Raw genomic sequence first — 58,349 nt, forward strand, 5'->3', positions numbered from 1 at the left:
CAGTTTTGAGGCCAATGGCCCTCTAGCTCCTCAAGTGTGGCCCTTTGACTGAATCCAAACCTCACAGAACAAATCCCCTTGATAATAGGATTTGTTCTGTAAAATTTGGACTCATTCAAAAGGCTGCACCCAAGGACCTAGAAGGAAACATGTGGCCTCCAGGCTACAGGTTCCCTATCCCTGAGCTAGACCTTGAAATAGGGGGTTGGAGGTGGAGTACCTCAAAGACCACTATTAGAAGGGAATGTTAACTCATAGACAAAAGGGATCCAAAGGATTTTGAAGAGGGGAGTGACGTGGAAAATCACTTTGACAACTGTGTGGAGGATGAATTAGAGGGGGGAGAAGAATCGAAGCTGGGAGACCAACAAAGGAGGCAATTGAGGTGGTCCAGGTGAGAGAGGTGATGGGCCCTGAACTGTATGAACAGAGAGAAGGGGGCTTATGGAGGTTTTAGTAACTGGTTGTTCATGTGGGATTAGGGAGAGTTAAGAATCTAACGTGGAGTTGGTGAGAACATGAATGCCTAGAAGCATGATGGTGTCCCTGACAGTGCTTCGGTAGAAAAGGTAATGTAAACAATGCTGGGCACATAGTAGGTGCTTAATAAATGGTTGTTGACTTGATGCGGCCATAATCCATCCATGTCTGCTCATTTTGTGCAGTGAACTATATTCCCCCCAAGATGAAAAACAGGAAGGACTCTTATTCACTGGTTTCTGCCCCCTTTCCTTACCACCCCCCACCCCCACCCCAATCCAATGCCTACTCTGCAAGGACACCTGATGCAGCCTTGAGATGATATAGGCCAGCAGGGGTGGGGAACCTTCAGCCTCAAGGCCTTCTAGGTTCTTGGGTGCAGCCTTTTGACAGAGTTCAATTTTTACAGAACAAATCATTTTATTAAGGGGATTTGTTCTATGAAGTTTGGATTCAGTCAAGGGGCCGAACTTGAGGACCTAGAGGGCCACATATGGCCTTAAGGCCAAAGGTTCCCCACCCCTGATCCCAGCAGCTGAGGTGGGATCAGAATTTTTTTTTTTGGATAATTAATTAATTTATTTTTAGTTTTCAACATTCACTTCCATAAGATTTTGAGTTTAATATTTTCTCCCCATCCCACTTCTTCTCCCCCTACCCCAGACTACATACAATCTGATATAGGCTCTACATATACATTCATGTTAAGCATATTTTCCCTTTAGTCATGACATAAATATTAGAACTAATGAGTGGAACCATGAGAAAGAAGCAAAACAAAACAACAAAGGAAAAGGAGAGCCAATAGTATGCTTCCATCTGCATTGAGACTCCATATTTCTTTCTCTAGATGTGGATAGCAATTTCCATCATGAGTCTTTTGGAGTTGTCTTAGATTCTTTCATTTCTGTGAAGAGCCAAGTCTATCAAAGTCAGTCATCCCACAATGTGGCTGTTACTGTGTACAATGTTCTCTTGGTTCTGCTCATTTTACTCTGCATTAGTTCATGTGAGTCTTTCCAGGTTTTTTTGAAGTCTGCCTGCTTCTCATTTCTTATAGCACAAAAGTATTCCATTACATTCATATACCACAACTTGTTCAGCCATTCCCCAATTGATGGGCATTCCTTCTATTTCCAATTTTTTGCCACCACAAAAAGAGCTGCCATAAATATTTTTGAACATGTGGGTTCCTTCCCCCATTTTAATGATCTCTTTGGTATACAGACCTAGAGGTGGTATTAATGGGTCAAAGGGTATGCACAATTTTATAGCCCTTTGGGCATAGTTCCAAATTGATCTCCAAAATGGTTGGATCATTTCACAACTCCACCTATATTAGTGTTCCAATTTTCCCACATCTTCTCCAACATTTATCATTGTCCTGTTTTGTCATGTTGGCCAATTGGATAGGTATGATGTGGCACCTCAGAGCTGTTTTGATTTGCATTTCTCCAATCAATAATGATTTAGAGCATTTTTTCATATGACTATAGATGGCTTTAATTTCTTCATCTGAGAACTGCCTGTTCATATCCTTTGACCATTTATCAATTGGGGAATGACTTGTATTCTTATAAATTTGACTCAGTTCTCTATATATTTTAGAAATGAGGCTTTTGTTAGAGACACTGGTTGTAAAAATTCTTTCCCAGTTTTCTATTTCCTTCCTAATATTGGATGCATTGGCTTTATTTGAGCAAAAACTTTTCAATTTAATGTAATCAAAATTATCCATTTTGCATTTTATAATGTTCTCTATCTCCTGTTGGGTCATAAATGCTTCCTTTCTCCATAGATCTAAAAAATAAATGATTCCTTGCTCTTCTCGTTTGCTTATAATATCAGTCTTTTTACCTAAACTGTGTACCCATTTTGGCTTGATCTTGGTATATGGTGTAAGATGTTGGTCTATGCCCAGTTTCTATCATACATTTTCCCAGTTTTCCCAGCAGTTTTTGCTAAATAGTGATTTTTTACCCCAGAAGCTGGAGTCTTATTTATCAAATAGTAGATTAATATAGTCATTGACTGTTGCGTCTTGCATAACTAACCTATTCCACTGATCCACCACTCTATTTCTTAGCCGGTACCAACTAGTTTTGATGATTGCTGTTTTATAATACAATTTAAGATCTGGTACAGCTAGACCACCTTCCCTTGCATTTCTTTTCATTAGTTCCCTTGATATTCTGTACTTTTTATTCTTTCGGATGAATTTTGTTATTGTTTTTTCTAGCTTTGTAAAATAATTTGTTGATAGTTTGATTGGTATGGTGCTGAACAAGTAAATTAATTTAGGTAAAATTGTCATTTTTATTATATTATCTCAGTTTACCCATGAACAACTGATATTTTTCCAATTATTTAGATCTGACTTTATTTGTGTGAAAAATGTTTTGTAATTGTGTTCATATAGTTCCTGGTTTTGTTTTGGCTATTTTATAATGTCTGCAGTTATTTTAAATGGAATTTCTCTTTCTATCTCTTGCTGCTGGGCTTTGTTAGTAATACATAAAAATGCTGATGATTTGTGTGGGTTTATTTTATATCCTGCAACTTTGCTAAAGTTGTTTGTTATGCCAAGTAATTTTTTACTTGATTCTCTATGATTCTCTAAATATACCATCTTATCATCTGCAAAGAGTGATAGCTTTGTTTCTACTTTGCCTGTTCTAATTCCTTGAACTTCTTTTTCTTCTCTAATTGCTATAGCTAACATTTCTAGCACAATGTTGAATAACAGTGGTGATAATGGGCATCCTTGTTTCACTCCCGATCTTATTAGAAATGCTTCTAGCTTATCCTCATTACATATAATGTTTGCTGATGGTTTTTGATAGATACTATCTATCATTTTAAGGAAGATTCCACTTATTCCTATGCTCTCTAGTGTTTTTAATAGGAATGGATGTTGTATTTGTCAAATGCTTTTTCTGCATCTATTGAGATAATCTTATGAGTTCTGTTAGTTTTGTTGTTGATACGGTCAATTATGCTGATAGTTTTCCTAATATTGAACCAGTCCTGCATTCCTGGTGTAAATCCAACCTGGTCAAAGTGTATTATCCTTGAGATAAGTTGTTGTAATCTCATTGCTAATATTTTATTTAAAATTTTTGCAACTATATTCATTAGGGAAATTGGTCTATAATTTTCTTTCTCTATTTTGGCTCTTCCTGGTTTAGGTATCAGCACCATATTTGGTAGGACTCCTTCTTCACCTATTTTCCCAAATAGTTTATACAGTATTGGAATTAGTTGTTCTTTAAATGTTTGATAGAATTCACTTGTAAATCCATCTGGCCCTGGAGATTTTTTCTTAGGGAGTTCATTGATGGCTTGTTCAATTTCTTTTTCTGAAATGGAGTTAAGTATTTTATTTACTCTTCCATTAATCTGGGCAATTTATATTTTTGTAAACATTCATCCATTTCACTAAGATTGTCAAATTTATTGGTATACAGTTGGACAAAATAACTCCTAATTATTATTTTGATTTCCTCTTCATTGGTGGTGAATCCACCCTTTTCATTTTTGATGCTGGTAATTTGGTTTTCTTCTTTCTTTTTTAAAATCAAATTAACCAAAGGTTTATCTATTTTATTGGTTTTTTCATAAAACCAGTTCTTAGTTTTATTTATTAGTTCATTTTCTTAATTTCAACTTTATTAATCTCTCCTTTGGTTTTCAGAATTTCTAATTTAGTATTTAATTGGGGATTTTTAATTTGTTCTTTCTCCAGCTTTTTTAGTTGCATGCCCAATTCATTGATCTCTTCTTTCTCTATTTTATTCATGTAAGCATTAGAGATATAAAACTTCCCCTAAGGACCCCTTTCGCTGCATCTCATAAGTTTTGGTATGTTGTCTCATTATTGTCATTCTCTTGGATGAAGTTATTGATTGTTTCTATGATTTATTGTTTGACCTACTCATTCTTTAGGATTAGATTATCTAGTTTCTAATTAATTTTTAGTCTATCTTTCCATGGTCATTTATTACATGTAATTTTTATTGCATCGTGATCTGAAAAGGATGCATTTAGTATTTCTGCCTTTCTGCATTGGATTGTGAGGTTTTTATGCCCTAGCACATGGTCAATTTTTGTGTAGGTGCCATGTACCACTGAGACAAAGGTATATTCCTTTCTGTCCTCATTCAGTTTTCTCTAGAGGTCAATCCCATTTAACTTTTCTTAGATTCTATTGAGTTCCTTAACTTCTTTCTTGTTTATTTTGTGGTTAGATTTATGTAGTTCTGAGAGGAGGAAGTCGAGGTTTTGCTGTCTATTTATTCCTGTATCTCCCTTAATTTCTCCTTTAAGAATTTGGCTGCTATACCACTTGATGAATATATGTTTAGTAATTATATTACTTCACTATATATGGTGCCTTTTATCAGGATGTAGTTTCCTTCCTTATCTTTTTTAATTGGATCTATTTTTGCTTTTGCTTTGTCTGAGATCAGGATTGCTACCCCCGTTTTCTTACTTCAGTTGAAGCATAATATATTCTGCTCCATTCTTTGACCTTTACTCTGTGTGTATCCCTCTGCTTCAAATGTGTTTCTTGTAAACAATATATTTTATGATTATGGTTCTTAATCCACTCTACTATCTGTTTCTGTTTCATGGGAGAGTTCATCCCATTCACATTCACAGTTATGACTATTATCTGTCTTCCTCTCCATTCTATTCTTCCCTTTCCTCCTCCCCCACCCCATTCATGCTTTTTTCTCTCCTGTCTCCCTTTCTCTCCTCAGTAGAGTTTTGCTTTTCGACCACTGCCTCCCTCAGTCTGCCCTCCCTTCTATTAGCCCCCTCTCTTTTCTTCCCCTTTACCCCTTCTACTTCTTCCTTCCCTTCTATTCATCCCTCCCCTTTCTTTTCCCTTTCTCTTCCTACTTCCTATAGGGTAAGTTAGATTTCTATGCCTAACTGATTATGTCATTTCCTCTTTCAACCAAATCTGATGAGAGGAAGGTTCAAACAATACTCTTCTCCCTCCCTTCTTTCCCTCTACTGAATTTGGTTTTTGTGCCTTTTCATGTGATATAATTTATACTTGTCTGCCTCCTCCTTTCCTTTTCTCCCAGTACAATCCCTTTTCACCACTTAATTAGATTTTTTTACCATCACGTCAAAGTCAACTTAAACCCACACCCCCTGTCTAAATATTCCCAGTTTTAAATGTTATAGTAACATTACAATTCTCAAGAGTTAAAAGTGCCATCTTCCCTTGTAGGGATGTAAACAGTTTGCCATTATTAATAATAAGGTTTTTTTCCTTTCTTGTTTACCTTTTATGTCTCTCTTGAGTCTTGTATTTGAAGGCCAAATTTTCTGTTGAGCTCTGGTCTTTTCATCAGGAAGGTTTAGAAGTTCCCTATTTCACTGAATGTCCATCTCCTCCCCTGAAAGATCATTCTGAGTTTCCCTAGGTAGTTGATCCTTGGTTGTAATCCAAGCTTCTTTGCCTTATGGAATATATTCCATGCCCTACAATCTTTTAATGTAGAAGCTGCAAGGTCCTGCATAATCTTGACTGTGGTTACATGATATTTAAATTATTTTTTTCTGGTTGCTTGCAATATTTTCTCTTTTTTAATTTTGGAATTTGGCTATAATATTCCTTGACATTTTCAATTCGGGATCTCTTTTAGGAGGTGATCAGTGGATTCTTTTGATGACTAATTTAGGACCTCAGGGCAGTTTTCTTTGATGATTTCCTGAAGGATGTTGTCCAGGCTCTTTTTTTTCATCATGGTTTTCAGGTAGAACAATGATTTTTAAATTGTCTCTCCTGGATCTATTTTACAGGTCAGTTCTTTTACCAACGAGGTATTTTACATTTTCTCCTATTTTTTCATTTTTTTTTTTTGGTTTCTGTTTGATTGATTCTTGCTCTCTCATAGAGTTATTAGCTTTCACTTGCCTCATTTTAAAGAGTTATTTTCTGTTATTATATTTTGCACCTCCTTTTCCATTTGGCCCATTTTACTTTTTAAGGAGTACTTCTCTTCAGTGAGTTTTTGTGCCTCCTTTTCCATTTGGCCAATTCTACTTTTTAAGGACTTGTTTTCTACAGTTAATTTTTGTCCTTCCCTTTCCAAGCTACTGACTCTTTCTTGCATACCTCTCATTTCTTTTCCCAATTTTTCTTCTACCTCCCTTATTTGACTTTTAAGATTCTTCTTGAGCTCTTCCAAGAAGGTTTTTTGGGGTTGAGACTAGTTCATATTCCCCTTTGAGGTTTCAGATGTGGCTATATTGACAATGTTGTCCTCTTCTGAATTTGTGCCTTGATCTTCCCTTTCCCCAAAATAAGAATCTGTGGTCATTTTCCATTTCTGCTTTTTGTTCATGGTGTTTGCCTATTTCCTGACTTTTAAAAAAAAATGCTGAGTTCTCCTGATGAGGGAAGGAGGCACCTACCCAAACTTCTTTTCTTGCTTTCCAGGGCCTTGCCCTTGAATATTTGTCTGCTGCTGGTCTGGGCCTTGTACATGGATGTTTCGGTGTTGGTAGATGTGTGTCAGCCTGGAGCTTTGCCTTCTGGAGTTACCCTTCCCAGAGCTGTATTGAGGCACCTGGTGATTTCACTGCTGGAGAACACCACCCGTGGTGGTTTTCCAAGCTGGTGTCTACCAGCTCCCCTGCCCATATTGAAGCTCTGAGAGGTGTGGGGAGGGTCCTAGTGTTGGCACTAACCTGAGTCTCAGGATCTTCCCTTGGTTTGCTGGGACACCTCCCATCCTGTACTGCTCCCCCTTCCCCAGAGCGAGAGGGGCCTTTCCTGTTAATCCCCCAAGCTTCCTGGGCTACAAGACTGCCGGGCCCTGTCTTCTTGCTGGCTCAGGGTTTTTCCTAGGTAGATATTTTCTGGGCTTTCAGAGATCAGTGAGGGAGGGTGAGAGTGACTTATTTCTTACTCCACCATCTTCAAACAGGCCTCTTTAAGGAGTTCAGAATTTTTTTTTAATTGTACTTTTGCAGCTGATTGAGATCCTTGAAGGGTTGATGAGTAAATGACTGACTTAGGGGGAGAATCAAACCATCAAACCATTCTGGAGATCAATTTGGAACTATGTCCAAAGAGCTATAAAAATGTGCATACCCTTTGACCCAGCAATAACACTTCTAGGGCTGTATCCCAAAGAGATCATAAAAACGGGAAAAGATCTCACATGTACAAAAATATTTGTAGCAGCTCTTTCTGTGGTGGCAAAGAATTGGAAATTGAGGGGATGCTCATCAATTGGGGAATGGCTGAACAAGTTGTGGTATATGAATGCAATGGAATGCTATTGTGCTATAAGAAATGATGAGCATGAAGACTTCAGAAAAACCTGGAAAGACTTGTATGGATTGATGCTGAGTTAAGTGAGCAGAACCAGGAGAACATTGTACACAGTAACAGCCATGTTGTGCGATGACTAACTTTGATAGACTTAGCCCTTCTCAGCAATGCGAAGATCTAAGACATCTCCAAAAGTCTCATGATGGAAAATGCTATCCACATCCAGAGAAAGAATTATGGAGTTTGAATGCAGATCTAAGCAAACTATTTGATATTTTTTTTCTTCTGTTTTGTTTTGTTTCTTCTTTCTTGTGGTTCCTACTATTGGTTCTAATTCTTCCTTACAACATGACTAATGTGAAAATATGTTTAATAGGAATCTACATGTATAGACTATATCAGATTGTGTGCTGTCTTGGGGAGCAGGGAGGATAGGGAGGGGGAGAAAATTTAAAACTCAAAAGCTTATGGAAGTGATTGTTGATAAATCAAAATAAATTAATAAAATTAATAAAAAATTAAAAAAAGAAGTGGGGGAAATTAGGACTTGTAGAGCTGACAGAAGGGCTGGATTCTGAGAATATTGGGAAAGAGTGGTAGGTGTGTTGGAGACAAACTCAATGCCTGGCTATCAAATCAATACAATATTGTAGAGGTAATTTTGCACGGTAGGTAGAGTGTTGGTCATGTCCAGAGAAAGACTGGGTTAAAATCCTAACTCTGGTTCTTAGATTTACTAGCTATCAAATTGAGGGTGGGATACAACTTGCCCTCCTGTCCCATAATTGACTGATTACACACTTCTTGGAGGGGAAGGGGGTCAGTCCACTTTCCTTTCCTGCTCCCTCAAGCTCTTCCTTGGAGACCACTGCCCACAATTTTCTAAGGCTTTATAAATAGCAGAACAGTGGCAAATTTGCCTGGCTAAGAAGAGTTCCTCACTTGACTCCCTATAGGGAAGAAATTCCAGGCCTGGACCCCTCCCCCACAAAAAATTTAATTGTGTGTGTGTATATATATATATATATATATATATATATATAATTGTATATATATGAAAAAATTTATATATAAAATGACCTTGCAATTTGTAAGTAAGTACTCCAAGGAGCTGCTATTTAATCAGTTTGGGGAAAGTCCTCCACCAAAGCATACTTACTAAATAAGTCCTAGGAGTTATTGGAGGCATAGAGGTGAAGAGATTTGCCCAGGGTCACTCAGCTAGTAAACCTAAGAACCAGAGATAGGATTTTAACCCACATCTTTCTCTGGACATGATCAACACTCTATCTACCATGCAAAATTACCTCCACACTATTGTATTGATGAGGCAAATGGAGCAAACAGGATGCAGGGTGTGAGATATGAGATAGGATGCAGTATGTGACCAGCCAGAAAGCGTTCAAGAAGGCTATGCTTTGAAGCCCTCCCTCATGGATTTGTCTGTGTGTTTTCGCAAAGCACCCCCCAACTACCTGATATTCCAGAACAGTGCTTCCTCTTCCCCTTCTGTTCCCCCTCCCATTTTCTTAAACTGTAATAACTCCCAACCCCCAATCCTGTTAAACTGTATATAGACCAGACACATAACTTGGTTCAATGCTCTGTCTCTCACAGGGAGCTGGTCCTGATGGTCCTGCCGGGTGCTCTGGCCTCTCATAAGGAACAGAGCCTGTTGGCGCAGCACCCCAATAAATGCCTGTATAACTGGAGATAGAGTGAATTCTTTCAGTACAGATACCGAGACTCTCACGTGCTGATTCTTCACCAGTATTAGATAAAATTATTCTTGCCCCTCCTGGGTCAGCTGACTCCAACTAAATGAGAACTTTTACAATGCTCATGTGTATCTTGGTGGAAAAAGGTACTCCCTGAACTGTTACGGTTATCCATTCCATGATATAGTGAAGCCAGACACCTATTATAGTGGTGGAGGGAAATAGAGGGAAAGATTTAAAAGAAAGGATGTGAAGAATTTAAACTGTAAGCTCCACGATAGCAAGAATTGTTTCATTTTTGGTTTTGTATCCTCAGCACCTAGCAGAGTGCCTGGCATATAATGAGAGTTTAATAAACGCTTGTTGATCGATCTATTAACTTTGGGGTAAGAATATTGAGAGTATGAAGGAATGGAGACTGAAAAGTGGCAGCTGTGTGGTCCACCCTTTGAGAAATTCAATGAATAAGTATTTACTGACTATATATATAATATACATGACATTGTGGCAGGCACTGAGACCAATACAAAGGTAATTAAGGCACAGTCCCTGCTCTGTCCTTCAGGGCCTTACTTTCTTTAAAATATCAGTGTAATGGGTGACATACTAGATCAGTAATTTAAGGGAAAGACTTCCTGACAGGTGATGGATTCAGGGTAGCATAGGATGTGACCATTTCAGAAATTTGTTGCACTTATCTATGCACATTTATTACAAGGATTTTTTCCCCCAGTAGGGCTAGGGGAAGTGAGAGGGAGAGAACATTTTTTTTGTTGTTGATTGAGAAAAATAAAATTTAAATTAATAAAACACAGGGAAAAAGTTTTGTCAGAGGCAGTTTTTGGATTTAAAAAAAAAATCTCCCAAATCCCTCCTGGTCAGGAATTCTTAATCTTTCTTTATGTGGTATGAACCTCTGTGGCAGTCTTGTTAATCCCAGGAAGCCCTCCTCAGAATAATGTTTCTTATTGCATAAAATAAAATGCATTAGATTACAAAGGAAATCAGTTATATTGAAGTACAATTATTAAAAAAAAATTTTTTAAAGAACCCATGGCCTTGTGGTGGGAATTGCCTAAACATATAATGGTGAGAATTGGCGAGGAAACCTTCTGTGTGGAAGATAACTAGCAAGCTTGCTTCATCAACCACTCCATACCTACTCTACTGCGTAAATTTAAGAAGACACCATCATAAGCTCCATTGAATAAACAAAGCCAAGTTTTATAACAGGCTTAAAGGTTCCTGATTATGGGGCTTGCCTTGGCAAGGCAATTTGCTCAACTGTCAGTAACACTAAAAATAAATTGTCAGTAACTGCGTCTGTAGAAGGTTCCTGTCACTAGTTTGCGAAGATAAATGCCCAGTGGGAGTTGACGTGGGAGGAAAGGGCCCTCTGTGATGAAAGAGTACTCAGAAGGAGTTGTTCTTTATCCCTTTAAAGAAATTGTCCAAATCTAGAAAAATAATAAATTTTGCTGTTAAAGGACACCTATGAAAGTTTATGTAATTGAGTGGGAACTTCAGCTAGGTCTGCTGAGGTGGTGTTTAACTAACTATGTGAACCCAAGTTACTCCATCTTGGTTTTAGGTAATTACAGAACTGGTGTGGTTTGTGGAGTAAGTGCAATGCTTAACAATGTGTACCTGAAAAAACACTGTTTATCCTTTTCCAACAGATACTTCTTTTCTGCAGTTAATTCTCTATACAAGATATCACCTATATCTTGTTTGTTCAGATATCTCATTAGCTGAAGTTAATAGTCTCTATCATGTGGCATTTCTATCTTTTTTAAAGCAGGTCTTAACTACAAATTTATTTTTTCTAGACTCACACGTGTTACTGCATTTTTGTTAGTGTAGCCAATCAGAATAGAGTAAGCATTTTCTATGACCTTATTGCTTTTCGTTATTTTTTAAAGTCTTATAGCAAAATCTAATTGAGCTATATTCTGATATATTTGAATGTATCTCCATTGCTTTGCAAGTAAAAACATCTGTTGACTAGCAACTATGTCTAAGATGTTTTTTTCAGGTACCACAACATACTGGGGGACATATCTGGACACGGAGAATGGGAGATTTACAAGAATTCTCTCCCAAATAGATGGTGAGGTTGATGGACCAAAGTTGGGAAGTCTCACATATCAATAATTATCACAGACCCTGAGAGGACAGGAAAGTAGAGTGGACTGAAAGGACATCATCTCCAATGAAAAGTCCCTGAAAAGCAGCAGCCTTCAAGAATCAGCAGCTATCGATTCAAAACAGGGAGGAGAGAAGGAAAAGGAAACCAAAATTATGAGGAAAGCACTTCTTGATACCTAAAAGAAGTTTATTACAAACTTTAATCTCAACAGATTCAAACAAGATAAGGAATAAGATCCCATATAAGACAATTTAAGCTGAAGTATTTAAAAAAATTTTAAAGACTATAAAATCTTAAAATTCCTATACAAATGTGGGAGGTAGAAACATAAAGTAAAAATAAAAGTGGAAATTAAAAAGCCATAAAAAATCTAGAATACAGAATATACAAAAATATAATGAAGAATGGTATAAATATGCCAAATTCAAAATTTTAAAAATTAACATCAGTAGGGATTATTGTTGTGATTTTTACTGTTTTTTTAATAGAGATGACAGACCCACTAGAAAGAAGGCACTTTTGTGGACCTTTTTTTTTTGGTGAGGCAATTGGGGTTAAGTGACTTGCCCAGAGTCACACAACTGGTGAGTGTTATATGTTTAAGGCCAGATTTGAACTCAGGTCCTCCTGACTCCAGGGCCAGTGCTCTATACACTGCACCACCTAGCTGCCCCCAAGAAGGAACTTTTGTGACCAAGTCTAATTTGCAATTAGATATGAAAGAGGTGAGTTCCCCACTTGACTTTTCTTCAGGGTAATTTTTTAAAAGTTATTTAAGAAAAAAATGTTATTCAATTGGTGTTTCCATTGTTCTCTGGTCTGAGAGAGCTCAGTGCTCAGTGTCACAGTGACTCCTGAAGCATAGAATTAGATCAATGCCCTACTTACAAAGCAGAATATGGGCCTTTTCAGGCCAAACCACAACAAAGTATACACCTACACAGCATCTTGCAGGAATCTAGGGATCCCGTTAGTATTACAAGCTTTCCTCCAATATTGCTTCTCTAGTATTAGTGGTCTTCCTGGCTGCTAATGAAGAATAAATGTCTGACAATGAAATATGCAAATAGAGAGCTCCATTGTGGTCTTGGTCATCAAAGAGCACTAATTCAAGCACCTGGCTACCCAGAGTATGCATTGAACTCTATGAAGAGAATTAAATAGACCGGAGCCCTGATCTTTAGACGTTGACAGTTTACATACAGCAGCATGATGTAATGGGAAAATCCAGCAGACCAGAGTTTCAGTGCTCAGGCCTTCCAGTTAATAACTGGGTGACTTAATTTCTTGCAGGTTATTTACATTTGTATTTGTTAATTTTATGTTTATGCTGTATATATTTTAGGTAATTGTCTCCCATATTAGAATATAGAGGCAGCTAGGGTGTGCAGTGGATAGAGTGCTGGGCTTTGAGTCAAGAACACTTGAGTCCAAATCCCCTTGATGCTGGGCAAGTCATTTAACCTGTCTGCCTCAGTTTCTGTCAAATAGGGATAATAATAGCATCTGCCTCCTAGGGTTGTTGTGAAGATAAAATGGGATAATATTTATAAAGTGCTTTGCAAACCTTAAAGGGCTACATAAATTATGTTTATGGTTATTAATATAATCTCATTTAGAATAGGCTTTGTTCTTCCAGCCCTAGTGCTTAGCCCATAGTAGGTGTTTAGATCAAACACCTAATCAAATTAGAATTGATTGATTGTTAGTTGATTGATTAGAGGTGATAAGGGCCTGAATTAGGATAATGGTTGGGTTAGTGAAGAGAAGGCAACATATATGAGAGATGTGAATGTAGAAGTTACAAAATTTGATAATAGATTGGACATGGGGATTGGTAAGTGTACTGAGCCGCAAGAGGGAGAAAAAGGATGTAGGCAGACATCTGACAGAAGTTTTCTGATAAAAAAAAATGTGTTTGCAGACTTAATGTAATGACCAGTTATGACTTTTAAAAGACTTCTTGGCAGAGAAGTGATGGACTATAGGTGTGGAGTAAGACATAAATTTCCAGACCTGGCCATTGTTTTGATGTTACAAGGAAGGGTTTCTATTTGAAGAGAGTTGCCCAGTTGTTGGCTAGTGACAGTGGTTTGGGGCGAGCGGGGGGTACAAAAAGAGATCAATAAAACACTGACAAATATGAACAGGATATATAGTTAAACTTAGCAAAGTAGATGGTCTTAAGGGTCAAATATAGAAACAAAGAAACTTAACGATCCGGTCCTATCAGATGTAAATGAAAGAATTCCACACAGGTCTGCTCTTTCAGTAGCTAAACAGCATGGGTACCATCTCCAGTCCTCTTGATCTATATCTTGCTACTGGACCCAGAAGGCTCTGGAGGAGAAAGGGAGGCTGGTGACCTAGCACAGCCCTCCCTCACTTAAATCCAATTCACTTGCATGTCAGGGCATCATCTTCCTGACATCAAGGTCCTCTTCCAGAAAGGACAAACAATAACAACAAACAGAAAACAAAAAGGCTCACAGAGTCAGCCCCTGGGCAAAAACTGCCTCAATACCTTTGACCCCAGACACTCACTCTGCATAAGACCTAACAGCAATCTGGGAAATGTAACTGGATGCTCTATAAATTATATTGCATCTGAATCAGTTAGAATTGTCCTAATAGGGGAAGTTGCACCTCAACCAACTTCTACCTAAGAAGCAACAAAGAGTCAGAGTCAATAAATACTTATAAAGCACTTACTACAAGCCAGACTTTGTATTAAGTGCTGTGGATACAAAGAAAAAACAGGGGCAGTTAGGTGGTAAAGTGGATAGAGCACTGGCCCTGAAGCCAGGAGCATCTGAGTTCAAATCTTGCCTCAGACGCATGATACTCACTGTCTGTGTGACCCTGGGCAAGCCGCTTATCCCCATCTGCCTATACAAAAACAACAACAACAACAACAAAAATACAGGACGGCCCCTGCTGTCAAGGAGCACGCTACCTAACAGGAACAGACAACACATTAAAAGAAGCTGTAGGGTGGGGATGAGGGTTGAGGGAAGATTTTGGGGGAAGGGGAATTCGAAGTCCTATAGAGTGTAAAAAATGACGAGATGAATGTCCAGCATGCCCTAGTTAATGGTGGAGGATCTGGGAGGAGCTCACCACTGCCCTCCTCCATCCTCTTCAATCAGAGAGATGATGGGGTCCAGGGACCCCAATGAGGAGGCGTGAGTGACAAACCTCAGAGCAGAGGCCCAGAGGAAGCAGAAAGAGAGACTTGCCTTTGGAACCCCCTAGTGTTGTGGTATGTAACCATGCTGCTCCCCAGTGCGGGGCTTCAGTTGTAACGGTGGGCCAGGTCCAGACCTTTCTGAAAGAGCTCTGCAACACTCCAGTTAAAAAGAGCACAGTAAAACCAGTCAAACTTGAGACTGAAAGTGGTGGATTGTAGCTGCCCATCCAAGAAAAAAGCACAGGGAGCAGAGAAGGTTCCTCTGTCTAGCAAACCTAAGTAACCTGCCTGGCTCCACCCAGCAGCACATTAACCCATCCAGCAGAGACACTACATCCTTAAAGGACCAAGCTGAGATAGCACGTTCTGTGAGGAAGTAGCCCTGCCTAGCAGCCGAGTGGCCTGTCCATAACCTCCACCAGTGTCCTATCCCACACTGAACATCACCTTCCAGAGTCATGAGTTACCTTGACTTCATGTGTTGCCTTTACATACGTCTCATTACCATTATATACCAAGTTTGTTCCCGCTTTTTCCTCCTACCCCCACTCCTGGATTCTGTGTATATTTGTGGAAGAGTATGTCCCAGGGGAAGAGGAAAATGTGTCTTTTTTTTTAATTTAAAAATTTTTTTTGTAATCAATCAATTTATTTTTAGTTTTCAACATTCACTTCCATAAGATTTTGAGTTTTGAACTTTCTCCCTCACCCTCACCTCCCCCCTTCCCGAGACAGAGTGCAATCTGATATAGGCTCTACTTATACATTCATATTAAACATATTTTCACATTAGTCATGATGTAAAGAAGAATTAGAACTAATAGGAGGAACCACAAGAAAGAAGAAACAAAACAAAACAACAAAAGAAAAGGAGAGCAAATAGTATGCTTCCATCTGCATTCAGACTCCAAAGTTCTTTCTAGGGATGTCGATAGAATTTAAATGTGTCATTTCTAAGATCTAAATGAGACACCATCTGATTGTTAATGGAAAAAACACTGATTGGGGATCATGAATTGCAGTGTTAACTCCTAGAATTCATCCCTCTGGGGCCTTAACCTGCCAGTACAAGTGCGAGTTATGAAAGTGATCTCTGAGGGGATGCTACATCCAGAAAAGAGAAGAAAGATATTCAGAAGGGACACAGGGCAGTTTTGTTACTATGATGTTAAATTTAATATACACTTTTTTAAAAAGCATGAGAGAAAGGGACAAAAAGGGAAAGATACAACTAGGAAGGTCATTCAGACACAATGAACTTCAGGCCGTGGGCAGGAAGAAACATTAAGGTCAATGACGTTCAGTTGGAGAGGCCAGCCTTGGACTTGGCATAACCTGGTTTTGCCAAACTTTCTGCTTCTCTCCCTAGTCCATAAGTAGAATCCTACATACCAGAGTAAGCAAGAGCCATGGATTTTATAGGGAAGAGATGAATTCTTGTTCAAATACGTCTTTTTGGTTTCCTATCTTTGAAGTCACAGACATGGAGACGCTAGGCATGGGCTACCTGTGCCATGAGAGGTGCCCGTTATACAAGTATAAGGTATGGACACTAGAAAAGTGCAGGAAGGAGCAGAGGCAGACCACTGCCAGTAAACCCTCTGGGTCTGAGATAAGCCACCAAAACCATAGACGCCTACCTGTACCCTGTGAGGGACTGTCTGATGTTGGCAGCTACCGGGTTGGGTGCTGTGGCTAGAGTAGGGTAAGATCTGGGTATTTTGGAAGTCGAGGCAGGGGCTGTGGTAGGCAGAGTCGTGGTGAACTGGGATGGGCTGGATACAGAGAAGCCTTGAGGCAGTGGGCAGTGCTTTGTGAGATAAGCTGGGTGCAAGGAAGTAGCAGGAGCTTGAGCTCCTGAGGCAAGGGGCAGTGCCACGTGGGAGTGGGATGGCAGAGGACTGAGTTCCCTTTGCTTAGTCCCCTCCCTATATGCAACGTCATCCCCAGATGCCTCTTGTGACCTTCCTGACTTCCTGGGTCCCTTTGTGCAGCACTGACACAGACCCCTCCTCCCAGTGTCTGAGTCTGACTTCCTAGGTCACGTACTCTTGTCTATGCGCCAATACCAGATGCCTCCTCCCTGTATCCGGTCCTAGCCTCCTACGTCACTCCCTCCCCCTTGGTGTGCTAAACTCAGACAGCCCCTTCCGGTATCTGACCCTACAATCATTGGCTAGTAAGCGGGCTGGGGAGGAGGGGCTAGGTAGGTTTTTAGAATCAAGCGTGGTCAGATCACACGCGCTCTCTCCTGGCTCCTGCCCTGTTGCTCTGGCCTTGCTGCTTGGGCTTGCTATGATGGCTTGCTGTGTTGGCCTCTGAATAAAGCTCTGGTGTTGGCGCCTCCCGATGGCTCGTCTCTGTGTGGTTATCCGGCAGAGGACCAAAGACTCGAGTGTGAGTAAGACTCTGGTAGTATGCTCCTTATAGGAGGATTGGGTACCGACGTGCAGCCGGCAGAAGGTCGGCGTGCGGCCTGTACAGTACCCCAAGTTGAAAAAAAAAAGTCTGTAACAAATACAGTTAATCAAAACAAAAAACCACTTTGGCCAGTTCTGAAAACATATTATCTCATTCTGCATCTTGGGATTATCACTCTCTGTACTGAGGAGAATAGCATGCTTTATCATAGGTATTCTGGAATCATGGTTGGTCATTGATCATAGTTCTTAGTCTTTCAAAAATTAGTTTTCTATCTCCTTCCAGAACCTCCATTTGAGGAAGGCACCCAGGCCAATCATCTCTTTATTTCTCACCAAGCTGCAATCTAGACTCCTCCCTGATGCTGCCAGACCTGGTACCTTCCCTCCCTTTTCCCCTTTTCAACCTCCTTTAATGTGCTATCTTCCCACATTAGAAAGTAATCTCTTTGAGGGCAGGGTCTGTCTTTCTTTTTGCTCATATTTGTATGCCTGGCACTTAATAAATGCATGTTGACAATAGGACTATAAATTGTTCTCCTGGTTATACTCACTTAACTCTGTATGATTCATATAAATCTTCCTGAGTTTCTCTGAAACCATCTCTTTCATCATTTAAAGTACAATAATATTCCATTACCTTTATAAGTCATAATTTGTTCAGCCATTACCCAACTGGTATGCACTCCCTTAGTGTCCAGTTCTTTACCAGTACAGAAAGAACTATTGTAAATATTTTCTATACATATGGATCCTTTTCTTTTTTCTTTGTTCTCTTTGGGACACTGGCCTAGTAGTGATATCCCTAGGTTAAAGGATCTCCACAGCTTAGTAACTTTGGGGCATAGTTCCAAATTTTTTTCCAGAATGGGCAGACCAACTCAACTCTGCTAAGAGTGCAATATTTACCCATAACAGAATTTATTGTTTACTATTGCCAGGCACTGTTTATTCCATGGGTATACAATGTATCAAACAATCCGTACTTGGAAGAAGCTTAAGTTCTAATAAGGGGAGACAAGTACAAAAATCAATATACACATAATAAATACAAAAAAGTAGAAAGTAGTTAAGTAAAAGGTAGTTTGGGAGGGATACCAGCAAGTAGGATCAGGACAGGATGGTATCAACTTTAAAGGAGGAGAGATAGAAGAAGCATATAAAAAGGGCAGGGGAGAGTGATGAGAACACCAGCTCATCCATAAAGCCTTATGTTTTAGGAGTTATGAGAGAAAAAAAGGCACTGGGTTTGGAGAGGATGCCAAGAGATGCAGCATCTTTAAGAGACTGCTAGTGTTCTTAACAAGTCCCAGGAAAGGCAAGGAATATGAGAAGAGATTTAGGATCATAGATTCAGAGCTAGAAGGGGATATAACAGTCATCTAGTTCAACCCTCTCATTTTACATGTGAGAAAACCGAGGTCAATAAAGGTGGTATAAGTTGCTCAAAGACATAGGTAGCAAGTGAAAGGAAATAGGATTTGAATCCAAAGCCCCTGGCTCTAAATCCAGGGATCTTTCTACAAGATCACAACATAAGAGAGTAATTCAGAAGGGAACATGAGGCAAGTTGGTTATTTGCTTGTTAAATTTAATATACACTTTAAAAAGAACACTCCCAGTTTCATATATGCTTGTGATGGCAAGGCTGATGATTAAATGAGAAAACATTTGGAGAATTGTAAAGTACAATAAAAGCATTGGTTACTATGATTGATTTCATCTTATGCCTTTATCTGTAATATGTTTAAACACCCCTCCCCCCATTTGATTGCAGGGTCTTTAAGAGTACAGAAATTTAAAAAATTCATTTTTGTACACCCAGTGCCTAGTACAGTGTTTTACAAACATATGTTGAATATTGTTCAGTGAAAGAATAATTTGAGTCTGTTAAAAACATTTTAGGGGACTAGCTCCCCATAGTGTAAAGTGCAAAGGCCTAAGAATCCGAGAGCCTGTGTTCAAATCTTACCTAAGACTGCAATCTCAGGAAAGTTTCTTAACCTCCCTGGGCCTCAGTTTCCTTATCTGTAAAATGAGGCGGTTGACCTAGATAGCCTTTGTGGTCCCTTCCAGGTTTAGATCTAAGGTCAATCAGTAAACATATGCAAATATTCCACACTCAAAGGCCACCTCTTCTGCAAATAAAATGGGCTAGTGCACTTTCCTAACTCAGAAAGTTTTGAGCCCTGGAGGCCTAAGGGAAGGGAGTCCCAGCACGCAAGCATTTGGCGCGAAAAGCCTCACTCGATGGGCGGGGCTCCGGAGGAGGCAACTTCTCATTGGCTCGGCTTGGCGCGAAAACCGCGGACTCCGGGCCCGCGATTGGCTCAGGCAACCTCGTCGGAGAGACGGCGGGGAAGACGCCTTTTCTCTCCGGGGCCGCGGAAGCTGCGCGTGGCTGGTTAGGGGAGGCTCGAGCACCGGCGGCCCAGACTTCCCGGGCCATGGACCTAGTGGCGGCGGCGGAGACGGGGGCGGCGACCCCGCACGTGGAGGTCCGCGATGAGGTGGCGGAGAAGTGCCAGAAGCTGTTCCTGGATTTCCTGGAAGAGTGAGTGGGGTCTTGGCGGAGGGGGAGGGGAGGGAGGTATGGGGGAGGGGGCTTCCCCTGCCCCGCTGCGGCCTTTCTTCCCTCCTCCACCCCGCGGCTCGTGCCCTGGGGGTCCTGATCCTCCCCCTCCCCGACTGCCCCGGGGTCAGGGTGCGCCACCCCCTCCCCCCACAGCCCCGGAGGTCTGGATGCTCCACCCCCCCTTGCTCCGGGGTCGGGGTGCTCGGTCCCCCCCAATTCCCCCGGGTCAGCGTGCTAGCCCACTCAATCCCATCCCCATTCTCCCTTTCCCCACTTTGCCCGTTAATACTTCCTCAGGTACCCCAAGCCCCTACTCCGGGAGTGGTTGGGAAGAAAGCGCTTTGCACACTTGAGGTAAAGCACTCCCCCCCCCCGGGAGTTGTTGTTCCAGAACCCGGGAGCATCCTTGCTGCCTCCTGTCCCCTAGGTGCACCCAAGGCTGCAGGATCTCTCGGGCTGCCCGCCCCCGGCCCGGGTTTTTGCCTTCTCTAGGGTCGGGTCCGGGCACCGGCAGGGCCTAGGAGCGGCGGCTTGGCCTCTCGCAGACCTAGTTAAGAGCCGGGTGTCGGCTGGGAAAGACCCGGTCAAGAAGAGGTTTCCGGGTTTTTTTGTTTTCGTTTTTTCGCATGTTATGTCTTTCGTGCTAGGTGGTGCCCTGGTCTGTCTTGTCTGAGAACTTCCTAGCGCTGTGACCCTAGGCAAGTCACTGCCTAAGAATCCTCATCAGCCAAGTGGGGATAGCAAGAGTACCTACTTCCCCTGGTTATTGTGAGGATTCATTGAGATAATATTTGTAAAGCATTTTGCAAGCATTAAAGTGCTATATAACGGCCGTTGTTAGTATGAGGATAAGGATGATGATCCTTGAAGGCGAGATCCCAGTTTTTTGCTTTTCATTGTGTCCCACTCTTGACAGTACCTGGTCACGTAGATTGTAAGCTTCGGGGCTGGGATTTAAACCCAGGACTTTTAAATGCGAATCAGGCCCTCTTTCCACCAGGCCATTTCCATCAAACTCCACTTGTGATCCACCTAACTCAGTATTCAAGGATTTCGCTGGCCATTCCAAGCTATATGGCACCTGATGGACTTAGCAGTTTCTGCTTTGGATAGACTGTAGAGTTGAGCCTTTTGTACTTGAACATTTTGCCTTTGTGCCTCAATGTGATGATTTTTTTCTAAAAGTTATATTAACAGATGGATGTTTCTGATGCTCTTTCACCTTAAGCTTAGAGATTTTTTGTCTATTTATTCCTTAAGAGCAATCTCTTATAGACAGCTATCTGTGCAGGAAAGAGCCCTGGTCTTGAAGTTGGAAGACTTAGGCTTGAGTCCCAGTTCTACTATTCACTGTCTTTATGGCAGGTGTGTCCCTTAACCTCTCTGGAGTTCTTTGTAAAATGGAAATGATACATTTAAGCCTATGAAAGCCATTTGTGAACTACGAAGCACCCACAAATGTGTGTTGCTGTTGAGTCAACAGAACCTGTATGTTAAGTACAAATGATTGCTCCTTCAATTATTCAATGAAGTATATTTTGTTTTGTAGAACAGAGAAGAAAAATGCATAAATTTAAAAAAAACCCTTAAATTATTATGACCTTTCTGCTTTGTGTTATAAAACTGGCAAATTTTTTATTCATCTTTGCATATATTATGAATCTCCCATTTCTCTTCCCTACCACAAGTTGTCAAGGATGCTTTTGTTAGTGAGCATGTTTATTTTTACCTTGGTTCTTGGACCAGCATTTAAAATATCCTTTACATTTGTGTAAATCAGCTTAAGTAAGCCCCTTTGCAAAATTTGGGCTTCTGGAGTTTGTTTTTTTTCCTCACCTTAAGAAGAATACATATTTGTATTGTAATGTCTGGTACACAAAGTTTTTTCCCTCTCCTAGCCTTTTGTCATTTGGCTTCTGAGCTTCAACTTCTTCATCCATAAATGGGAATAATAATACTCACACTACTTAATTTCCAGGACACTACACACACACTTGCACACATATTTTGTGTGTGTCTGTGTGTATCTGTTATTAATAGTGCTTCATGCCCACCTATTTAATCTGATCTGGTCTTAATGTTTCTTACAGATTCCAGAGTAGTGATGGAGAAGTAAAATACTTGCAGCTGGCCGAAGAGTTGATTCGTCCTGAGAGAAACACATTGGTTGTGAGTTTTTTGGATCTGGAGGAATTTAATCAGCAGCTTTCCACCACTGTTCAAGAGGAGTTCTACAGGTATGATATCTTACTAAAAACCCACAGAGGTTGATTGAGGACAGAAGCCAGAAAACCAGCCAGTCTGTTAGACTCAGACCTGTAGAACCTCAGAGCCAGATGAGACCTTTTAAGTCAGTCTAAACTCTTCATTTTACAGAGAGGTCTTGGTCGGAAGGTGTTCTGTTAGCAAGGTGCTTGTGACTGGAAACATATACCTCTCATGAGCCACTAAAAAGAAGGGAGCCCCTAAGAGTACTGCACTGAAACAAACATATCTCACACCTGTTTGCGCATGCGTTTTCTCATGGTCATGAATCATTCTGTGGTCTACCAAAGCTTCTGTCTTGTTTAGAGTTGTTCAAATTTTATATGACAGTTTGTTCTATTTTGGGTATTGAACACTAATGTAATATTTACTTTGTCCCCTCACGAAGGTCCCCAGAGAACTGTATATGGGGCAATATATATATGTTCTAGGTAGTCCACAGGATATTTCTTCTGTCTTTAGAATAAATCAGTTTAAAATGAACATCCAGGGCAACCCTGAAGAAGAAAAAAGTCTCAGAAGGGAAGAGAGTGGGAGTGAAGTCCCATGCTATTGGTAATGGGAAAGCAGCCTGAACACCTAGCCACCTAGGAGGAACAGCGGATAATGTTGGACTTGGAGTTAGGAAGATCTTAGTTCAAATCCTGTCTCAGAACCTTGCTAGCTATGTAGCCCTGGACAATTCATTTAACCTCTAAGCCTCTCTTTATCTGTAAAATGGGGATAATAATAGCACCTACCAGAGGAAACCAGAAGTTGAGATTAGGAAGGAAAGCATTCATTCCACTAAAAGTGTAGATTAATAATAGCTAACACATACATAGTACTTACTATGTGCCAGGTACTCTATGGAGTACCTTATAATTATTATATCATTTGCAAAACTTGAAAGTATTATAAAAATGCTAGCTAAATGGTTCTAATGTGGAGTCCATGAACTTTTTTTCTTAATATTTTGTAACTTTTTTTCTTAATATTTTGTAACTATATTTCATTATAATTGGTTTCATTTGTAATTCTGTGTATTTTATTTTATACATTTAAAAACATTCTGAGAAGCTGTCCATAGGCTTCACTGGAGTGCCAGAGGGGTCCGGGTCCATGACAAACAATGGTTAGAAGCCCTGCCTATGACATCTTTTAGCATCATCTGACTGAGTTACTTTCCCAGGCTTTTATACTCTTACCCCACACTCACCTGAGTTACTTTAGTCGGGGCTACCAGTTGCACTATTGGGAACATCAGTGCAAAATGTGCAAACAATATTAAAGGTTAAAGCTATAGCTGATAGAATATTGAACTTGGAGTCAGGAGGACCCAAGTTCAAATTCCACTTCTGACAACAGCAGTGACCATGTGCAAGTCATGTAACCTTATCTGTAAAATGGGAATCCTATCTGTAGTATGCATCTTACGAGGGCTATTGTGAGGTTCAGATGAGATGGAGGAGTTTACATTTGGAAAGAATTTCATCATCTAGTCTAACCAATCCTGAAGAAAGACACAACATACCTGATAAGTGGTCATCTAGCTTCTACTTAAAAGTTACTGTGAGAGAGTACCAGCAGTCTTCTGAGGCAGTCTGTTCCATCTGTCGAGAGCTCTAGTTGTCAGGAGGTTTTTCCTGACATCCAGCTCAGATTTGCCTTTTTGCAGCTTCTCCCCATTGCTTTTAGTTCTTCCCTCCAAGGACAAGAAGCCTGATCCTTCCTTTCACATGACAGCCCTTCATATACTCAAGGCCGCCTTTCATATTCCTCTTCCTAGTCTTCTCTGAAGAGAAGACTATTTCTAGGCTGAACATCTCCAGGCCCTTTAGCTGTTCCTCACAGAGCATTGACTTGAGGCCCTTTGCCATTCTGGTTGCTTCCTAGTTTATCATCATCCTTCTTAAACTGTGGTGCCCAGACCCGAATTCTAAAAGTATGGTCACTGTCACCTCTTTGTTCCTGGAAACTATTTCTCTCTTAACACTGCCTAAGAACAGAGTGGTTTGGTTTTGTTTTGTTTTGGGCTGCCATATCACATAATTGATTCATTGAGCTTGTATTCCACTAACATCCCCCCTTTTTGTACAAAGTGCTCTCTAGTTTTCCCCATCTTGTATTTGTGAAATTGACTTTTTTAAAAGGTCAAGCATAAGACTTTAGATAAATCCTTATTAAATTTTACCTACAAGTTTTATCCCAACATTTTAGTTTATTAATAATCATTTTGACAGTGACGGTCACCCTGTGTTATTTATTCTTCCCTACTTTGTGTCATATGCAAATTTGATGATGGTGCTTTATCCAAAGTTACTGAGAAGGAAAAAAAAAACAACTCAGCCGTGGCCTAAGCAAAGATCCGTGGGGCATTCCACTGAAGACCTTCCAAGTTGACATTTGATCCATTCATGCCTACTTTGGGTCTGAGTCCATCTGAATGTACTAGCAAATGTCTAACCTGCCTCTCTCCAACTTTCCCACCAGAAGAGCATGAGATAAGTCTTTATATAATGAAGTATCTCTGATAAGGGTCTGATATCCAAAATATGTAGGCAACTAACATATATAAGACCAAAAGCCATTCCCCAATAGACTGGTGGTCAAAGGATATAAACAAATAAATCTTCACAGAAGAATTGTAAACTCAACAACCATTTAAATGAATACTCCAAATTGCTAATAATAAGATAAATGAAAATTAAAACTCAAACCCCAGCAAAAAAGGAGAAAATGAATAATGTGAAATACCTAATCAATGTTCTGTTGAAACCTTGGTACATTATATCTTGAGAATTCCTCTGAATAATCCTTTCCAAAAAACATAGGATGTTAGTCTAATATAGCCTGTTCTTAATGAAGCCAACTTAGATCTTTGTGATAATGCCTGTAAAGTGCTTTTCATACTTTCAAGTGCCCTATAAATTTAATTGTTAATGACTTTGTAGTAAGAATGATGGTAGTAGCAGAAGTATCACGAAAACCAAGCTATGGCTATAAGGCTTGGTCATTGATGTTTGTCTAGATTAGTGGTTCTTAACCTGATGTCTGTGAACTTGTTTCCTTTAATATTTTGATTGCTGTATTTTAATAGAATTGGTTTCCTTTGGAATCCTATTTATTTTATTCATTTAAAATCTTTGTTCTCAAAAGGGGTCCTTAGGCTTGACCAAGTTTCCCAAGGGGTTCCTGACACAAAAAGGATCCCTGATCTGGAGAAATGTTCTGCTCAGTTGCTAAGTTGCCTGAGATTGTTCACAGACTGAAAATTCTTGGTTGGTTCTTCTGATAAGCATGAAGAGAACTTGTTACACATACATAGATTATGCACTGGTTTTCTGTGTTTCAGAGTTTATCCCTACTTGTGCCGGGCATTGAAAAACTTCGTTAAAGATCGTAAAGAAATTCCTCTTGCCAAAGATTTTTATGTTGCATTCCAAGACCTCCCTACCAGACACAAGTAAGAAGCCAGGACATATTTTCATTTGTTTTTTCTTTTTTTTTTTTCTCCCAAATCTCAATATTATTATTATCGTTGTCATAATTATTATTCTTGTTGTTGTTATTTTGGTTTTTGAAAAATTCACACAGAAGCAAAGTCAATTATTATAAAATCATATAAATAAAGTATATATTATATATACAATTTTATAAAATTATTATAAAAAATTCAGTTAGCATTTTAATTTTAACAGTCATTTCAGATGCAATAAATTCTTAACTCTAAAGGGAGCAAGCATCTCTTCCTACATACCCATCAGAATGGGGACAATTGTGGCTGCCACAAAACTAGCATACATAATAGTCCAAATAATTACAAAATGAAGAATATATGCATGTAATTGTTGAAAAAAGACAGGTATTCTTGCAAATAGGAAAGCTCGGAAAATGAAAGAGCAATTTGCAAAGTATATATTACATTACATATATAAAAAGTTACTTAAATTGCTGATAAAAACGACATCTTCAGTTCGTATTTTGTGTGATACTTTTAGTGTCTACACAGATAGATCTCTTTAAAAATTAGATAACATTTACTAAATATTTAAGCAATAACAGTGCATTAAGTATTTTTTTAATATATTAATACATATAATTCTTTTGTAATGATACTATAGAAGAGTATGTATGGCCTTATGTACAGTACATAAAAATCCTACAATAATTATTTTTGCTTAATGATATTTGTGGATCATTCCTAAAGCTTATAAAGGAAATCTAAGCTTCTATGTTTTACATAAAGTGTTACATATATTTAAATACCTCAAGGGTCTTTTCTGAATGCTGTTTCTGAATTCTCACCCTTCAAGAAGATATCATAGGTATAGTGCAGGCAGGATTTGTAATATTTGTACAATTCTTCCTTCGTCATATGGTTTTTGCTAGATACATTTACTCAAAGTCGACAATGGCTAATTTGCTTCCTCTTCCTTCCTCCTTTCCCTCTCTCTCTCTCCCTCCCTCACTCTTAACAGAATCACATCATCTTAGAAAGGTGTCTAGTGATCTGTTGTTTTATTAAAGGAACTGGGCCATAAACAAATAAATAAGCTAATGTCATTTCTGCTTAACTTCAAAGTGTAAAATGCTTTTGTGAAGACAGAGAGGTTATGCAGAAGACCAAAACTCTTAAATATTAAGTCATTTTTTTAAAAGTCACACAGATGCAAAAATATACTTACTATTAGTACATGGTTTTTGCAAGTTGCTGCATTATTTATCTTTCTACAAAGGTAATTCCAACCTGTCAGCTCTGACATGAGGATTACCTAGTCTTTACTCATATACTTTAGAATTCTGGAACACTTTTCATCTGGATATACATATATCTTATTGTAAAACCAAAGAGAAAGCTGTTCTAAGAACATTTATGATTCCTTTGTTTTTTCTTTGGAATAAAAGAAATCTATCAAATAGCAACTTATTAGTTACTAAATGGTGTGCGTGTTGCTCATTTAAGACAGTCTATCCTAGAGCATTTTGAACAGTCACTGTCCTTGTTATAATGGTAGAATATGTAAATGCACATAATGGAATTAGTGCTGGACACTAGCAGAAAGATAATGTGTATGTGTGCTTGCATTTTGTCTTTTATGTAAGTTGAGTTTTAAAATTACTCTTCTTAGAGCTGTGGAGAAAAGCTATTTTTTTAAAGGGCAGAATGTAAATTCAAGAGAAAGCAAATTTTCATTTTTCATGTAACAGGTACTAGCATCCTGGAATTTGAAAAAGACTTTGATACTAATAAGTCAAGTGAGAGGAGATGAAAAGAATGATGACAACCTCAAAAATCAGTGACAAGATTTATCTGAGTTAACGGAGCTGATAATGGGCAAGACTCTGAAATAGTTTCATTTTGCAAAGGAATTTGAGGGTTATGTTGAGTGGGTAGAAATTGAGATGTACCTATAAAATCAGTCAAACATCAGGCATTTATTAAGAGCCTACTATGTATCAGGAACACTAGGTGCTGGGGTGTCAGAGGAGTGAACAAATGTGAAGAATGACACAATCCCTTCTCTCAACTGGATATTGTTATTTCCAAACTTGAAAAGTTTCAAAATTAATTTATTCTCTATCACAGATATAAAATATTCTAATTTGCTTCCCTTTTGCATTGAAGTAAAGGATGATTCTTAGTAGTTTGTGACTTAGGGGATGAAGGTAGAGGGAGGAATGGACTGGAGAAAGTTGCATTAATGTTTTTCGTGAGCTTAGTTGGGAAATTCTATTTGGGCAGTGAGGGTCTGCTGATAAAACATTTCTCCTTTTACAGAATTCGGGAGCTGACTTCATCCAGAATTGGTTCGCTCACAAGGATCAGTGGGCAGGTAGTCCGAACCCACCCAGTGCACCCAGAGCTTGTAAGCGGCACTTTCTTTTGCCTAGACTGTCAGACGGTGATCAAGGACGTGGAACAGCAGTTCAAATACACACAGCCCAACATCTGCCGAAATCCAGTGTGTGCCAACAGGAGAAGGTTCCTGCTGGATACGAACAAATCGAGATTTGTTGACTTTCAAAAGGTATTATTTGTGTTTGGTTCCATCATGTGTCAGTAACTCCTAGATACCTTAAAAAAATTTTTTTTGGAGAGGGGTGTTTACTAAGTTCATTTTACCCATTAAGTTACCATTTGCAAGTTTGATAAACCCTAGGTTAGTGGGTTTTTTATATATATATTTAAGGGTGGACCTGTGATTTTGATGATATGGGAGAATTGCCGTATGGTAATTACCTCCACTAATACACATCCGCTACTTTTCTGTGATTCATAGGCTAAGAGAATTAAGTCCTAAGTGAGGTCACACAGCTCGTGTGTGTCACAGGGAGAACTTGACTTTAGGTCTTCTGATTCCAAGGCTAATCCTCTACTCACCATCCCAGACTGTTGGGGTGTTCAAGGAGGGCTAGCACCTCCGGGCCACTCACTTACCTTGAGTGTCTGCCTGTCAACCAACTCTCACTTTCGGCTCCAGGTTGCTATAGCACGTGTAGCGGCTACACCCCGATGAAACTGTCTCAGCAGGTGGGCTAAGCCAGGTTGAAGGTAGCCAACAGACAGGCTTTAAACCCGTTGGCGAGCTAGAGGGATGCCTACCCCAAGCAAGCGAAGACTTCTGGAGGAATGGGCAATTGAGAACAATTTGTTCCAGAGGCCATGAAGGCAGTCAAAACAAGTGCTGTGGAGGGCTTAGAGCTTGATAATACACTGGAGACGCCAACATCGTCCACTGCGTTCCAGGCTGCTGCCAGTCATCCTGATTTTTGTCTTGCTACTGGACTTCAATGACTGAAAAGAGAGTGAGGCTGATGACTTTGTGCAACTCTGCCTCACTTAAATCCAGTTCATGCACAAGTCAAGACATCACCTGTGATGTCCCAAAGACGAAGGACAAACCAACAACCCCAGACCATTTTTCTGTCTAGTAATTTAAACCTCAATTATTTGGATTGTTAAGGGGTTTTTTGTTAAACCTCAGGGTTGTTCGTTTTTTAATTTTTGAAACTATTTTAATATATTAAAGTATTAACTAGGATTAATTTAGAATGGCAGACCATAATACCTCTTCTTTGTTGAAAAGAATAATAGCTATTATGATCATTTTCTAAGCTTGTATATCAGGGAATTCATAAGATTTAGAGCTTGGTATAATTATTAATTCATGAGAATGTGAAATCTGATTTCTTATGAATGGTCAGACAGAAAAGTTTAGAAAAGTATTGTGACAGGTATTAACCTTTTCTGCAAAGGAGTTAGGTCTGCTGTTCTAGTTAATCCAGGCCAATACCCCGAATTTTATATCATTCAGCAGTAAATATTTAATTCTTAGTTAAATTCCCTTTGCTTACAGTCTGCAGTCAGTCAATCAAGAAGCATTTTAAAGTTTCTGTTTTATTATAAGGAATTTAATAATGAATTTACCTAGTACAGAATGCTTTTTTTTACATCCTTGTGAAGTAGGTAATACAAATATTATTATTCCATTTTCCACTGAGAGATTAGTTTTAAGAATAAGTTAAGTAACTTGCTGGTAGTCAGTGGCCTGGCACTTGTCGGACCAGGGCTTGAAAACAGATTTTCTCATTCCTAATCCAGGACCCCTTCATCAGGCTACACCAATGTATTTCACAGATGAACCTCAGTGTCAGCTTAATAGTGTTGGAACATAGGCACTTAAAGAAAAATTCCTACTGATAGAGGGGAATAATGGTTAAATCATTCCTAAACTAGCCGAAACAAATATTTATTTCTTTTAATTTAGAATACATTATAGATTGATAGATTTTCTTTGGTTCCGCATTAAAACTAGTTGGTATTTCTTGAAGAGCACACGGTGTCTGGTAGTTGTGCAAGGTGGGCCAGAAGTGTGCAAATTATTAGCAAAGAGGACATGAACTTAGAATTAAACAATTAACTGCAAATTGATAATCCACAAAGTAAAAAATATAAAGAGGAACAATTAAGAGTCGGATATACTTAAGAGGATTAAAATCAAATGTTCCAGGGCAGCTAGGTGGTGCAGTGGATAGAGCACCGGCCCTGAAGTCAGGAGGACCTGAGTTCAAATGCGACCTCAGACCAAACACTTGACACTTACTAGCTGTGTGACCCTGGGCAAGTCACTTAACCCCAATTGCCTAATAAAAATAAAAAATCAAATGTTCCTTTGGGGTAAGTTTCTCCTCTCAGCAGTCATATAGTTTACTGGTAATAATTGGTGGGAAGGACCAAAACTTGTAGGGTTGGACTCCTAAATTTTGGTTTCTTGGCATATTCCTCTGGCTGCTGCTCTTTAGAGTAGAACAAATAAATTTGATTTCTTGCCTTTTTTTTTTTTTCCATATTCTTTATCAGTCACGCTTTGATTCCATTCAGTTGTATGATCAGAACATAATTCATTCTTTTTCCCCTTAATTGCACTAGTTCCTTATCGTTATCAGTTTGGTGGCAATCAGCTTGGATTCCTCAATGCCTAAATTTTTATCAATAAAAGGTGCCCCAATTTCCTTTTGATTTGTTAATGAATTAATAACCAGGTAAAATACCTTTACAGTTTCTAAATGCCTGAGTTTTTGTCCTTATGAAGGCAAATTTTCCATGTTTACATAATTTTTCTCAGCTTATTCTAATCATTTCTTGGGGCTGATTCATCATATTTGACATTATACAAATGATTTTTTTTAAATTAAAGGTTTCCTACGCACAAGGTTTCCTACGCATTTCTCAATGAAAGAGTGAGGTGACATTTCATTATTTTGATTTATTTTTGGAGACTTTTGGGTCTCCTTGACTCACCTAGGCCAGAAGTGCTTTGGGCACTCAAGGGCTTGACCCCACTGCTGACTGACCTGGAAGTTTTGACCTGCTCCATTTCCAACAGGAGGCAGTTCACCCATCCTTAGGCAGCCTGGTGGTGCTCCCCTCCTTCTCACCTTCCACCCACAGACTCCCCATATAGACTTAGTTAGGTCACATGATCAGCTTTAGACCTGTTGCTAACCAGGACCCCTGAACTCATGCGATCCCTCAGCCTCAGCCTCCCCTAGTAGCAGGAATTGGTGTGTGGCACCATGCCTGGCCAAATGCCAGAGTTTAGAAAGAAGGTTTTCTACAAAGTGGAATTTAAAAGTCATCTCTTTTTATGTTAACACAAACCAATTTTTTGTCCTCATGTAGGTTCGTATTCAGGAGACGCAGGCAGAGCTCCCGAGGGGAAGCATTCCCCGCAGCTTGGAGGTCATCTTGAGAGCTGAAGCTGTGGAATCAGCACAGGCTGGTGACAAGTGTGACTTCACAGGCACTCTGATTGTTGTCCCAGATGTTGCTAAGCTTAGCACGCCAGGTATGTGATTCCCATTAATGGGATGTTGGTTTCTCTGGATGTTTCTCACTCGTGTCAGTAAGTCAGTCATCAGTAATCATTTATTAAGTGCCTACTGTGTTCTAGCCACTGTTCTAAGTGATGAGAATGTAGAGAGAGACAAAAGACAGTCCCTGCCCTTGAGGTGCTCATAATCCAATCTAATTGCTTGCATGTAGCTCTAAATTTTCCAGTTTTCCAGTAGGTTATACAGTTACCTCTTTTCTTCTTATCTCTTGCCTTTTCATTAAAGGGTTGCTAGGAAAAGGGGATGATGCTTAAACAGTCAGTGTTTTAGAGGTCAGAGGTTGAAACTATCAACCAAAGAGATTTTGGAGATCGATAGATGCTACTTATTTGGGTAGCTCTCATTCCTTGATTAGTTGAGTTAAGCTGCAGATTGTAGAGGGTTAGTTGTGGTAAGAGCTGTCTTAAAGGTCACTTACCTTTTTCTTCCAGGAGCGCGTGCAGAGACAGATTCCCGTGTCAGTGGAGTTGATGGATATGAAACAGAAGGTGTCAGAGGGCTCCGGGCTCTTGGTGTAAGAGATCTCTCTTATAAGCTGGTTTTCCTTGCCTGCTATGTTGCACCAACCAATCCAAGGGTGAGTTGTATTTTTTTTTTTTTTTTTAGAAGAACAACACTGAATTGTTCCTTAGAGAAGGGTCCAAGACCCTCGACCCTTTCTGTGTATGGAGGTATTATTTGCCTAGCTCATATTAAGGGGTTTTTTTTGGTTGTTTGTTTTTGTCTTTCTTTGAATCCCCAGTGCTTAGCACAGTCCTTGGCATATATTGGATACTTATAAATGCTTGCTTACTTACCATGACTCAAAGTGGCATTTCTCTGATTTCCTTTAATTGTTAATCTTTGATTAGCATAAATCACATATTTCCCTTTAATCTTCTTCTTTCCTTATTTTTTTTGTACCCTCCCATTCTGTGATTTAGCTGTATAAAAACATTGCCCAGTAGGCAGGTTTTTGGAAAGTTTGGTCCACAATGTCCACAGGTCAGGCCTGTTTCTCCCCCATCACTTCACTTTGATTTCTGCTTTTGCCTTTGTCTCCTGTATTTTCAGAAAGAAATCATTTCATTGCTGTATTTGTTCACCTTTCTTGTTTTTCTGTTGTCTGGGGTATTTGAGAAAGGAACACTTCTTTTTTATTGAATATCCATCATTTTTCATTAATGTTTAGGCTTAAGTTTGCAGGACTTATTTTGGGTTCTGTCTTGTTTTCTTTTGTTCTTCAGAATATATCCTGTTCTTTTTGTTATTCAAACTTCTTTCTTATATTTATATTTGAAAGTTTTTCTATTGGTCACTTGCAGAAATTCTTGTTTGTCTTTTAAGTTTAAGTGCTGTACCTTGGAGTTTGCAGTACAGGACTTTTGTTCTACAGGTGACCTGTGAATTCTTTTGATTGGCACTTTGTTGTCTGTGATTGGAAGTTCCCCAGTGGTTTGACGTGGATTGTTTTTTTTGTTTGTTTGTTTTTTGTTTTTTTGTTTTAGGCAATTGGGGTTAAGTGACTTGCCCGGTCACACAGCTCTTAAGTGTTAAATGTTTTGGTCTGAGGCCAGATTTGAACTCTGGTCCTCCTGACTTCAGGGCCAGTGCTCTATCCTAGCTGCCCCTCGAGTGTTTTCTTGATACTATTTCTTGTATCATGAGAGTCAGATTTTTTGACTTGTGTTCTTCTGGGAGATCTGTCATCCTTAAGTTGTCTTTCAGGGTTTTGTCTTGGACATAAGTATGATTTGTTTGTATGAAGATCATTTTCTTTTAGCTATATTGCTTTTTATTTTATTTTTATTTTTTTTTTGCTTTTCTTCTTCCAGATAGTCTTTCATTTTGTGTATTTGTGTTCCCAATTAGTAACTGGTTCTCTGGCTCTATTGTGGGACAGAGAGCTGTAACAGTCAACAGGCTACTATTGAGTCTTTAGCAAATTTCTGCCATTTGGAGTTTGGCATGTTGAGGCACTGGTAGTAGGCTGGGAGTTGGGGTCTAAAGTTGATAGGCCGGTAGTAGGCAAGGAAGATCTGAGATCATTGTTAGGGGTTAGAGATTAAAATCTTCTCTGTTGTTCGTTCATTGTGTTTTTACCTTGTTTGGGTTCTTGGTGTCTTAGCCTGGAGAAAGCTGAAATTGCTTTGTCTCTTGAACGTAATTCCTATTTTGGAGAGATTTGAGAGGTTGGTGAGAATTGGAGAAAATATCTAGTCTTTCATTTTGTTGGAGTTGAGAGTTTAATGTAACCTGAAAGTCCACATTTATCTTTCCAATACAGTTTGTATTATGCACTTTATAAGTTATGTGCATGTATGTGTGTACATGTTGTATTCCCCAATAGAATGTAAGTTTCTTAGGGGCAGGGAATATTTTGCTTCTTTCTGTATCCCTAGAGCCTAGGACATAATAGACATTTATTAAATGTATGTTAATTGGCTGTTATTTATCTGTGGTTTGTTTTCGTTTTTGTTTTTTTATGGAACTTCACAGCTTCCAGATTCCTGCTTTCACTTTCCAGCTGAGGGCTTTTTGTTTTTTGGCTAAGCAAGTGATGTTCCTTCTCCCTGTCTTCCTTATGCTCCCATCACATATCATATTGGGTTGTCATTACACTAACACTTGATTTAAAAAATTTTTTTTTTTAAGTTTGGTGGAAAAGAGCTCCGAGATGAGGAACAAACAGCTGAGAGCATTAAGAACCAAATGTCTGTAAAGGAGTGGGAGAAAGTGTTTGAAATGAGTCAAGATAAAAACCTTTACCATAATCTCTGTACTAGCCTTTTCCCTACTATACATGGTAAGAGTTAAATGATATAGACTTAAAACTGAAGTGTTTATTGCAATACTATTGTGCTTATTTTTAAAATGGAAAGGAATCATAGATCATGGAGGCGCCTATGTGACACAGTGTTCAGAGTATTGGACTTCAAGTCGGAAAGACTTGAATTCAGATCCCCTCTCAGATGCTTATTAGCTATGTGACCCTGGGCTGCACAAGTCACTTATCTACCTTAGTTTCATCTGTAAAATGGGATGATAATAATAGCATTTACCTCACAGGGTTATTGTGAGAATCAAATGAGTTAATATTTGTAAAGCACTATATAAATTCATAACTCACTTAATTTTTTTCTTTTTTTTTTTCTTAAAGAAATTTGTTGTTACGGAGATTTCATGCCCTCTTGGTAAAACTCATTATGTTCCTCATACCTTTGACAGTTATAAATTAAAATTCCTACTGCTATATTTTCCTGTTTTTCTTATACTCAACTGAAGGAGAGATCAACAGATTACTATTACTCAAAAAATACTCCTTCATTTTTAAGGATATAATTAAATCTTCTAGCTTTCCTCATGTTCTCTCCCACCCAGCCTCCCTCTCCTCTTTCTCTTCTGCAGTACCCTTGGATTGAGCCAAGAGCTTGTAAGACTGTTGGATCTTCATTATGGGTGTGCTTTTAATCATTTAAAATAGTCTCTTCTTTCCAAATATCTAATCAGGGAAATTGAACATGGACCATAGATTTCGAACTGGAAAGAAAGGACCGTAGAGGATCTAGTCCAGCCCTCTCATAGATGAGGAGCTGAAGCAAGGAGAAATTCTTCTAAGTTCTCAACAAAAAACAGGAAGAAAACAAGCAACAAAAATTAGTCTGATGGTTTTAGGTTTGGCTGGCTGTGTGTGCATTGTCTTGAATTCTTTTTTTCTTAACCAAAGGCATTTAGTTACTCTCATGACAGCTAAGTTAACCCAGAGGAATATTTTTCTTTCTTAGCACAGTTTCAATTTTTGTTGCTTGTTTCCTTCCTGTTATTTGTTGAGCACTTAGAAGAAAGCACATATAAATATATTTGGAGTATTTGTGCCTAATGAGTGCTTTTACTGAAGTCATCCTCCATTTCCTTATCACAGAATGTAGGCAACCCTGGATTCTTTTGTTTAAATTTTATTTCTCTTTCAGTTAATAAGCTATAATTTTTTTTTCTCCTTCTCAGTTTCCTCTTTCTTATTGCTAAGGAAAAAAATACCTTTTTAACAAATATGCAAAACAGATTCCCACATTAGCCATGGCCAAAAGTAGACATCTCGTCATCTGCACCCTGAGCCTGTCTCTTCTTGGTCAGGCCTGTAGGTGTCATGCTTCATCGTAGGTTCCTCTGCAGTTAGGGTTGGTTTTGGTGGTGAGACAGGAGTTTTGAGCATTTACAAAGCATTTACCAAACGCTGTTTCCAGGCTTGTTTATAAGATAATGTATACAAAGCCCTTTGTAAACCTTCAAGCACTATGTAATTGTTAAGTTATTTTTTTATATTTTATATGTAAATCAGTAAACATTTACTAAGTGCCTCCTATGTGCCAGGCGCTGTGATAAGTGCCGGTAATACAAAGAAAGGTAAAAGACAATCTCTTCCCTCAAGAACCTCAAAATCCAATGAAGGAGATAATGTACAAATAACTGTCCAAATAAGCTATATACTGTGTAAGTTGGAAATAATCAAAAGTGAAGGCATTGGAATTAAGAGAGATTGGGACAAGCTTCCTGTAGAAGATGAGATTTTAGCTGGGGCTTGAAGGGAGCCAGGAAAGCCAGCAGGCAGGAATGAGAAGGGAGAGTGTTCTGTGCTTGGGCGACAGCCAGGGAAAAGGTGTGGAGCTGGAAGATGGAGGAACAGCAATGAGGAGGTCAGGATCACCGGGTTGAAGGGTATAGAGGAAGGGGTATAAGGTTTAAGAAGACTGGAAAGGTAGGGGATGGGCAGGTTATTAAGGGCTTTGAATGCCAAGTGGAAGGTTTTTAAATACTTCATTCTGGCAGACATAGGGAGCCACTGGTGTTTATGGGGGGGGGTTAACATGGTGAGAACAGGACTTAAAGAGGTTTAAGGGCCAAGGATGCATTATGGCATAGTAGATAAGCGCTGGACTTGGAGTCCAGAAGACTTGGGTTCAGATCCCACCTTTGGCATTTCTCTAGTTATGTGTCTGAACAAGTCATTTAACTACTTTTAGCTATTTTCTGAGGCTCATCTATTTTAATTTATAGACAAGTCCAAGGAGTTCCCAAACTGATGAAATCATACATTCTTGATATATTTTTGTTTTGTTTTGTTTTTGGCTAGGCAATGGGGTTAAGTGACTTGCCCAGGGTCACACAGCTAGTAAATGTCAAGTGTCTGAGGCCGGATTTGAACTCAGGTCCTCCTGACTCCAGGGCCAGTGCTGTATCCACTGCGCCACCTAGCTGCCTTTTGATGTCCTTTTGATTAAAGAGAGTCCTTTGCTTCACCCATAACTTCTCTCCTTCTCTTTCAGGTAACAATGAGGTAAAGCGGGGTGTCCTTCTGATGCTTTTTGGAGGTGTTCCCAAAACAACAGGAGAAGGCACTTCCCTGAGAGGAGATATAAACGTTTGCATTGTTGGTGACCCCAGCACAGCTAAGAGCCAGTTTCTTAAGTAAGCATCCATAGTTACAGTGAGGCTGGGATAGAAAGTTACTTTTTTGTTCAGAGGATTCTTAGGTTATATGGAATGCATTCTGTATGTCTTACGATAAGGAAAAGGGAGTATGGGGGTGGAAGTATATGTTAGATTGGTATGTAATACTCAGGAACATTATATGCTCTTAGGGTAGAGACAATCCATGTAGTAAAGAGGACCCTAGGCTTAGAAATCTTGGATTCAGTCCCAGCACTGACATTAATTATATGATTATGGAAAAATCTCATCACCTCTCTGAATCTTGTTTTAACCACTTGTAAAATAAGGGAAATAATATTTATGATACATAGATTTTTGTGTGTGTGTGAGAATTACTTAGCCATTCTTAAGACTTTAAAATATCCCCAAGCTTACATAACTTTTTCTTGCTCTAGAGTTTCATGGTTAGGTGTTTACCTGAGAGGGCCACTGATTATAATATTGTAGTCACAGATAGAGAGTTGGAAGGGACCTTGGAGGCCTGTAGAGGTGGTTTTACAGGTAATAACAGCTAGACATATAACATTTGAACCCAGTACTCTTTCCATTCTACCACAGTGCCTCTCATCTGGATTGATTTTTAGATGGGAAAGTAGAGGCTGTAAGCTAAATGGAATTTTTTTAACGTTTTCTAAGAACTGTGTTGCCTTTGACATATGCGAATGCTATTATATCTGGTCCTCTTGATTAGATATGTCCTCAGAATCGTTTTTCCTACTCTTAAAATCATTACACTGTCTTTGCATTAGTTTCAGCTCATTATTTGAATAAGTTAAAAACCGTTTAAAAGGCCAAGGAAAACAAGGCTTTCATAGTATTATATCAGACTACATATGACATAAGTTTTCCCCCACCCAGTGTGTGGGCTATGTCTTTTGTGAATAGACTATACTCAGTATCGTGCTCTCACATATTCTAGAGTATCATTTAATGCTTAATTATCATAACCCCTAACCCCTCTTTTTCCTGGAAAAGGTGCTCTGAGAATAGGCCTGGATTGCAGACTAATCTGATGCTTTTCCATCTCGTCCTTGAATAGGCATGTGGAGGAGTTCAGTCCCCGGGCTGTGTACACCAGTGGGAAAGCCTCCAGTGCTGCCGGCTTAACTGCTGCGGTGGTGAGAGATGAGGAGTCCCATGAGTTTGTCATTGAGGCTGGAGCTCTGATGTTGGCAGATAATGTAAGCAATGGTTTAAATTCTTGAATTTAAAAATTAAAGCATCAACCTGTCATGATAGGAGTAAGAGGAGACAGTGCCTGCTTTTGGTTTGTGATTGTTTTCTTAGAATAGGTTAAGGTTGAAAAGTTGGAATAAACAAAATTTTTTTTATTATCATAATTTTCTTCAGAAAAGGACCAAAGATGATTTTTAAATTGTTCTAATTTAATAGTCTGACAAAATTATGTTCTGTCCATGGGGTTTGTTCTTCGATCTCAAAGAGGACCATGACGAGGGAGGTGATGACATGACTTGCAGTTGACTTTGATTGGAGTGAGGGAGGTCTGTGCAGGGTCACCAGCCTCACTTTCTCCACCAGAGCCATCTGGCCAGATATTCATCAAGATGACTGGAGGTGGGGGGCAGCTTGGTGGCACAGTGGATAGAGCGATGGCCCTGGAGTCAGAAGGACCTGAGTTCAAATTCGGCCTCAGACACATAACACTCACTAGCTGTATGACTCTGGGCAAGTCACTTAACCCAAATTACCTCCCCCCCCCAAAAAAAAGGGAAAAAAAGACAGCTGGAGGTGGCCCAGGATGCAGTGGGAGACTCTGGATCTTTTAAGCTAAGGTCTTTTCAGGTTCTCACTTTGAGTGAGGTTCGCCCAGTCAGTGAATAGGCTTCTTTAACCTGTGAGTTAGGGGTGGCCTCTTTTACAAAACAAAACTAAACAAAAAAAGAATCATACTAGGAGGGAAGACTCTGAGGGTTGTTGGCCAGAAGAGAAAGTTGCTATTTATATTCACTCTGAGCCAGGAGGGCCCAAAAAATAACCATTAAGTGGTCCTTTGGCTGGGCAGGGACATGTTGTTGTCCAGTCAATGACATCCAGAGTGGTTTGGGTTTAAGGCTCGGTCTTTGAGAAACAAATCTGGTCAGTATACCCCAAATTAGTCAGGTAGGTTTTGGCCCTCAAAATTTACCTCCCTTTGAGCAGAACATCCTCAGGTAAGGGAGGAGAGGAGAAGACAAGCTGAGTTGCCCAACTGGAACTGGCCAGCTGGGTCCCCATTAGGGCAGTTTGGACTCCTTACAGGTTGTGGTTTATCCTTCGTTGGCCAGCCCCCTACACTCAACTCATCTTCCTCCCCCAAAAACCCAAACAAACAAACAAACCATAAACTTCCAAGAGCTGCCCTGGGAACAGTACAGATGATGACATAAGTTACAATTGAATTTGGTTGGAGTGAGGGAGGGCTGTGCAAAGTTACCAGCCTCGCTTTCTCCTCCAGAGCCATCTGGGTCCAGTGGCCAGATGGCGTTCAGGACGACTGGAGATGGCCCAGAGTACTGTCCATAGGCATTTACTGAACTCTCCAGGGTGTACTGCTCTTTGTTGTATCCTGATAGGTTTGTGAAAAGCCATTGTTTTCTACTATCATTTTAAATTTGTTGCCCCTCTGTGTGAGCCAGCACATTGAAGGAGTATGTCTCACCTCATCCAGGCATCTCTCAAACCATTCCTGTAAAATCAGACATGTTTTTAAATAACTACCAGTCTGTGAGAGGCCACATAGCGAGTTCAAGTCCTGCCTTGGACACAGAGTAGCTGTGGTCATATGCAAGTTACTTAATCCCTTAGTGTCCCAGGACTCCATTAAAGCTATAAATTATTGATGATTTGCCAGTCTGCGTTGGTAGGAGTTTCCCCACTCTTAAATCACAAGGTCTGGCCCAAAAAAGGGGGGAAACTTGTTTACATGGGATGTTGTAAATTGGATAATGGTTAGGAAAGGATGGATGTATTGTGACCACACATAGGTAGGCACGTAGAGTATTTATATACCTACGTTGTTCTCCATCATGCTTGTTTACACTTCTCTCCCCAGTGGCCTCAGAATTTGGCAAAGAAGAGTAAAAAACCATTGTAGCACTCTAAGATGTGTACTAGAGCATTTCAGTCACAGGTTAGAGAAGAGTACGTTAAGTAATTTATGACTTAGGGGCTGAACCAAATGTGGGGAGCAAATTAAAGATTTAAGGTAAAAAAAATCTGTCTTTCTCCAAAGTGACTAGGTATGTCTGTCTTGTATATACAACTCACATTTATGTGAAATTAGCCATTTATTTGGAAAATAGCATCACCTTTAATAAATAATAACTAGCATTTATATGTTGCCTTTAAGGTTTTATTTCATTTGATCCTCACAATAACTGTGAGAGATAGGCACTATTCTTATTTTACAGATGAGGAAACTGAGGCAAACAGGGTAAGTGGCTTGTCCAGGGTCACTGAGGCAGGATTTGAATTCAGGTCTTCCTCGTTCCAGGTGCAATGCTTCTAGAGGGCAGAGTATTTAATTTTTGTTTTGTAGCATCCATTCACTAACCAGGGTTGGGGAACATGTGGCCTTCTAGGTCCTTAAGTGCAGCCCTTTGACTGAGTCCAAGTTTTACAGAACAAATTCTTTTATTAAGGGGATTTGTTCTGTGAAGTTTAGGTTCAATCAACTTGAGGACCTAGAGGGCCACGTGTGTCGTCAAGGCTGCAGCCCCCCCCCCCCCGATAGTTGGCGCATAAAATAAATTCATGTTGATTAACAAAATGAGCACTTGGTAGTGTTGGCAAAACCTTGTGATTTTGGTAGGTTGGTCCTGTTTCTTTGAAGTTTGTAGTTAGGCTGCTCACTCTTGAGTCTTCATTTGCTTTCAGGGTGTATGTTGTATTGATGAGTTTGATAAAATGGATATGAGGGACCAAGTTGCCATTCATGAAGCCATGGAACAACAGACAATCTCCATTACCAAAGCAGGAGTTAAGGTATGTCATCGCTAGCCTCACTATTTAGATTAGGGCCAGAAAGAGGTAATGGAGGCCCCCAAAATAAAAGTAATTCTTTTCATAAGAATTGGACACAGCCTTTCATCACTAGAGATCATAGGTCTTCTTGGGGCATTGTGGAAGTATGTGGTTTTGACACTCACCAAGATAGGAAAAGTGGGCAAAATATTGAGGGTATTTGTAGATTGAAAATAATCTCCCTGCAAAAGTGCTCTGTCTTGCAAGAAAGCATGCACTGTCCCTCCATGAATTAACACCAGTGACGGTCATTGAGACCCTTTGTTTTTGAATGACTAGAGACTTTTCACGTGCCTTGTGTTTTTCATACTTCAGATTCTGTAGACTTCTGGTGGCTGCAAATTCTTTCTTTCTCTCTCTCTCTCTCTCTCTCTCTCTCTCTCTCTCTCTCTCTCTCCCCCTCTCTCCCTCTCTCCCTCTTTCTCCCTCTGTCCTCTCTCTCCTGCTGTGGCTCTGAGTGTTTTCAGAGAGATTCTCAGTGTTTCTTTATCCTCTTCCTCTCACTTTGAGCCCGGACCTGCATCCCAAGCATACTATGTTTTTAAAATGAGCACCAGCGAACATGGTTAAAAGGCAGTTACATCTTTGTTGCTCTTTTGTGTCAAAGAAGGGGAAGGTGGATAATGAGTTGGGTTTCTCCTAATTTTTTCCTTTGTTTTGTGGCCAGGCTACTTTGAATGCCAGAACATCCATTCTGGCTGCAGCAAACCCAGTGAGTGGACGCTATGACAGGTCAAAATCACTGAAGCAAAACATAAATCTCTCGGCTCCCATCATGTCCCGATTTGATCTCTTCTTTATTCTTGTGGATGAGTGTAATGAGGTAACCGTGCGAGTGGCTATGCTCCCCCTTTCTTTTTGTTTTCCATTTGAGCAATTGAGTGAAGCAAGACTGGAAGTTAAAACTGCGGAACAGCTGGCGCATGTGTATGTGCAGTGACCTTTCCTATCGGGGGAGGGTGGGAAATGTGAGGTAGCTGAAGTAAAAATTACTTGAGTTTAACTTTACTTACGTGGAATTGGGGGCGTGTGGACTCTCAGAGCTACTATCCAAAGCCAGGAAAGTATTTTGGATCCCACCCCCATCTTTTTTTGTTATTATTATTATTATTTTTTGCTAAGTTTGATGTGCCAGGTTTGGGAGAGGGCAGGGTGAGCCTCCAAAATGTGTGGGTAGAAATTTAATAAAAATTGGATACATTTTTCTTCTGTTGGTACCCTTTGTTTTAAAAGCATTTTACTTACATTTAGAATCAGCATTTACCCTGTTCATCCTGTTTCTGGAAGTCCACATTCTATTGTTGTTAATCAAAACATTGCCTTGAAAGGGTGAGGGTTGTCAAAAGAACCAAGTGAAGGTCTTTCATGTTTCTTACTATCTTTGGCAGCTTGGGGTGGGAATTACGTGCAGACAGTGGGTGGCTAATCAAAAAAGCCTGTTTGGTTTGTCTTAGGTCACAGATTATGCCATTGCCAGGCGGATTGTAGATCTACATTCAAGAATAGAGGAATCCATTGATCGAGTCTACTCCCTTGACGATATTAGAAGGTATCTGCTCTTTGCAAGGCAGTTTAAGCCTAAGGTAACTTAACTTTTTTTGCCGTTTTATTGTACATATAATGGGGTGCTTCAGGCTGGCTCATTACATAAAATGACACAAGAATGAATTCTGCTTGCTTTAAAAGTTTGCAGTTGTAATCTGAAGACGTGATTGAATTTAGGAAAAGAGTAGGGTCAGACATAACTAATAGGTACAAATGTGCAGTCTCCACTTGCCAATTAAATGGTTATCTAGGACCTCCAGATACCTACCATTTGTATTTTCCACTGCTGTCATAAGAATAAGTTAGTTAGGAAATAAAAAAGTTAATCCTAATTCACACTCCTGTCTTCTAAGTGATAATAATAGCTTAGAGGCATCAGTGTAGTAAATAGAGCCTAGATCTGGAAGACCTGGGTTTAAGCTCATCTCTTGAACTTGTATACATGAGCATGGGTAATTCGTTTTAATTTTTCAGTGCCCCAGACAACCCTCTGAAGAGTGCCAATCTACAATGGTCAAAATGGAAATTCCCTATCCCAATAAAACTTGATATGGGGGCGAAGATCTGGATTCCCACTCAGCAACATAGTTGACATTTCCAACTCACTCCACAGTTTACAGAGTGCTTTATATAATCTCATTTGAGCCTCATAACAACCTGTGATACAGGTAGTAGATTTTATTCCCGTATTACAGACACAGAAACTGAGTCTTCCACTTGCTTAACTTGACATAGCCAGTAAATGGTAGAACTAAGGCTGGTACTGATGTTTTCTGAGTTTAAACTCAGTTTTTTCTCCAGTACTGCAAACACTCTAATATAGGCCACATCCCTAATCTTTTTTTTTTTTTTTTTTTTTTTGGTGAGGCAGTTGGGGTTAAGTGACTTTCCCAGGGTCACACAGCTAATACATGTCAAGTGTCTGAGGTCAGATTTGAACTCACTTCCTCCTGAATGCAGGGCTGGTGCTCTGTCCACTGTGCCACCTAGCTGCCCCATCCCTAATCTTTTGAAAGGAAAAATCATAAATAGCTATACATTAGAAAACAGCACTGTTTATAGGCTACACTCGGGTTTTATACAAGCCAGATTTGTCAGGGAGAAAATTCTGCCTGTGTTTGGCTGTTGCCTACAAAAAGTGGGGGTGGGGAAGTAGAGTTTGAAACTAAGTGATCAGAAATACTCAGAGTGTAGTGTTTTCATGGATATAACTTCTTGGATCAATCATAGTGAATTAGAAAACTCCTTTGGTTTTTAACTCTTGTTGCTGAAAATTCTTTAAAATGTATTGGTCCATTTGCTTTAAATTAGTATGATTAACATAATTAAATCATTCTGATGCATGACAATGATCGTACAGTCCATCTTTCTGAACTTCAATTATATTTTTATTGTATATTGTCAGTGTAGTTGGTGTAGGAGGTTGGCCTGAATCTGTACTGCTCCGAGGGCAGCCCTTGGAAGTTTACAGTTTGTTTGGGTTTTGGGGGGAGGGAGATGAGTTGTTTCATTAGTAAATTCAGAAAATGAGTTTATTTTCTTGTCATTTTGGGGTTTTTTTTTTTTTTTTTTTTTTTTTTAAGTGAGGGACCTTCTCCCCCTCGAAACAGTCAAAATGCTGTTAGATTCTGGTTAATTGAGAATTTACCGTATTGACTAAAACGATATTTTGAGATTAGATTAGGGGCAGCTAGGTGGCGCAATGGATAGAGCACCGGTCCTGAAGTCAGGAGGACCTGAGTTCAAATCTGGCCTCAGACCAAACACTTGACACTTACTAGCTGTGTGACCCTGGGCAAGTCACTTAACCCCCATTGCCTTTTAAAAAAAAAAGAGAGAGAGAGATTAGATTAGATTCTAATTATCCATGCTTGTGTGAGTATTTATGGCATTCAAGTTGATCTTAAATGCCTAGGCAGAATGAAACCAAGGTGGGTCACATGGAAATAAATATTATTTGTAAAAGTTTTCACAGAAAGTTGATAGTCCATCTAGAATGTATACTCTGTGACCTTGACACACCTCACTTAATATTGCTGATTTAGCTGATCTGAAAAATTGAGATAAATCTTAACCACCTTCCGTTCTTGTTTTTTTCCCTTGCATAATTCAGGAAGTAAAGTTTTCTAAAATCATTAGCATTTATATTTGCAGTTACCACTTAATGCTTCCAAATATAACACAAGTTAACGAGCTACTTCTCAAGGATTCCTTGAGTATTAATGCATTTAATGAGCTTTGACATGCAGATATGAAAGGTATTCCATACCAGTGCCTCAGCATGTCAGGCATCTTGCAGAAGCAATCCTTTGCTTAAATGTGAACCCATCCTCTACATGTTAAACCTGATGAAACATTTCATTTTCAAACGAGTGCTTTGAAATCACAGACTTTCTTAGGCGCAGTTGCTTTGTAAGGAATTGTAAGATAGCAGTTCAGTGATATTGTCATTGAAGTGTTTATTGGCTAAGTTATTGTGACATCTCCATCTTATGGCACATTATTAAACAAGCAAGATTGTGGAATCCCCTAAAACTTTCTTTAAAAAAGAAACAGTTCTTAAGTCAGACCAGAGTCCTCCCTCTAAACAGAGGAACAAAGGTGTCTCTGTAAGTGAGCATGCTTCTCGAACCTCGTTGGTGTCTTGGAGTAGATTTCTAAAGAGTCAGAAGACTTCATTGTGGAGCAGTACAAGCGCCTGCGCCAGAGAGATGGCTCTGGGGTTACCAAGTCTTCCTGGAGGATTACAGTGCGGCAGCTGGAGAGCATGATCCGGCTCTCTGAAGCCATGGCCCGCATGCACTGCTGTGATGAGGTCAGTGTCTGTTTCACGTCGTGTTCTTGGGTGAGGTGGGACAAGGGGGGAGTTTGGGAGGGATGGAGGGCAAGAGATAACTTTATTGGTAGAAAGATAGTGGTCCTTTACCTTTGTGTGGGAAGTACCAGTGTGAGCAGAAATATGGAGGTGACAGCTATTTCCTAGCTTAACTGCCTCACATTTCTTTAATGTTTCCCTGTAGGGAGTTTGTTACCAAGCACTTATGAGGATATACCGTATCAGAGCACTTTATAGTGGGGGAGATAAAGTGGACAGGGCATAGTACTCTGTAAGTTGCAGAAAAGGTCCTGACCAGAATTGGGAGTGGGGGTTTCCACACCCAGGAGTTGTCTATGCCAGTGAATTCACGGGTCCAGTCCCTACCTACCAGTCAGTCAGTAAACATTTATGAAGTACCTGCAGTGTGCTAGGCACTGCCAAGAGCTGGAGACCCAAAGAAAGAGGCAAAAGAGAGTCTTTGCTCTCAGGCAGCCCCGTCTGCTGGAGAAGGGGGAGAACAGCATGCAAAACCCAGTACAGACAGGCTCTACACAAGAGAAATGGGAGATAATCAGAGGAAGGTACTGGAATTACAGGGGAGTGGGATAGACTTCTGGTAGAAGATGGGATGTTAGTTGGGATTTGAAGGAAGTAAAGAGGGAGAGAATTCCAGGCATGCAGGAATGCCAGTAAAGAGTGTCTTGTTTGGGGAACAGCCAGAGGCTGGTGTCACTGGATCTCAGTGTAAATTCAGGGCGGGGGGAATGGTGTAAGGTATGAGGAGATGGACAAGTTGTAGGAGGGGCAGGTTATGAAGGGCTTTGAATACCAAACAGTTCATTTTTGATCCTGGAGGCAATAGGGAGCCACTGTATTTTATTATGTGGTGACGTGGTCAGACGTGATCTTTTTAGAAAGATCATTTTGACTTTGGGGTAGAGGATGAGCTGGAGTGGGAAGAAAATTGAGGCTGGGAATCCAACTAGTAGGCTATTCTAATAGTCCCAATATTCTAATAGTCCCAATGTGAGGCGATATGGTCATTTAGGGTGGCAATGTTATCAGAGGAGAGAAGGTTCATATACGAGATGTTACAAGGTAAAAATCAACAAGCTGTGGCAGCAGATTAGATTAGGGGTGAGGTAAGGGTAAGAAATGGTGAGGGACAAGATTAACGTCTAGGTTAGGTGCCTAGAAGACTGGGAGGATGGTAGCAGCTTTGGCAGTAGTAGGGAGAGGGAAAGAATGGATACCGATTGGCAACATGCTGAGTTTAAGATACCTATGGGATATCCAAGTTGAGGTGTCCAAGAAGCAGTTGGAGATGAAAGGCTGGAGGTCAGCAGAGAGGTTAGAGCTAGATAAGTAGATTTGAGAATCATCAGTATAGTGTAGAAGCAATAATTGAATTCATGGAGCTGATGACATCTCCAAGTGAAATAATATAGAGGGAGGAAAAAAGAGGGCCCATTCATAAGGCAAGGTAATGAGTACTAGACTTGGGCTTACTCTTATGATCCTCCTCATCTCTTTGGACACCCTCTGGTATCCTAGCAAGCTTGCGCTCCGTCCTCGGCATGTTCTAGCCAATTATCCATGTATGTTATGTGTAACATGTGTGGAAACATGGTACTAAATTTAACTGTATCGGGACAGAAAAGGGATAGTGCTCTGTTTTTAATTAGCAATGGTTTCTCAATGCCAAGTTCCTTAAAGTTAGGATTGGTGGAGAAAAGCTATTCTGTTCTCTCTAAGAGAATGATGTGAAAATTTGCCTGGTTAATTTTTTAGAGCAAGATAATCTAAACAAAGTGCTGTAAACCTTTCAGGTGCCATATAGATGTCATCAATATTGCTGTCATTATCAACTAGTTGATAATCAGAGGGGAAGGATTAGAAAATGAACTACCTTCCATTCATATGGGGCTTTTTTTTCTTTTTAGTATGCTTATTGCAGGGAAGGAAAGGGCTTAGATGTTCACTTAATCCTTGTTAAATGTAACTGGAATGTTGGCATGTGTTAATTCTGCTTAGATAGACTGTGCTTGATAAATCAGCTTAAATGAACGTCGACTCTATTCTGTCCATCTTTAGGTACATCCTAAACACGTGAAGGAAGCATTCAGATTATTGAATAAATCTATCATTAGAGTAGAGACACCTGATATCAATCTGGGTCAAGAGGAAGAGCCCCTGATGGAGGTAGAAGAGGGCCAAGATGGCATCAGTGGTGAGTCTTGGCGCATCTGAGCTCATTTGGGTTAAGAGACCATGAAAGGTTCCTGAAAGTTTTCTAGAAAAACTTGTTGGGCAAAGGGTCATTTAAGAGGGCAAGGGAGGAATAATGTACAGGTTAATAACATATGAAACTTGTCTAGTCCTTTTAAAGTTTTTGTGGGTCGCTCATGGCCGTCCTTACAACTTAAATTTCAGTACTTCTTACAGCATCCTCTCCCCATACTAATAAATTCTGAAAGTTGAGTAACTGTATACGACCACGAAAATATTTACTAGTTTTGACTTTAAATTAGGTCATGCTGATGTCCCAGTTACCATCAATGGAATCAACGGCCACAGTGAAGATGTGAACCAGGACGTGGCTCCCAAAGCTTCCCTGAGGCTTGGCTTCTCTGAATACTGCCGCATCTCTAACCTCATTGTGCTGCACCTCAGGAAGATGGAGGAAGGTGAGAATCTAGGCTTGGTACACACGCTTTCAGGCATCTGCACAAATTGGGATGAAATAAATTGCTTCTGATTACCTAGTCTGTCATCTTAAAGCTTCAGACCTTGGAAAGAATGAACTTGTGGGAATATCCAATTTGCCCAAGAAACTTTTTTGGGGGGCAGGAGAACATAATCCATCCAGACAGGATCTTCACTGTTCACTTCGGCTGTGTTGTCAAACTGCAAACTTGGGGGTTTTTTTGTTATTACCGAGTTGGTATTTTTAACGAGACTTTGAAATGGCATTTGGGAGCTGGAAAAAAAAAACAAAACAAACCAGTTATTTGTTTTCTTTCTAAGCACTCATAACTCTTTATATAAAAAGTGTATGGAATCGTTGCTTCTAATAGTTGTTCCATCCAGTATATAAGAATTCACATTTTACAGGCCAAGAAGTTAAGACCAGGGAAATAGATGTGAACTATCCCAAGGCCATTTTGAGCTAGAAATAAAATGAATTCCTCATCTTAATCATCTTAAGGCATTTGGCCACTGGAGTGTTTAATTCAGTCTTAGGTCACAGTCCCTGCACACGCTGCTGTTTTAATGGTTTCCCTGCTTTGGAAGAGGCTCCAGAGACTGCCTAGTCTAAACTGTGCTGGGACAAGTTGTCTTGCTCTTCATTTCTCTGAGAGGTTAAAAAGAAGGAAATGGGAGTACAAGGTCTGAGATTTTTTTTTTAATTACTCATTAAAAATCAGTGTGGTTTTTGGTTCTTAAGATAACTTTTGAGACTGGTTTTTGGCATGCATCCCAAATGCTCATGCCCTGCCAACATGGGATCTGCTTTGTGGTCAAGGATGATGAGATACTCTGCCCCGAGCTGCTGACTTTAGGGGAGGAAGGGGACAGACCAGCTACCATTGGAGCAAGCATCTATATCTGTCCCTATCCCTTTCTTCTCATTTAGGAAGGAAATGAATACCCAAGAAGGAAGCTCATTGGTTCTTAATATAACTTGTTTTATAACATTTGCAAAATGATTTATGCTTCTTGTTCATATGACACGATCAGCTTCTGCCACTCGCCTCCTCCTTTGGCAAATAAGGAAACTGAGGCATGAAGAGGTTTTAAAAACAGGAAATGAGAGCCAAGATTAGATCTAACCACCAAGTCACAGTGACTGTATTCCCCAAATAAATTCCACTGGATAGTCTTCCTTGCCCTCCACCTCCGTTATGAAAAAGATACTGGTGAGGGGGCAGGTCAGCTAGTCAAGGAAGATATTAGATTTCCAACTATGTAGTGGGTGGTTCCTGCCCATTGTGGAATGCAGCCAGCTGATATTTAAGACAAGTGAGCTCAGCTCCCTGAAATGTCAGTTTAAAGTTTGTGGTCCTCTTTATCCTAGAGTTCAAAGACTGATGGATGATTTGGCTCATCTTTTTTTCAAGGGGCATATCTATAACTGGTTTTCAAAAGCAGTCCATGGACTTTTAGGTGTCCCTGAGACCTTTTCAAGGGGTACACAATATCGAAACTATTTTAATAATAATAATATTAAGACATTATTTGCCTTTTAAAATCTTTCTTCTAAGTACATACTTGTGTGATGCCAGATTTTCTTCATATACTTCAGCCAAAACAACAGAAGATTGAATGCAGAAACATATATGAGAATCCAGCTGTCTTGTAAGCCAGACATTAACAATATTTGCAAAAATATGTAAAAACAATGCTACTCTTCTCACTAAATTTTTGTTTTGGAAAATATAGTTAAACATGTTTAAATGGGTTAATTAGTTTTAGTGAATCAATAAGTGTGTAAAGGAGTACTGATATCAAAAAGTTTGAGACCTATTGATCCACAAAACCGTCCTCTCTAACTTACTTAATTGCACTTGGACACCTAGGTATTATCACTGGGGGCTTGGTGCTTAAGCTTCATGGAGTTCAATGAGCACATATTAGAATACTTTCTGTTTGAATCTGTGCAGTAGCATCTTGAGTCCTGGCTGTTCAGCCTGGCTACCTGGCATTAATATGTACTTGGTCACTGGATCAAGGGCTCTCTGCTTCTTAAAATCTTGCTTTAATGGACTCCTTTTTTTGAAACGTGTGTTCTTCTGAGTGGTTCTGCCTACCGCCCTAATCCTTGACATCCTACTCATCCCTTCAGCTAAGTTTGGTAAGCACTCCCTGCTCAGACTGCAGGGCATAGGAATATGACAGAAAAGCTTATGCATGTTAAAATCTAATAACTTTAAGCAGATCATTAAATGTAAACCTTATTTTATTAGATTTTTCTCCTTTTAGCCTAAAGTAAGTTCTCTAATACAAGTATTATGACTGGTTACTCCAGACTCCTGCCGGAGCAGTATAAACTTTATGAAAGCAACTCTGCCTTCTGACAGGTTGGCAATAATCTAAACTTCACAGTGTATCTTCTTGTGTACATAAACCCAAGGAATTGGCATTGCATTTTGATAGAAGAATAATTTTACCCTTTAAAAAAAATTTATTTTTTGTTGCAGAAGAAGATGAGTCAGCACTAAAGAAGAGCGAACTTGTTAATTGGTACTTGAAAGAAATAGAATCGGAAATAGACTCTGAAGAGGAACTTATAAATAAAAAGAGAATCATAGAAAAAGTCATTCATCGGCTCATACATTATGTATGTAAAGAAATTCATGTGCCCGTATCTTAATGGGGGAAGACTTTTAGCTTATTTTTTGTATGCTTAGAACTTCATTGGTAAATGTTTATCAATTTTGTATTAAACATTGGCAAGTTTCAACAAAGTGTCAGGTTCTGATGGATTCCACAGCGAGTTTGGGCTTAGAGAACCTGTTAGGTAAACCAAAGACCTTTATTTCCTCTGATGGAAGGAACACAGGTTTGCTTAAAGGTTAGTTTATGAAAGGTACATAATAATACTCTAGGATCTTTGTTATGGTGTTTATTGGTTGGGTTTATTAGCTTACTTGGTTATATGTAGATAATAAGGATAGATCTGATATCAGCATCAGGCCGCTTTGTAGTTTTTTGTTTTTGTTTTGTTTTGTTCTTGTATCTATTGGATATGGTTGCTGCTAGAAAGGAGGACAGAGTTGTGACAGCGAGACAGCAAACTGAAAATAAGAATTGAATAATAAATTGTGGTATATTAATTTGTCTTAAAGTAGGATATGTGTATGTATGTGTTGAGTTATCTTTTCACTAGTGAAGAATGAGTTTACCTTCCATAGTCAGTAAACATTTAAGTGCCTACTGTGTGCCACGTACAAATATACCGTATTTCACTGCATAATTGTGGCAGATTTTATGTCATTTTGGGGAGGGGCACGCAAAAAAAAGTGGGGTATACCCATTATGTGAAGTTTTTTTTAAAAATGTGCCTGTATTACTTAAAAATCACTTATTATTAAACTGTCTTGGTGCAAGATTAGGATACATAGAATACTCATGAATATACTGGGGAGTTGCAACTCTTACCATATCACATGACTTACTCATGGCAGCTTCACCCTCCGCCTGCTCCCTTTGAGCCTATAGCACTTCATTGGGTTGAATGACAATACCGTTAGTACTGCTGCGCTCTAAACAAACCACGTGTCAGCTTTCAGAAATATACTGACAATGTGCTGAGAATTCTAGGCTCATAGCTCTCAGTGCGTGGGAGATAAATGTGTATCCATATGCCACTGGTGAATACATTGCTGCTCTATTTACCTTTTAAGCGGCATGTTGAACAGAATTATACCATGCGATGATTTATGCAATAGAAGTTCATAAACCAAATTTTTGGACTGAAAAGGGGGGCGGGGTAAACCAAGGTTCGACAATTACGCAGTGGCATACAGTACAAATACAAAAAGAGAAAGGCAATCCCTGCCTTCAAGGAGCTTACAAACTGGTGTGGGAAGGTAAAAACACAAAAGGAAGGTGAAGGGAGACATGGAGAGAGCCTGGGACGGTCAGGTACCCAATGCAGGGATGTGGTGAAGTCAGTCAGATGTCCCAAAGTAGTAAAGCCAGGTGAGAAGTTAGCTTTCTCCTTAAATGGAGATTTGGAGTTCACTGCCTCATCCTCCAGGCAGAGGGTAGTGATGAGGCGGAGGACCAAGGCTGATGAGATCTTACATGATGCTGAGGTTATCTCAGTCATGAGCTTCCTGGAACATGGTGGAGAAGTCCCACAGTGAGACTGGTGAGGATGAGGAGCCATTCATATGCTGTTGCCTGTAGTCCTTTTTGATCATTGTGAGATCCTGATTAATTTTGGTGATGCAGCCTGTTGATCTTATTTGGCACTGCCACAGGCCAGCTGTGGATAGAGTGGCACAGTGGATAGAATATTGGACCTGTAGTTAGGAAGATCTGAGTTCAAGTCCTGACTCAGACACTTAATAGCCATGTGACCCCAGTCAAGTCATTTAATTTCTATCTGCATCAGTTTCTTTATCTGTGAAATAGAGATAACAACTACTTCCCAGAGTTGTTGTGATAATCAAATGAGATCATAGATATAAAGCACTTTGCAAACCTTAAAGTGCTATTTAAATGTTAACTCTTGCTTAGTGAATGGAGCACTGGCCCTGAAGGCAGGAGGACCTGAATTCAAATTTGGCCTCAGACCAAACACTTGACACTTACTAGCTGTGTGACCCTGGGCAAGTCACTTAACCTTAATTGCCTAAAAATGGGGAAAAAAAATAAATGTTAACTCTTATTGGTACTGTATTTTAAGCACATGTGCTGACTGGACATAGGAGACCCCAGTGCTAGCAGTATATGGGCCTGATCTTATTAAATGACTCACTGATAAGCAAAATGTAGTGGGGTAGATTTTTTTGCCCTCAGATTTCCCGGTGATTTTAATGTTGATTTGTGGGATTTTTTTTTTTTATTCTCTGGATGTTATTGTAGTATTTCCTAATTTCCTAATATCCTGATATCTTTAGACTTGGCTAAGAAATCCTCCTTGTTAGTGGAAATTTTAAACTGACTTTGGAAAGTGTGCTGTAGGCACTGCTATCAAAAGAAAACATGGGCATGAAGCCGTTTGCCATTAAATAATCCAGATGGCAAGTTTTTACTATTTTTTTTTTTTAGTTTATTAGCACAGGATGAAAATGATTCCGAGTGAAATATGATAAAAATGATACTAAAAACTAGATTAGACGTGTGTGATGTGAAAGAATTTACCTAGTCACTTATTAAAAAGTCATCAAGAGTAATATTGAAATAAATCTGATAGAATTTTGAATGTCAGGAGTCTATGTCATTTCGTGAAATCTAAAAATTAGGATGTTATGGTCCATCTGCTTTGAAATAAATCATGTGTTTAAAAGTTATCACCATATGGCTGTAGTGTGTTTATGGCTTACCGCTATGCCAGTGCTATTCATTAAGTGCCTGTTTATTAAGCTTGTGCATGTATGATACAAGCAAGTTTTTAGACACTGCCCCTATTTTTTGAGAGACTAATGAGTCAACTAGCATTTATTATGGTCCTACTATGTGTCAGGCACTGCGCTGAGTGCTGGAAATAGTAAGGCAAAAAAAAACCAGCCCCTGCTCTCTAAAAGCTCTGAGTCTAATGGGGACAAACCACTGTGTACAAACAGTGGATGTACAACAATTTTGTACAGGATAAATTGAAGGTAGTCTTGGAGGGAAGGCACTAAAATTAAGGAGGACTGGAAAAGACATCTTGTAGTATGTGAGACTTTAGCTGAGACCTGGACAAAGATAGGAAAGCTAGGAGGCGGAGATGAGGAGGGAGAGCATTGCAGGTATGGGGAGCAGCCAGGCAGGACAGGGAGCGGGAGAACAGCAAGGACAGTGTCACAGGATCACGGAGTTTGTAAGAAAATTGGAAAGGTAAGAAAGAGGGGGTCAGGTTATGAAAGCTTTAAAAAGCCAAACACAAGATTTTATATTTGATGCCGGAGGCAGTAGGGAGCCACTGCAGTCTCTTGGATTGGGAGGGGGGAGGGGCACACATGGTCAGATGTGTGCTTTGGGAAGACCAACTTGGGTGCTAAGTGGAGGAGAGAACCAAGGAAGGATGAACAGCCAGCAGACTGTAGGAGTCCGGTTGGGGGGTGGTACCAGTGCTGGAAGTGTCAGAGAAGGGGACATTTACAGGAGATACAATGAAGGTAGAAATGGTGGGCCTTGGAAACATTGAACATGGGGGAGTGAGAAAGAGAGGAGTCCAGGGTGACATTTGGGTACTTAGATAACTGGGGCAGGGGGGTCGTGGTATCCTCAACAGTAATAGGGAAGTTAGGAAGAGAGGAGTGTTTGAGGAAGAGAATAATGAGTTCAGTTCTGGGCATCTTGAGTTGAAGATGTCTATAGGGCATCTGGCTAGAGGTATTTCATCAGCAGTTGGAGACTGGGAGAAAGCTCAGGGCTTGACAAGCAGATCTGAAAGTCATCTGCATAGAGGTAACTGAAACCATGGGAACTGAGGGAGTCACCAAGAGAAGTATGTAGAGAAAAGCGGGCCCAGGACAGACCCTTGTGGACCTCTCCATTTAGTGACAATGGCATAGAGGAAGATCCAGCAAAGAATATTTAGAGTGATGGGAGGAGAACCCGGAGACAGCAATGTCACAAGAGAGAAGGGAGTAGCCAGGAGGTGGGTGATCGATGGTGTCAGAGACTGTAGGGGGATCCAGAAGGATGAAGAGTGAGAAAAGGCCATCAGATTTACTGATCAAAAGAGCATTGGTAACTTTGGAGAGAGCAGTTTTGGTTGAAGGATGAGGTGGGAAGCCAGCCTGTAAAGACATAAAAAGAGAGTAAGAGGAAAGGAAGGGGAGTGCTATTGTAGTCAGACTTCTCAAGGAGGTCAATTTAACCACAGAAGGGTTGGGGGGGGCAGTAACAGCTAGCAAGGATGGACACATAAAGTTGGGGGGGTTTGAAGATGAGGGAGAAATGGGCTTGTAGTTTGGCAGTAGGAAAGCAGCTAATAGAGGATGATGGGAAATTAGTGAGATGGTGAGAGGGCAGGGGGGTGGCAGACTGCTGGAGAAGATGGGAAGGCGTGGGATCATATACCGAGGGGTTTTCCTTCATGAGGACAAGGACTACTTCGTGTGAAACGGGGCTAGAGGAAGAGATAGTGCATCCGATAGAAAGCATCCGAGTGAAGTGGGATGAGGAAAGGGCAGATGAGCAGCTCTCTGGGAGTGGCCTCAGTTTTCAGTGAGGCAAAGTGAAAGGCGGGGTGGGAAGCTATGGAGGTTTGAGGAGCAATGAAAAGGTTGGGAAGAGCTGCTGTGGAGAGTGGAGAATCAGTGAAGGGGAAGGAGGATTGTATAAAAAGGTTGCCTTGCCTCAGTAAGGGCCTGTTTGAGGTTAGGTAATTTAAGTCTGCACAGTTTTGTTGTTTTCTCTACTTTTGTTCAGCAGCTCTTTTGCAGGGTGGAAGTAGTGGATGGTGGAGGTAATCCAAGGCTGAGACTTGTTAGGACAAGATCAGTGATAGGAAAAGGAGCAAGAGGCTCAAGAGAAGAGGACAGTGTAGAGTTGAGCTGGTTCGAGATGGGGAAGAGAGGAGAGTGTAGCCAGTGCAGAGGGGACAACTTGGGGAGAGCTAGGTAAAGCAGGTGTGGGGGTCCCAGCAGAACAAAGAACAGGATTTGGAGTTGCCAGGCAGAGAGAGCAATGAAATAGTAACAAATTTTGATCATATAAAGAATTTCATATGAAATAGCATAGCAAGATGGAGGGTATCCAACTCTTTGTGTATAGCTGTCGTGGGGTGGGGCAAGGAACTGGGGTTTTAGCTGGGACTTGAAGGAAACCAGGAGTCTGAGGAAGAGCATTCTGTGACTAGCGTAATAATATAGCTGAGATTTCTATAGCACTTACTAGGTGCCAGGCACTGTACTAAGCACTTTATAAGTATCTCATTTAATCCTCACAACAATTCTGGAAGTTGGGTGCTATTATTATCCCTATTTTATGTGGAAACAGAGAAACAGGTTAAGTGATTTGTCCAGGGTCATGCAGGTAGAAAATGTCTGAGGATAGATATAAACTCAGGTCTTACTGATTTCCAGCCTACTGTTCTGTCTACTTACCACTTAGATGCAACCACTAGTGTATACATTGTTAGGTAGTCCTTGGTTTGTATTTTTTGGCTTATTTTTTTTTGTTTTTAGACTGGGGGCTCAATGGGACAACAGAGGAAGTGATTGATGTAAAGATAAAGGAGCATCATTAAGAAATTTGAAATTTGAAAAAAAAAATAATAAAGCCTAAGTGGGGAGGATAGCTACAGACAAACAGGCCATGCCTGGTGTCAAAAGGTCTGAGAGGGTGTCATGGCATGAAAGCGGGGTGACATCTAAAAAAAGATTTTACACATAAGGCATTTCCTGCCATGAAGGGGTCAATGTCTTTCTGAAAAGGAACTGAGCAAGAGAATGGGTAGTGTTGAAATGCATTGGTTTCTTTTGAGGTGAGTAAGATGAAATGGCAGCTACTGATAAGGTGGCAGGTGCCAGGCTCTTGAAAAGGGGGATCACTGTATGCTAGGAATGTCTTACACAGCACTTCCATTTTCTGAAACTTGTCTGTATGTTTTTCAGGATCACGTTCTAATTGAACTCACTCAAGCTGGATTAAGAGGTTCTTCGGAAGGAAGTGAGAGTTTTGAGGCAGACCCCTACCTGGTCGTTAACCCCAACTACTTGCTTGAAGATTAAAGGGGATTTTAAGTGACTATTTAATGATGGAAAATTGGTGGAAAGTATAAATTAACAACAAGGCTAGTATTTGAATGATGGTAAATTCACAAATGCAATAGGAGGCTAAGTGGGAAGAGGCTAAAAGGCTAAATTTAGGCAAAGAGGCTAAAAATTTCAAAGGCAGAAAAAGAAACATATATATATTTCTATGTGTTTCTATCTCATATTCCTTGAATACACTTATGCTGACACAAGGTCTTGTCCAGTTCAGGCTGGGACCTAGCAACCATGTGGTCTCTGTAATCACAAGAAGGACTTTAAAACTACATCTGCTTTTGTTCATGAGGTGGAACATTGTATCTGTTTCATGAATTCTGTTCCTTTGTTTAAAAAAAAGCAACCTTTTCTGTTTGACACTGCTTTTAATTTTCAAAGGAAAAATAAAAAAATTTGTCCTAAAGCTCATTTGTGTAGGATTTATTCCCACCTACTTTTGACAGTGTGATTGTCAGTCATTTTTCTCATATTAGTGGTGGAGGGGGAAGAAATGATGGGAGGGCTATAAATGGTCTAGGTCATGTTCATTGCTTCATCATGGTATGGCAGTGACCCTGCGTTTTAGAAAGCTGTCCATGAAGCCTGAACTGTGCTGGAAGGGCTTCAAGTAAGTACGCATTGTTCATCAGAGAAACAGGTTCAAAAAAACCTCATCACTAGGGAGTTGGCTACAAATTTTTTGATTTTGGGTTTTTGGCCATAGCAATTGGTTAGTCTACTGAAGTATAGAAGAGTCCTCAGCCCAGGGTTTTACACACAGCAAGCAGTTAAATGTTTTTCATTCATTCAGTCTGATCTATATCACAAATCCTTGATGTATTAGTGGAGAAATCAACACAATATTATTTGATCTGGAGACACTCAGTGGGAAGAAGAGTTGATTTTAATTCTTGCTTTATTTGTCCTTTTGCTTGAAAACAGGAGAACAGAGCAAAATACATTTCAAAGTCACTTCTAGCTCAAGAATTCTATACTTTTGATAGCTTATTAATTTTTTATATAATTAATTTAGTTTTAGTTTTCAACATTCACTTCCATAAGATTTTGAGTTTTAAATTTTCTCCCCTTCCCTTTCCTTCCCCCTCCCCAAGATGGCGTGCAATCTGATATAGGCTCTACTTACACATTCACATTAAACATATTTTCACATTAGTCATGATGTAAAGAAGAATTAGAACTAATGGGAGGAACCATGAGAAGGAAGAAACAACAAAAAAAAAAGCAAATAGTATGCTTCCATCTGCATTTGGACTCCATAGTTCTTTCTCTAGATGTGGATAGCATTTTCCATCGTGAGTCTTTTGGAGTTGTCTTAGATCCTTGTATTGCTGAGAAGAGCTAAGTCTATCAAAGTCAGTTATCGCACAATGTGACTGTTACTGTGTACAATGTTCTCTTGGTTCTGCTCATTTCATTCAGCATCATTTCATATAAGTTTTTTTGAAGTCTGCCTGCTCATCGTTTCTTATAGCACAATAGTATTCCATTATATTCATAAACCACAACTTGTTCAGCCATGACAGCTTATTAAATTAAGGCACTTATTATTTGAGAATTTTTTTCATCGAATTCCTATGGCTT

At 39.8% G+C, this 58,349-nt stretch overlaps 1 protein-coding gene across 1 annotated transcript; it reads left to right on the forward strand.

The window, feature by feature from the left end:
- The first annotated feature begins 19,677 nt into the window (after window positions 1-19,677).
- On the forward strand, window positions 19,678-57,171 carry MCM6 (minichromosome maintenance complex component 6). The gene is made up of 17 exons (XM_027835664.1): window positions 19,678-19,811; window positions 21,923-22,069; window positions 25,432-25,542; window positions 27,859-28,108; window positions 31,264-31,429; window positions 31,907-32,052; window positions 34,110-34,260; window positions 36,779-36,920; window positions 37,984-38,125; window positions 40,821-40,928; window positions 41,635-41,790; window positions 42,422-42,550; window positions 45,166-45,327; window positions 47,425-47,560; window positions 47,862-48,017; window positions 50,532-50,671; window positions 56,613-57,171. Exons 1-17 carry the CDS (start codon window positions 19,705-19,707, stop codon window positions 56,727-56,729), a joined length of 2,466 nt encoding a protein of 821 aa, XP_027691465.1. The 5' UTR covers window positions 19,678-19,704; the 3' UTR covers window positions 56,730-57,171.
- Window positions 57,172-58,349: the final 1,178 nt, after the last annotated feature.

This window comes from Vombatus ursinus, unplaced genomic scaffold (assembly GCF_900497805.2).
Source record: "Vombatus ursinus unplaced genomic scaffold, bare-nosed wombat genome assembly UNPS02014816.1, whole genome shotgun sequence".
NCBI lineage: Eukaryota > Metazoa > Chordata > Mammalia > Diprotodontia > Vombatidae > Vombatus > Vombatus ursinus.

What these genes read in the sequence shown, in the direction of transcription:
- MCM6 (XM_027835664.1), top strand. Translation starts at nt 19,705, where the DNA reads ATGGACCTAGTGGCGGCGGCGGAGACGGGGGCGGCGACCCCGCACGTG. An exon ending in CCTTTTCCCTACTATACATG is followed by an intron (nt 34,261 to 36,778) that starts GTAAGAGTTAAA and finishes CTTCTCTTTCAG; the next exon opens with GTAACAATGAGGTAAAGCGG. An exon ending in GCTAAGAGCCAGTTTCTTAA is followed by an intron (nt 36,921 to 37,983) that starts GTAAGCATCCAT and finishes GTCCTTGAATAG; the next exon opens with GCATGTGGAGGAGTTCAGTC.